Genomic DNA, 69,366 nt, shown 5'->3' with positions numbered 1-69,366 from the left:
CCAGTCTTGGGCCTGAGCATCAAAAGGGAGAATGTGGTAGGGAGGCCCAAGATAACCGTTTCCTAGGACAGTTGAAAGTTATTCACTTCCCCTAACGGCCTGCCAACCAATCAAAATACACTTTCCTTATATAGAAAGAACATGCAAGTCTGTAACTATGAGGAAGTATAAGACCTGTATAAAAGTAAAAGCCCTACTGTGATCTCAGGGCTCAGCCATTAGATGTGAATCCACTGAGCCGGTGCCGGCACCAATAAACACTACTTTCTGCTTATTGCTTCAGTGTCTCATCTCTCTGTCCAAGTATCCTGCAACACTAGCAATGAACACATGGATATAAAAATTAAAAATACAATACCATTTACAATCATTTAAAATAATAGGTAAATAAGTAAATGGAGAGATACAGTGTGTTCATGGGTTGGAAGACTTAACATAGTAAATAGGTCAATTCTCACCAAATTTATACATAAGTTTGATACGACTCCTATCAAAATCCTAGCAAGATTTTTTGAAGATGTATATAAGAGTATTCTAAAATTTATATAAAAGGCAAAGAAATTAGAATAAGTAAAACAATTTTTCAAAAAAGAAAGAAAGTGAGAGGAATCACTCTACTTGATTTCAAGACACACAGTTACAGTAATCAAGACTGTGTAGTTTCAATGGAAAGACAGTCTTTTCAACAAACGGTGCTAGAGTAATTGAATATTCATAGGCAAAAAAAAAAATGAATCTGAACCTTAACCTGACACCTTACAAAAATTAAAATGAATCATAGAAAATGGATTATAGATTTAAATGTAAAACATGAAACTTTTGAAAGAAAACAAGACAAAGTCTTTGGGACCTAGGGCCTGGCAAAGAGTTCTTAAACTTGTTACTAAAGACATGATCCATAAAAGAAAAAAAATCCATAAATTGAACTTTATCAATTTAAAAACTTTTGCTCTGTGAAAAACTGATAGAATAAAAAAACAAGCTACATACTGGGAGAAAATATTTGCAAACCACATATCTGATAAAAGACCACTATCTAGAGTATATAACTCTCAAAACTCAACAGTAAAAAACAAATACCCAATACCAAATGGGCAAAAAACATGAAGAGACATTTCACTAAAGAAGATATACTAATGGCAAATAAGTACGTGAAAAAAATGTTCAACATCACTAGCCAATAAGGAAATTCAAATTAAGACTACCATGAGATATCACTCCACATCTATTAGAAGGCTAAAATTTTTTAAAAACCATGTCAGTATCAAATGCTGGTGAGGATGTAGAGAAACTGGATCTCTCATACATTGCTGATGGGAAAGCAAAATGGTATAGCCTCTCTGGAAAATAGTTTGACAGTTATTTAAAAAACAAAGCATACATTTACCATACAACACAGCAATCGCACTCCTGAAAGTTTGTCCCCCAAAGTAACAATTTGCACCACCACAAAAACTGATACATTAATGTTCACGGCAGCTTTATTTGCAGTAGCCAAAAACTGGAAACAATTAAAATGCCACCCCCCAATGAGTAAATGGTGAAACAAACTGATACATCTATATCATGGAGTACTATTCAGCAATAAAAAGGAACAAACTATTGACACATGGCAACAACTTGAATGGATCTCAAGGGCATTATGTTGAGTGAAAAAAAAAAAACAATCTCAAAATGTCACATGATTCCAAAATTACAGAGAGAGAAAACAGATTAGAGGTTGCCAGGGGTTAGGGACAGTTGTTGCCGGGGTGGGATTGTGACTATAAAGGGTCACAGGTAGAAGAGCTTGTAGGTGATTGATTAGTTTTGTATCCTGATTGCAGAGCTGGTTACGCAAATCTACACATGATAAAATGACATAGACCTTTACACACATTGCACCACTCTAATGTAGAGAGAAGGCAAGAGAATTAAAATGTTAATCAAGCCACATTCAGAGACTGCATATGCTGATCAGCCCTGTAGCCAGGCCAGGAGGACATCTGCAGAAAAAAGGAAGATTCCTACTGAGATTGCTCACAACCCATTTCCCACACCCGTGGAAGGGGAAACAGGAACAACAGTCTTTAAGTGGCTGCCTTACACAAATAAAATCTTTTATTCCCTGTGGCTAAAACCATGAGAAACCTATAGATTAAAGGCTGAGAACTGCCAGCAGGCCTTTCAGGCTACATACTCTTCTCCCTCCTCTTCCTCGCTGTATGTCCATATCAAAAGAAATGGAATGAAAGAAGGATATATAAACCTGAATTCCCTAAACACTCACCCCCTACTCACCGCCTTTCCACATCTCTCTTGGTCCCTCTCACTCTCTGCCTCTGAGAGACCATACTCTATCTGTGGAGTGTTACCCCTTTTCTAATAAACATTCCTTTTGACTCTAACATTGGCATGTGTGTTGAATTTTTTCTACACTCTCCGCCAAAGGACCCTCTTCTCTCGGTACAGGGCTTCATCTCCCCTGACCAACTCGGGGAAATTTGCCCTATCCTGCATCAATATTGTACTATAGTTAATGTAAAATATTACCACTAAGGAAGATACGCAAAACCTTTCTGTACTATCTCTGCGACTTCCTATGGATCTATAATTATTTCAAAATAAAAATTTAAAAAATGCAACAACAAAAAAACATGGTGTAATTCCCTAGTATGTAAGAATTTCTGGGAAAAGAACCAAAGGGTCCTCTTTACTCAGGCACTGTGGTAAGACTTACTGTTTCTTTCTGTCTTATCTATGTTTTTGTCACCGGCAAGTGCCCTTAGCAAATCACTTTGCTAATAACTATGAAGCAAAGTGTTGGCAGAAAGGAGAAAGTAAGCCAGGAGGGGACCTGGGAGACAGAACCTACTGCCTTGGAAAGTTACCATCTGAGAGAGCTCTTCTTCATTCCTCAGAGGTACCTCTACCGCCCTCCCTTCCCTCCCACCCTTCCTAGGCACTCAGCCGAATCTGCCCACCCTCACGCTCACCACCTCTTGAATGCCTGATCATCCAGGCTCACTTCACATCAGATGTGGATGTGATGAGCCTGAAGTCAGTTTTCAAAATCTTCCTTTTGATGCCAGAGAGCTCGACAGGGTGAGTGTCCAAGAAGGGACCCTGACCTGGAGCTCGGGTGACCAGGTTCTTGTCTAATGCCATGAGAAAGAATTCAAGGACATGACAAACAGCAAGCAGGAAAGTACAAGTTTTATTAAAGTAAAAGTATACATTTAAGAGAAAGAGCTTGCTGAGTTACAGCCTTTTGTTTTCTTGGGTGTCGATGGTGTCCCAAGGCTATCCATCACCCCCACACCCCCCACTCTTTGGCTTGTTTCTCCTGACACCTGGAGGAGCAGAGGCAGCCCAAGGCCATCTATCTTGTCTCCCAGCCTTGGTTTGTTTCTCATGCAGGAGTCTCATGCTTGAAATCAAAACAGAGAGAGGGCTGAGTAAGAGACAAGGGAGAAATTCCAGAGCCTCAGGGAGAGGGTTGAGTAAAAGACTAAGAAAAAATTCCAGAGCTGTATCCTTGAGAGAGAGAGGAAACTTCCCTAGGCTAACTATCCTGCCTCACTTTGGCCATCTAGGTTTTGGAGAATTTGGCCAGCCTTCCACTCATTGTGAATTATTTAGTGACCAATGATTTCCTCCTCTCCTTCTTCACCTCCTCTTCTCACCTAGCTGTTACTCCACCTACCTACAATTCCCCAAAGTGGAAGGAAGAAGACAAACTTGTAACCTTGGGCTCATTTTTTAGAAACCATATATAAAAATTCTCTGGGACACTGAGTGAGACTAGGGGCCAAATGATACTGAAAGGGAAGAATTATCTGTTTGAAGCGACCTTTCCTCCTCTATTTTCTGGGAAAATGTAAATTTATTGGTTGTTTGTGATTGTCAGAAAGAATTCTCTCAGTGGTATGACTCCTTTGCCAAACTTATTGAAAATTAGGACACTGGAGTATTATGAAAATGAGGAGGCTGTATCCTGTACCACCTTCTTCAGATGGTCAGTGGGAATTTGGCTTTCTTGGCATGCCTGAGCACCGAGTTGGCTATGGGTTGGGGTGGAAGGTAGTAAAGGAGGAGTAATCTTTAATAGAAGCATTAACTGCCTCTCTTACTCTCTTTTCAGAAGGGCCTCTCTGAAGAACCTCTTGTTCTTTGGCTGTTAGATCCCAACACCTAACTTCACCACATCCTGCTTGTACACATGCAGTGAAACACACTTTAGCTCAGGCCTCTGTATAGGATTGTGCAGAACAGGGCAAATTTCTCCAAGTAGGGGTTTAATAGTTCCAAGCTGTCCCACTCCCTTGTTAGGATGGGATATTTAAACTAAATTAGGAGCAATATTACAACTCGGGTATAGACCCCTCAGACTTTTAATGCTTCAAAAATCAACTAATATACCAGAAAACATTGACCAACAAGTTAATCCACTGGCTTGGTATAATGGCACCCCAGGGCAAGCCAGGAATACTGTACCAGTAAAAGTTCAACTTAAAGATCCTTCTAAATTCCCTAACTAGAAGCAATATCGTATTAAGCCTGAGGCAAGGAAAGGTTTAAAATCTATTGTAACCGAATGTTTAAAACATGGGCTTTTGATACCCTGCCATTCTCCCTGTAACACCCCAATTCTGCCTATTCTTAAGCCTAATGGGGAATATCTGATGGTAGAGGACTTGAGAATTACTAACGAAGCTGTCATTCTCATCCACTGATATACTGTACTAGACCTAAAGGATGCTTTCTTTTCTATTCCTTTGCATCTAGAATCTTAGTTTCTATTTGCCTTTGAATGGGAAGATCTCAAAACTAAGGAAAAACAACTTACATGGACAGTACTCAGGATTCAGAGACAGCCTTCATTTTTTTTTTTTTTTTTTTTTGCTAGAGCACTAAAGAAGGACCTTCATGATCTAAACTTACAAAAAGTAAGCATTCTCCAATATATAGATGACCTCCTCATCTGTAGTCCCACTAAGGAGGTGTCAGATGAGAATACTATCAAGGTCTTAAACTTCCTTGCAGAACGAGGATATAAAATCTCTAGGAGCAAAGCTCAAATTTCTTTACAAGAAGTCCATACTTAGGATATGTTTTAACCCCTGGGACTAGACAGCTATCTCAAGATCGTAATCGAGCTCTTTGTATGCTTCCCTACCCAGCCTCTAAGCAACAACTTAGGTCCTTTCTAGGTATGGCTGGGTTTTGTAAAATCTGGATATATAACTTTGGATTAATAACTAAGCCCTTGTATGAAGCCACCAAGGGATCAGATGATATTCCCTTAGATTGGAAAGGAGAAATCAAAAAGGCTTTTAAGCAATTAAGGCAAGCTTTAATTCAGGCCCCAGCCCTAGGCATCCCCAATCTAGCCAAACCTTTTTCTCTGTATGTAGCTGAGAAAAAAGTCATAGTCTTAGGAGTCCTCACTCAGAAACTAGGACCTGACCTTTGTCCAGTAGCTTACCTTTAAAGAAGCTGGATGGAACAACTCTGGGCTGGCCAAGTTGTTTGAGGGCAGTAGCTGCAGCAGCCATCTTAGTAGAAGAAGCTACTAAGATTACCTTAGGACAGCCATTGGAAGTATTAACCCCTCATCAAGTCAATAAACCCATCATGTATCATGACATAACTGGGGACCTGTGGTGCCCAGGAAGGATGGGGCTAGGTTTTCTTTAAACATTTCTACTATAACGCCAGCAGAAAAATGCGTAACATTTATTAGGTGTACTAACCAGTGTTTTAATATCTCAGATAATATGATCTTGAACTGCAGTTCCACGACTTCTGTAAGCTATGCAAATACACATGTTAAATTACCTGCTGGATGGTTTCTTATTTGTGGAAAAACTGTTTATTCTTATGTTCCCGCTAACAGTACTGGGGGATCTTGTTCCCTGGGAAGACTAACTGTATTTATGCCTGAAAAATCTCCAAATAGACACTGCAGAGAACTCACCCTTGACCCCAGCTGTAATAATTACCTACACTTACTTAGTCCAGCTGAATATACTGCTTTGTCTTTGTTTATTGTGCAAGCTATGACTATTGCCCTGAATATAGAAGTCAACAGAATAGCCTGCTCTATGGCAGAAGCCTTAAAAGCAACCTCTCAGGCCATATATACCATGGGAGAATAATTAGGACAGGTCAGAGAAGCTGTTCTTGGAAACAGGGCTGCTATAGACTACCTATTGCTCAGACATAACCATGGATGTGAAGAATTTAAAGGACTATGTTGTTTTAACCTCTTTGACAACTCATAGTTAATTGAAGAAAAGGCGAAACAAATTCATAAAGTTGTGTACAATATTAAACAGAGGACAGGAATTTTTAGTCTTGATCTGTCCCCACTCACTTCCTGGCTGCCCAATCTTGCTGGGCTAAGGGCAGCATTTCTTATTTTCATTTTGTTTATCTTTATAGGAGCTATTTCTTGTTGCCGCATCCAATACACTCCCACCTATAGGTCCATTGCCAGTTGGATACCTAAGACAAAACTGAAACCAAAGGGAAGAATTTTCCTACAGCAACAAAGCAATCAATTTCATCTTAAGCTGGTCTTATAGATATGAGACCTAAATCAAAAGAGGGGGGAAAATGAGATGGGACAACACTTGTAAAATTCTTAATCTTTTAGCAGGAAATGAAATGGGACATCTCTTGCAGAGTTAATCTTTTTAGTAAACCTAGTTAAGTTTTCTTCTCTCCTTTCTTTGGGAAAAGGCTCTCTCCCTCAAATCCTGATAATTGTCCTGGCGACTCAGATCCTCTGACTATTGATAAGGGTCATCAGCCCATTGTTAAGTAGAAATGGTGTTAAGTCAGGCAGGGCCCTTAGAGTCTGGGGGTGGGGGGAGGGGGAGGACTTTAAGCCAAAGGTCTTTCTTTTCACTTTAAGAAACGTATTAACCAAGACTGTTTCCCTTTACTCACTTTATAGACAAATCAATAATAGAAATTAATAGATGTAGGATTTAAATAACGAGTTCGTATTTTCTTTTCCTTGTCTAGGGATTGAGGTGGCACTTCAGCAGGAAACCCAAGAGCTCACTCTGAGGCAGAAAGGGAAAGAGCTCCATGAAACCCCTGTAAGAAGGGACTACGGCCATTCTTAGCAGAAAGCAGATATGGAAGAAGAGATCTCCCATCCCTCAACATCTAAAAATAAAGGTTCTTAGAAAAAAGGTAGGCAGGAAAGTTAATTAGGGAATTTCTGGTCTGCCTGCAAAGACAGTGAGGTCAACCTATCTTAGTGATCTCAACCTATCCGCCCTAATCCACCCACAATTAAGCAAGTCAGAAGGCATTTTTTTTAATTCGCACAAAGAAACCAGTAGGCAGAGATTTAGGTCCAGTTTAAGCCAGTCACTCGCACCTGCCCAATGAAGAGCTCAACGACCTTCAACTCATCTGAGTCTCATTATACTATCATTGTAATATGATGCATATGCCCAGAAGTTCAATAATATCATTATAACAGACTGAATTCCGGGAACAAACATGCGCAGAAAGCAAAATGATGACTCACTGAGTCCTGTCAATCTTAGTTGTCAATCAAGGAGGCTCACACCTCTAAGAAAAGTAACCACCCACAGCAAAAAAGGGATAAAAACCCTAAAGTCTTTGTTACCAGGTCCTTTGAGCCATGCTTCTCTTGCTCAGGCCTGCTTCCACATCTGGAAGTGTACTTTCCTTTCTAATAAAACTTCTTTTCTACTGTATTTCGGTGTCTTACTCAATTCTTTGTTCAAGACCTCAAGAACCTGGACAATGCGCTGAGAGAGGACCCCACTCTCTGGTAACGGGGAACTCAAGCTCTGCACTGAGAGAAAAAAAGGGTTCTTTGCTGAGCGTTAGAAAGAATTCAAAAACATGTCAAAGTTAAGAGTCAAAAGGAAAGTTTATTAGAGAAAGGATAATGCTCCATAGACAGAGCATGGTCTCTCACAGGCAGAGAGTGAGAGAGCTCGAGAGACTCAGAGAGACAGAGACAATAGAGAAAGACAGGGACAGTGAGAGACAGTAAAGACACTGAGAGGCACCCTGAGTGTTCAGGGAATTCAGTTCACATGTCATTCTTTAGTTTCTGTGAATTACAGTTTAAAGACTTTGTTTACTCATTTTCCTTTGATGATATGGGTATACAGTGAGGAAAGACAAGAGTATGTAGAGTAAAAAGGTAAGAATATGCAGCATGAAAGGCCTGCTGGCAATTTCCAGCCTTTGATCCATAGGTTCCCCATGGTTTTAATCATAAAGAACGAATGATTTTATTTCGTGTAGGGCTCAACTTAAAAACTTTTCCTGTTTTCCTTTCCAGGTGTGGGGAAATGGGTTGTTAGCAATCCCAGCAGAAATTTTCCTTTATTCTGCAGGTTTCCTCATGGTCAGGCTGTAGGGCTGATTAGCATAATGCAGTCTCTGAATATAGCTTGTTTTAACATTTAGTTCTCTTGCCTCCTCCCTACATTAAGATGATGTATTTGTCTACAGTGGCTAATGTAAACTTCCAAATAGTTGTTCATTTGTAAATAGCTCTGTGGTATTGTTTAACTGTCTCCCGTATTTCTTGTAAGTATTTAATTATATACTCGACTAGACTCAAATGAAATTTTTTGGCAAGAATATTTTATTTTTCATGAGGCACACACATCTGGTGTCTCTTTTTGTAGGGTAGCAGCCATTGATGGTCATTGCCTAAAGGATCTATTTATTACTAGGGATTGTGAAATGCAAACCTACATTTAATTTGTAAAAATAACATTAATTTCCAGTGTTAGAGATACCAGGCTTCTTTTTGAGATGCGATGGAATAATCATAGCTATCTGTTGAGCTACTTTTCTTTGAGCTCTGTAGATACTTGTGTGAGGTAGATACCAACATCATGCCCAATAAACAGATAATACAACTGAGAAGCAGAAGCATCTCGCCCAAGATCACACTGCTGAAAACCGGTAGGCTCAGTATTCCATTTCAGGTCATTTAACAATAAAGCTCATATCCTTCCTATTGCTTCTCTCAAAGATTTACTATTGTAGGACTATTCTAAGCAAAGCACTTGCTCTATGCACTTTATTGAACTCTCTTAAGATTACCTTAGTATTGGTATTATTGCCCATTTTGTACAGATAAACTGAGGTTTAAAGAGGTCAGGAAACTTCCCAGAGGCCATGCAGCCTTAGAGTAAGAAAGAAATGGTTTAAATGTCCCTAAGTGGCATTTTTCTTCCCTGTAGCAGGCAAGTTTGGCTTCCCAGCTCTGTAAACTTTAAGAATTAGAACAATGCATGTACTCGCTAGGAAACAGTAGACAGATGGGAGCGAGTACTGCACGTGAGAATGTATGAATGATGTTGCACTAGAGCTCAGTTCCCATGTAAGTAAGACCGCAGACGTTGCAGCAGAGTGCAGTTCACATTCGGAAACAAGGGTGCCACTGCAGTAGCACGCCTCGGTAAAGAGGCCATCCGAAGCCGAGAGCGGTGAGCATGCGCGCAAAAGTTCTGCGACTAGGAGGGTGAACCGCGCCTGAGAAGTCATCCTTCCTTTAGGGGGAGCCAGACTAGCGTGTCCAGCGCCCCAACCCGCAGCAGGCTCTTCTGCCTCCACCAGAGCCTGGGCTCTCTGGATCCGGTGGAAAGCCGTTCTTCAAGTTACAAGTTCCGGATCTCTAGGGGGAGGGGCACGTGGGAGGGAGAAATGCAGAGACCACGTAACTGACCAGCCCAGAAGTCCGCCAGCACCAGGCAGCCAAACCACCTCCCTTTCTAACCTTTGAGGTAACCCGAAAATGGGCGGGGTCTTGCTTTGGGGCGGAAACAAGGAGGTGTCCCGGGACGAGGGCGGGATTGGTGGCCCGGAGACCCGGCTGGGGCGCGTTGTCAAGGCCAGCTGTCAGCTGAGGCGCTCTAACACCACCCCTGCTGCCTGGCCAGCTCTCCCAGTCACGCAGCCTCCATGCGCCGGCTTCCTGCCTGATCTTCGCCCTTGAGGACGCGGATTTCCCCGTTTCTGGAGAGAACCTTCCCTCCTTCAACCCTCGGCTTCCCTGCAGGTGAAGCCTCCATGGAGCGGCTCCTGGCCCAGCTGTGCGGCACCAGCACGTTGCAGCCGCTCCCGGTGTGGGAGGAGGACACCACTGGCCACTGCTTCACCCAGCTGGTGCTCAGCGCCTTGCCCCACGCGCTCCTCTCCGTGCTCAGTGCCTGCCACTGGGGCACCCTTAGGTGGGTTGAGACGGAGTGCAAGACATCTGTCCATGTGTACCTCACCCGAAACCCACATCTGTGCAGCACTATAATTAGAATAGTGAGAGAGGTCTCTGGAGTAGGGCAAAAGTAGGATAAAATCTGGGCGTTACCACTTTACATCAGTGTGGCTGTCTGGGAGCAAGTTACCTATCTTCTCTGAGCTTCATAGCATTGTTCGGAAGTTTAAACCAGATAATGTATTTAAGCGTATTGCACAGTGCCTGGCACATTTCTAAAGACCCAGTGTGTAGCAGAAATCATCACTTTTGTAGATTTTCAGATACCTAAACACAACTGTCATGAATTGAAGGCAGAATTGAGTGAACAATATTTTTAGCCGAAAAGGATAACTTGGGTTGAAGTTGTAGGACCAGTTTCATACCACTTCCATCTGTGAAACCTTGATGTTCCTAGGCTAAGGAAAACATCTGTACTCAGCTGGAGAGAAGGCAGGAGGTAGAATAAAAAAAAGAGCAAAATCAAAACTTTTAATTCTACATGAGTTTGAAGCTCTAAGGTGGGGGTGCTAAAATCACCTTGGTTTTGTGCTTAGTTCCTGTATGGCTAGATATGGCTAAAGTTAGTCTTGCTCTGGTTCTGACAAGGCAAGAGGGAAGTGTTTTGGGGAGTTCCTAGTCTGATGGATGGAATATATCCCTATCCAGGATGAATTAGGGGGCTGATGAATCCTTTTCTTGGGTGGGAGAAGATTTGGATCTGCTCAGGCTGTGAAGAATCCTGTTTTATCTCTTATGCAGAAATGAGACAAAAGAAAAAAGAGGGTTAGTCAGGACATCTACACAGCCTACTCAGAGGAGTATCTATTAAAAATTGACATAATCTTTTAGGAACTCACAGTCTAACGGGAAGGCAAGAGAGACCATCACGTCAATAGAAATTATGTTTATCTCAGTTCACTTATCAGACTTTAGTGCAATGTTGAAAAGGGTTAGAGATCCTAAATCCCAGACAGGAAAGGACCTCAGAGGGCTTTAGGTCTAGAGTCTTCACTGCTCATTGTGCTGATGAAGAAAACAAGGTGCATAGAGAGGAAGAGATTTGCCCAAGGTCATGAGACTGGTGAGCCCAATGGTCTTTCTTCTGTCTACACATCTTAGGAAATAGAATTATTAAAGGTTGACTTTTATTCCAATATAAATTCCTCATATAACTGATCAGCTGGACTTTGTAAAGGAAACCTAAGGCATTTAACCAACAAAGGGAATAAGATTCAGTCCTTCTTTTAAGACATTCTAACAGTTACTGCTGCAGGCGTGTTTTCCTATACTTGATTTTTAGTGCAGACAGATCACCTTTTTGTTTAAGAACATGTTTGGCATGCCAAGAAGACAGACAAAACTGGAAAGAGGATTTTCTTCAGCTAGAAGAGTTAGAAGAATGATCCACATCCCATTCTACAACCATTGGAGAGACACAGAGTAGAATATTCTGAGGTGTCATAAAATTTAGGCTATAGTAGCAGACTGTAGAAGGTGTATGTAAGTCAAGTTTTTATTCATCTAATAGTGCTTCAGGTGAATTTAAGGGTTGTTTTAGGTAGATACTTTTGTGAAAATGAATACTCATCCTGTAATGGTTATCAATATGAAAATGTAGGATTTTTTTTTTCTAATTAGAGCTTTCATGTTTGGTACAACCTTAATTTAAAACTGTTAATCTTTGTGGCGAAAGAATGATCAGAAATGGTGTGGATAGATTAGAAAGTGGATTAAGTTAATCCAGGAAGACTTCCTAGGAGAAAAGGCCCTACATTTCAAGGTAAAGTGGGCTAGAAGTAAGGTATATAGGGCAGGAAGTTAATTCCCTCTAGGAAAGTGAGCTAGGAAAGAGGTGCGTCTGGGCCCTGAGTCAGTCATAATATGCTTCCTTTTCTCTTTTCCCTCTTGTCCCCAGGAGTCCAGATTACAACCTACCTTGCAGTATTGGCTGGCGCCTTCGACTCACAGCCTCCTTCTTGCTCTCCATCTTTCCACTGCTAGACCTCCTTCCAGTTGCTTTGCCACCAGGAGCAGGCCCAGGGCCCATAGGGCTAGAGGTGTTGGCAGGGGGCGTGGCAGCTGTGGCCTGGATCAGTCACACCCTAGCCTTGTGGGTGTTGGCTCACTCACCTTATGGCCACTCCCGGGGGCCCTTGGCCTTGGCTCTGGCTGCCTTCCTGCCAGCCCCAGCCCTAGTGCTGACCCTACTATGGCACTGCCAGCGAGGCACACTTCTGCCCCCACTTCTTCCAGGGCCCCTCTCCCGCCTCTGCCTTCTTATCATGCAGCTGGCTGCACTCTTGGTCTATGGACTGGGCTGGGCGGTCCCTGGGGAGCCTCAGGAACCCTGGGCCCAGGAGCCTCTCCTATCCGAGGGACAGGAACCTGAGGTAGCTGAAGATGGGGAGAGTTGGCTGTCACGCTTTTCCTATGCCTGGCTGACACCCTTGCTGGCCCGTGGGGCCCGTGGAGAACTCAGGCAGCCCCAGGACATTTGCCACCTCCCCCACAGGCTGCACCCAGCCTACCTGGCGTGTGTCATTAAGGCACATTGGCAGGAGGGGACCCAGCTGTGGAGGGTCCTGTATGGGGCCTTTGGGCAGTGCTACCTGGCACTTGGACTGCTGAAGCTGGTGGGGACCATGCTGGGATTCTCTGGGCCCCTACTGCTGTCTCTACTGGTGGGCTTCCTGGAGGAGGGGCAAGAGCCACTAAGCAATGGTCTGCTGTATGCATTGGGTCTAGCTGGAGGGGCTGTGCTGGGCGCTGTACTGCAGAATCAGTATGGGTATGAGGTACGGAAGGTGACACTTCAGGCACGGGGGGCTGTGCTTAACATCCTGTATCAAAAGGCTTTACAGCTGGGGCCCACACGCCCTCCTGCTGGGGAGGCCCTGAACCTACTAGGCACTGATTCTGAGCGGTTGCTTAACTTTGCTGGGAGCTTCCATGAGGCCTGGGGTCTGCCCCTGCAGCTGGCCATCACCCTCTACCTGCTGCACCAGCAAGTGGGTGTGGCCTTTGTTGGTGGTCTGATCTTGGCACTGCTGCTGGTACCTGTCAACAAAGTGATTGCCACCCGCATCATGGCCAGCAACCAGGAGATGCTACAGTACAAGGATGCACGGGTTAAGGTGAGGGACTACTTGAAATCCCCCAGCAATCCGGAGACCCCACCCAGCATTCTGGCACCTAGGTCTTCCTATGTACAGTGCCTGAGGGAGTAAGTATGATCTAAAAGTTAAAAATCTCAGACTGGAGAAAGATGTCGGTTCATGACCCAACTCTACCACTTACTATTTAATCTCCAACAAGTCACTTCTTTGGGCTTCCATTTTCTCATCTGTAAAATGAGGATGATAGCTTGCCTCATAGGGTTGCTCGAGGATTGAATGAGATCATGCTTGCCAATCACAAGTAAATGTGGCCCATTAGTAATATTAAATAAATTACTAATATTTTACTTAATATATTACTTAAATTACTTAATATAGTAATATTAAGTAAACCCTAAGTAAATGTGGCCCATTAGTAATATTATAGTATTAGCTCATGCAGCAACCCTAGGAGGTAGGAAGTAACCTATCTGGGACCAAATGAGTTTTTAGTGATAGGGCCAGGACCCAAGTCTCCCACCTCTTCATCAAGGGCACAGGTCATCGCATAGCTGCATGTGGAGAGGCCTGGGGGAACCCCAGCTACCTGTTAGGGGTGAGCTGTGGGGAAGGGAGTAGGTCACTCTCCTGCCTGGGCCTGCCCTAGGTGTTGAGCATCTGACTGAGTTAGTTCTGGGTTAACCAGTGATTGTGGGTACCTTACAGAGGGGATGGCAGGAGTGGGGGTCCATACAGCATAGTTGTTAACATCTTACTGGAAGAGTTCAGAGTGCTAATGTGGTACAGGGTGTCCCTGATAGCTGGTTATGGCATGAGGCCTTTTCCTCTACCCATGACAACTACAGACTAGGTCTCTGGGGCCATCCACAGATGGCTCCCAATGCCTCCCTGGCATGCAGGCTGTTGGGATCCAAGGAGTTTCTTTGGCCCTTGCCCATCTTGCCTGGGCCTTTTGGCCTCTCTGTACCCGGGCTGTGGCTCCTATACCTGTATAGTCTTATGGGAATAGTTCCCATACCACCCAAGCTATGTGCCAGACTGGTAACCAGTCCCTGAATCCCATATCTTCTGGCTTTGGAAGGTAGTCCTTAGTCCCTCATCTAATGGAAGGAGTGCTTTTGCCCCAGTGTGGTAACCCTCTGCACTTTATACTACTTCATCTCTAGGAAGATGAGGGGATCCAGCTCTGAACTGCCTCCAGCTGGAACATGTGGAGGAGAAGTAAAAGACTGGGAGGGAAGCAAGCCAGGACTGAAAGGGTTTGAGGGCAGGACTTCAGATAGAGCTGAGATGAGGAAGAAAACCAGGGCTAAGGAAATACAGAGTGCCTGGGGACTCAGTACTCGACATCCTCTGTCAGGAGCCGGGGAAAGACTGGTCAGAGAAGTCACATGAGCAGCGTCTCCACTTCACACTGCTCTCTTGTCTCCATCCTTAGCTCATGACAGAGCTGCTGAGTGGCATTCGGGTCATCAAGTTCTTCGGGTGGGAGCAGGCACTGGGAGCCCGAGTAGAGGCCTGCCGGGCTCGAGAGCTGGGGCGACTCTGGGTCATCAAATACCTGGATGCAGCCTGTGTGTACCTGTGGGCTGCCCTGCCAGTTATCATCTCCATCGTCATCTTCATCACCTATGTCCTCATGGGGCACCAGCTCACTGCCACCAAGGTGAGGACTGGGGTAGGGGTAGGGGATGGCAGTAGGGAAGCATAGGAAGGAGGGAGCAGTAAGATGACTACACTGGAGTGGAAAGGTGGGCTCAGGCCTGTGGTGCTAGCTGAGAAGGAGGGAGGAGGATCCCCGGCTACCTTATCTTTTCCCAAACAAGGGGAAATTCTCTGACGGGACATTTTTCTGGGACCTTGGATATGTCACCCTTCCCTCTGAAGGAATTCCTTTTTTCCCACTTTTCCTTTCTTTCCAACTTCTAGTCAGGTCCAAGCTCCATCTTAGGTCCCCTAATTCTCATTCTAATAGCCTTTGGGGGGAAAAAAATCCATGATCCAAGGGCTGGTTCTAGCCAGGGTCAGATGATGTTGCTACTTAGAAATTATGAGAAGGCATGAAAGTGAGCTAGGTGCAACCTGGATCCTTAGAGGAACATCCGGAATTTCTGTGATTCTTAAGAGTGGCTATCTTTGCCACCTCTAATCCAGGGATTATTCAGTCAACCCCTCAGTTCTTCTACTGCCTTGTTCTTCCCAGTCCACAAAGCCACCCATAGAGTAGGTCTTTAGATGCTTTAACCCCCTGTCCCCGCCTTTCACCCTACTTAGGTGTTCACGGCCCTGGCACTGGTACGCATGCTTATTCTTCCCCTCAACAACTTCCCTTGGGTGATCAATGGCCTCCTGGAGGCCAAAGTGTCCTTGGACCGGATCCAGCGTTTCCTCGATCTTCCCAACCAGAACCCCAAGGCCTACTACAGCCAAGGTAATGGGAAGCTAGAGGGCAAAACGTGGCACAGGGTGAGGAGGGAACTGTAGTCCCCTGGGCTCTGTATGGATGCTACCAGGAGCCAGAGGCATAAGAATCCATTTCCTGGGGGAGGATGCTCAGACTAAGGCAGATATGGGACAGGTAAGCCAATGACATGCCCCTGGTTTACCATCCCCAAGCAGGTGGTTGATTAGGCCAAGCTGAATGGCTTCTTCCCTGTTCAGATCCCCCCACAGAGCCATCTACAGTATTGGAGCTGCATGAAGCCCTGTTCTCTTGGGACCCAGTTGGAACCAGCCAGGAGACCTTCATTAGTCATCTTGAAGTGAAGAAGGTTCGTTGGTCAGACAACCTAGGAGAGTCCCCAGCCTAATAAGGAAGATGGGGACTCAGTGACAGATAAACAAGTTTGGAACCAATCATAGCTAGGTGGCCCTGTAGCTCTAATTACTGAGGGAAGGACTGGAGTGGTTTTGGTGAGCTGGCTCTAATCAGGGAAGAGATGAATCCTCATCTCCGAATGTCATTCCTCCATACACAGCTTTTAGAGAGTAGTCACATCTTTCTCTGGTCTTCAGACAGCTTATACCCACCAGTCCAGACTGACAAGTTTATTTGTCTCCTGGATCCTCCATGTCCCCTACAAGCTTCTGAGTTCTGAACAGACCCCAAAGTTTACCCAGCATCTACCCGAGGCTGGGGACTAGGGGAGAGGCCCAACAGCCTCTTCTTAGAAGGATTTTGCAAATGGGGTAGATAATCCTCTATCTTGGTGAAAGAACTCACACCCTGTGACTCACACCATGGCATACATCCTCAAAGAAGCACTTGAAAGAACATTCCTAGCAGGACAGCGACCTCTGTTTACCCCAGTCCTGAGTTTTCACTCTCCCCTGACCCCTGTCCAACCCTTTGCCCCATAGCTCAACCCAGCATTCTCTCCACTGGTGCCTGAACTGCCTCCACGTTTGGCTCACATTTCTGGCTTGGGCTGTATGTTTTGTTTATCCTTTTAGGCAAGACAAGGCTGGAATTTTTCAAAGGAATTTTACTAATGTGTCAGGGCTTTTTTTTATTTTATTTTTTTTTTTTTATGTCGTAGAAACCCAGTGGAGAGAGCTTACACAAACAAGAATGTATAATAGGGATATAGAGATGAATTGCAGAATCCAAAAACAAGCATATGGCCCAGTCTCAGCAGCAGCCCAGAACCAGGTCTCAACTTGCAGAGCTCTCTCCTGTCCACTTTGCTCTCCGTATTTGCCTTGTTTTTTCTCTGTGTGAACCCACTCTCCATTGAGCAGAAGGTGTGACTGCAGAGAGCCCTCCCACTTACTGGCTGCAGCCAGAAAGAGGGAGCGTCCCCAGGGAAGGGCTCAGATTTGTTTGGTGCCCACTTGTAGATGGGTTAACCCTGGCTGGCCGGGTGGGAGCATCACAGACAGTTTCTAAGAGCCCCTCCTGTTTCTAGAGAAGGAATTTTTTTTTTTCTTTTTGTACAGGGAGATAGCTCCATGAATGTATGTTACAACTAAGAAATGAATAGAACACAGAAAATGTTAAACTGCAAATCACAGAAATGGGCACTTCTGAAAGCACTGTTTTTTTTCTTGAGATATCCGAAGTCTAGCCACAGGTAGACTTAGCCAGCTCAGTATACAGGCCCCAAAGCATGGAGTCCTTTCCTTGAAATTTCTTGGGCAGTTTTCCTCCCATTCTCTGGCATGCTGCTCCTCTCCAGAGGCCCTTCACATAAGCAGTGAAACTGATAGCTCCTCCTATCAGTTCACATAAGCAGTGAAACTGATAGCTCCTCCTATCAGTTTTATTCTCTAATGGAGAATAAAACACCCTACTTTTCTAAGTCCAGCACCGCTCAGTCTGTGCAGTAGTAAATTATTTCCTTACAGACAAACCGAGTCCTAAAGAGAAGCCTCTGTGGGATGATTGGCAGCCCAGGGCCTCAGGAGGGAGATCTGACACCTACTTGTGTGACTTTTGCAGGGTGTCCTGGTCGGCATCGTGGGGAAGGTGGGCTGCGGGAAGAGCTCGCTGCTGGCTGCCATTGCTGGGGAGCTCCACAGGTAAGCAACCTCCAGTGCCCGCACCCTTGGCTCTGTCCTTCATCAAACACCTAGCTCCTGCTATGTGGTGGACACCTTTTTTAGGGTCCAGAGGTGTCAAGATGAAGAAGACCTTGTCCATTTCTTGGGAGAGTTTTCAATTTGGAAAGGTGAAGACAGTCAAGAAAGTGAGTTATAATCATCATACCAGAGTGTTATAAATTCTATAATAGTGAGTGAAGAAATAAATGGAAACATCCGGCATCAGCTAATCTTTGAGAAAATGTAGTTGTGCAGCAAAGGGATCCAGAGAGTTGCTGAGGTGTGAAGGGGGCCTTCTTATTTTACGGTGAGAATGCATGAGTGCAGAGTGATGGCCACACTCTCTTCTGAGCTTCTGAACACAGCTAGATACAGTAGCTGCTTGGCTGCAGCCAAAGAGCAGTTTCTTCCCTTCCCAGTCTGGAATGAGCCTACAGCCTCATTTAGGACCACTCCACCTCAGTGGCTGCCAATCCCGAGAGCCATGTAACACGAAGACAGCAGTGTAGAAGACAGCAGTCTGGAAAGGCTTCCGGGAGGTAGGGGCTGGGCGTGGAGGGACTCAGTCTGGATCTAGCCCCCATGCTGCTGGCCTGGCTCTCTGCAGGCTGCGTGGACGGGTGGCAGTATGGGGGCTGTCCAAAGGCTTTGGCCTAGCCACCCAGGAACCCTGGATCCAGTTTGCCACCATCCGAGACAACATTCTCTTTGGGAAGACATTTGATGCCCAGCTGTACAAGGAAGTACTAGAGGCCTGCGCCCTCAATGACGACCTCAGTGTGAGTGCCTATCCCTGAAACCTCTTGGCCACTATCAGAGACTTGCTACTCTGGGAAGGGCTTGCTTCCACTCAGGCATCATTTACCTAGGACTAGCTGTCAGGCTTTGATCCTCCCAGAGTGTCTAGCTGCTCGGTTCCCTGTTCTGCATAGCACCCAGAGTTGTGGTGGGGACTGGATATTCCACACACAAGCTGGAGGAACCCTGAGGCATCTGGGACTAGGGGAGGGTTCCATAGGTCTGGAACCCTTAGCTCTCCGTAGGTCTGGCTAGTTGTTCTGATTCAAGAGGCCCTCCCCCACCTCCCACTAGGAAGACTTGAGTCAAGATTACTCTAGAGAAGCCTGGCGACCCCATTAGATCCCTCATAGCCAAAGTACTAAATTTAGGGGGGTGAGATTACAGATTTCTCCTATGACTTCCCCACCCAGCCCCCATGTCCTTTGCAGTACTGTCGTCACCACTACCCTATCTAGGTAAATATGGCACTTCCCTGGCAAGGAGGACCTTTGACTTTTACCATTGGGCATCCTATGTCCATTTATCATTTGTTTCTACATCAAGCATTTCTCAAATGTCTTCCGGGTACTGGGAACTGTTCTAGGCACTAAGAATAGTGATGAATAGCAAAGCTTTTCTCTCAAGGGAATTAGCCATCTGGTGGACCACTGGTGTTTATTCTGGTATGGGGACCCCCTAGCTAAGGAAATCACTCCTAAGGCCGCAGGAAGGCTCAGGGTACATTCCTTCTCGATAAATCTATAGAAGCTTTCACTTCGAATTTCCCCATCATCATCCTTGCTTTTTAAAGAGGCAGGTTATCTATGTTCATGTCCTGTCCCTTACTACCTGTGGAACAACCTTGGGCAAGGTAGTGACTCTGTCTGAGCTTAGATCTCATCTGTGAAAAGGAAATAATACCATCTTCATAAGTTGTCAGGATCAGATGTGATGATGCCTGTGAAGTGCTAAGCAAATAGTAAGTGTTCAATAAATGCCAGTTGTTATTGGAATTATGGATCATCCCCTCTGGCTTGCTCACCCAAAATTCAAGTCCAGTCTTTTCAAGCTTGCTGGCTCTCTTCCCTACAAAGGGGTAGGAAATGGGATAGAAGGTATTGGGAAGCTCGTTGACCAATACTGGGGGACCTGTCCCATCAGATCCTTCCTGATGGAGACCAGACAGAGGTGGGGGAGAAGGGTGTGACCCTCAGCGGGGGACAGCGGGCCCGGATTGCCCTTGCTCGTGCTGTCTACCAGGTAAGTTAAAGGTGGGGGAGTCTAGAGCCTTGGGAGCTTTGCCGAGAGGATTGGGATGGGGATATTCTCATCAGCATCCAGTTTTCCCCCTCCCCCTTCATGCTCCTGAGGTATTGGTCTCTCGGCTATCCCACCAACCTTTTGCAGATTCAAGGCAGAATTAAAAGCCCTTTAAAAAGCATTATGTGGCTTGAGGCACTGGGACCCAGCAAGGCTGAGTACTGGCTCTGGAGCACTAGTCTTGCTTGACTGGAGGGAAGTCCACTCTTAGGTACCACCTCCTCTACCACTGTAGGAGTAGCACCCAGAGTTCTGAACTGTCTACTCTGACTGCCTCGAGATCACATCCGAGGAGAGGTCTGGGTTCTGGCCAGAGGACCTGAGACTTGGTGCCAGTGATGTCCCCACCTCTCCCTAGGAAAAGGAGCTCTATCTCCTTGATGACCCTCTGGCGGCTGTGGATGCAGATGTGGCCAACCACTTGCTGCATAGGTGCATCCTGGGAACACTGAGCCACACCACACGGCTGCTCTGCACCCACCGCACTGAGTACCTGGAGAAGGCTGACTTGGTGTTGCTGATGGAAGCTGGGTGCCTCGTCCAGGCTGGTAATGTGGGCCCCTAGGGCAGGAGCACAGCCAAGTGAGAGAGCCATATACCCAGATGTGACAGGGGCTGGGAGACAGATGGATTGTTAAGTGCAGACTCTGCCAGCGCCTCCATGTGTGGCCTGAGCCTTTGGTCTAATGGGAGCTCCTGTCCTGCCTTCACAAAACCGGCGTGAGGTGAAATGCCAGTGGATTTGGGACTTGGGCCTAATGACTGAGTGCTTTGGGAACTTAGAGGCCCAGGATCTCTGAGAACAGTTTGATATCCTTGGAGAAGAGAAAGCAGTCAGTTTTAGAATAGTCTTTATTTTAAAAAAACAACTGAAGGATTATAATCCAGAAGGACATGACCATCTGCAAGTTCACTGGGAGAGAAATAAGAGGAGATGAGGCTCCACCAGAGAATTAGGAATTTTGTGAGGCATGAGGAAAAAGCTTGGCGGTAATGAGAGGTGACTCTGGACAGAGTGCTTGCAGGTGGCTGTGACTGTCCTGGGGGGAACATTTCTGCCTGTGCCAACAGAACCAGAGACACAGAGGAATGGTCTTGCTTCGAGTCTGGGGATCCAGGGAGGAGGCCCTGCCAGGGTGGGTCAGGGAGGCGGTCCAAAGAGAATAGGGGGTGGATTGGCACACATCCTGGTGTATTTCCAGATTAGCCTCCTTCTAATCTCCCCCGCTACCTTCCAGGGCCTCCCTCTGAGATCCTGCCATTGGTACGAGCTGTCCCCAAAGTCTGGGCTGATGGACAAGAATCTGACTCAGGTATGGTCCAGGTAGGGCCCAAGAGGAAGGGGTTTGCCTTTCACTGCCACACTGTTTTCTACAGAGCTCGCCTGCCCCTCTGAAACACTGAGATTTTTAACTGTCATCCTGCCAACTCAATCGCCTCTGACCTTGATCCTCCCAGCCACAGCCCAGTCAGGAAAACAAAGAAACCCAGAGAAAACAAAGGAGAGAGTAGAGGCAGAGGAGAGCACATCTGGCCGCCTATTGCAGGAAGAAAGCAAGAAGGAGGGTGCCGTGGCCTTCCACGTGTATCGAGCATACTGGAAGGCCATGGGCCAGGGTCTGGCCCTAGCCATCCTCTTCTCTCTGCTCCTCATGCAAGGTAGGAGTAAACCCTGAAGTCCCTTATCCCACCCACTGCCCTATCTTCTAAGTCCCCACCATATCCACCACCTTGTACTAATCCTTACAAAGCCCAGAGACTCACCATACATACGTGACAGCTGGGACAAGAGGCCCCTAATTCTGAGAGAGTCCAAGAGGCCAAATAGATGCACTCTGTGGCCATCTTCTGATCTGCCCCATTCTGCAAATTTGAGATCAAGCTCTCCCCAGAGTTGAAGGGTGATGGGCCCGGGAAAGACGTGCACACCAGGAAGGATATTGGACAGTTGCAAGGTGGGGAGGACCAGCAGGGTAAAGAAGGGTAAAACTGGAGGCAAGGGCAGAGGAACAGAAAAAAGGAGGTCTCTCTCTCTCAACTTTTTCCTTCCCATCTCCACCCAGCCACAAGGAACGCTGCTGATTGGTGGCTCTCCCACTGGATCTCTCAGCTGAAAAAAGCCAAGAATAGTTCCCAGGAGGCGCTAGCCCCCACCACCCTGGACTCTGCTGGGCTCCTCTCTGCCCAGCTGCTTCTCTTCTCCCCCGGAAGCATCTAGTGAGTGACTGGGGCTGGGAGCAGGCCTGGTGCTCTCAGAGTGGTTGCTGGGCAGGGAGTGAGAGCTGTGGGGGACTGTGTTCCCAGGGCTGTGTCTCTGGAGGTTGGGGTGAGGTGGCATGGAGGAAGGGAAGGGACCCCCGACTGGCCCTACTTTTGGTTACCCACAGCCCCCTCCCCACCACCCAGCACCTCAGTGTTTCCGCTGCCCAAAGCTGCCCCCAATGGCTCCTCAGACATCCGTTTCTACCTCACCGTGTATGCGACCATTGCTGGTGTCAACTCCCTCTGCACCCTTCTCCGGGCAGTGCTCTTTGCAGCGGGCACCCTCCAAGCAGCCGCCACCCTGCATCGCCGCCTGCTGTGTCGAGTTCTCACGGTGAGGGGATGGGAGAATGGGTGGCATGGGGGAGCCCTCTCAATACCTGGGCTCCATCAGGGACCCCATCCTACCGCCTAGATGAGTGCAGCAGTTGACAACCTGAGACCTGGAAAGGCCAAGAGCAGAGGCTCCCTGGGTTCAAACCCAGTTACTTAAGCCTATAGCTTTCTCATCTGTAACTTGGAGGGAAGAGAATTTTCCTCAGAGTCACTTTCATTTTTGGACTTCAAGTGCAAAGGGCTGAGTTAACCACCCCTTAGTGTATGCGAGGCCCCTCTTTTGTTTTACTTATTTATCCATCCCCTTGTATCTGTATATCCTGTCTCCATTTCCCTCCTTTCCTTGATAAACAACCATTCTAAGTATGTTTAATATGGATCTTTTTGTTTTGTTTTGTTTTGTTTTTGTAAAATGTCTGTGTTTTGTGTACACACATTTTTATAAATGACATTCCGTTTCTTATAATGTTTAGGACTGTTTCTAAGATCCATCCTTGTTGCTGTGTATACTTCTTTTCTAGTCTGTTGCTTACTCCATAGACTTATGCGGATAAACTTAATTAGTACATGGAAAGTGCTTAGGATGGTGCCTGGCACATACTAAGTGTCCAGTTAGCAATTATTATTAATGTTGTTGTCATTGTTACAAAGCCCTTTCTTGTCCGTTATCTTATTTGGGCCTCATAATAATCCCGTGAGGTAGGTACTGTTACCCCTGGAAAATGAGACTCTGATTGTGTAAGTGACCTGGACAAAGCTAGTTCCATGGAGATCCAGGCTGCTATGCACGTCTTTCCATTGACTATCAGGGAGCAGCTGCCTACGCTTCTTTCTCTCCTCCAGGAGTCAAGGAGGGGACATCTACAGGCTGTCAAGGAATTAATTTCTCATAAGCTGGCATTAGGAAGTACTTCAAAAAGTCCTTTTAAGTCTCCTGCCTTAAGATAGGACTGTTCCCCAAGTAAAGGCAGAGAGTTGGACAGGGAAGATGCAGAAAGGGAAAGGAGGCTGTCTTTGAAACTGTACCTCGCAATAGTAGTCCAAATAGCTAGCAGTCACTGAGCACATACTCCATGCCAGGCAGACTGCTAAGCACCTGACTGCTATATATATGGCCTTTAATCCTAACAGTCCTGTGAGGTATGATTCCCTTACTATCTCCATTTTGAAGTGGGGAACCGAGTCGCTTAAATCTCACTCACTGGCCTGAAGTCCACATTTTCTGGAGAGATATTAGCTCCCTGCCCTCGAGAGGGTCATAGGCATGTCTAGTACAGAGGTAGAGGAATGGCCAGCATGGCCTCTCATGATCACTACTGACCAGAGGGAGAGAGAGAGTCTCTATCTTTCACACTCTGAGATATTCTTCCTCCAAGCCCCGCCTGCCCCTCCTCTCTGCCCCCAAATTCTGGGGACACTTTAGTCCCTTCCTGTTCTCTACCTTGGGCCTTCCTCCCCACTCTGTCTCCCCCTAGGGTTGCCCCCAACCCCTTTTCTGCCAAACCCTGTCCTTGCCCAACCACACCCCCCCTTCTCTCAGGCACCAGTGACTTTCTTCAGCTCCACGCCCATGGGCCGGATCCTAAACCGCTTCTCTTCTGACGTGGCCTGTACTGATGACAGCCTTCCCTTCATACTCAACATCCTCCTAGCCAATGCAGCAGGCCTGCTGGGCCTCCTGGCTGTGCTGGCCTCTGGCCTGCCCTGGCTGCTGCTGCTGCTGCCACCTTTGAGTATCATCTACTACCGTGTGCAGCGCTACTACAGGGCCTCCTCAAGGGAGCTGCGGCGCCTAGGTAGCCTCACCCTGTCTCCACTCTACACCCACCTGGCCGACACCTTGGCTGGCCTCCCCGTGCTCCGGGCTGCTGGGGCCACTGACAGGTGTGTGGACTCTGTCTCTCTCAACCAGAGCCTAGGGAGAGGGGAGAAGAGGGACCTCTGAGAAGAAAGGCATGCTGGGGAGGGGGGTTTTAGGTTTCCTGAGAAAGCAAGGGTGGGTGAGGGCACTAGGGGAAAGAGGAAAGAAAAAAGGGATAGTGAGGCAGAGCAGACCCCTATGAAGGAACACATTGGCCTCTTGGTACCCTGACGTGAGGCCTGTGGGTGTGTAGATCAGCTCTGAGAAGGAGGTATTCTATGCGGAAGGAGTCTGGGTGGGTCAGTGCAACAGTAGGATGGCCTTGTTTTCCTCCTGGCCTCCCCCAGGTTTGAAGAGGAGAACCAGAGACTCCTGGAGCTAAACCAGAGGTGCCAGTTTGCTTCCAGTGCTACCATGCAGTGGCTGGACATTCGGCTACAGCTCATGGGGGCTGCAGTGGTCAGTGCCATCGCAGGCATTGCCCTGGTGCAGCACCAGCAGGGCCTCGCTAACCCAGGTACCACCCCAGGACCCCTTACTCTTACCTCAGAAGCATGTGATTCCCACCCCCTACCCAAGACCTCTCCCTGCACTGTACCCTAAACATTTCACCTCCCACCCAGGTTCTCTATGAGGAAGTATTGTAATTCTCCTACCACCCTCACCCCCATTTAGAGTTGGAGGGAAACTGAGTCTCAAGGACTGACTTGCCCAAGGGTTGGTGGATCTGGGACTAGAATGAGTCTTCAGATCTCGCCCCTTCCCTGCTCAACCCCATCCCCAGCACTCTTCCAGGTCTACCTGTCATCCCTCATAGCCTCTCCAGGCCCACTCCATTGCTTTACATCTAGCCTTTTGTGGTTCTGGTCTGGTGCTGGCATCTTCCTGCTTCTCCGCTGGCCTCCTTTAAATGCCCATGGTCCACATAGCTTGGGATTCTCCCATTCTGCCTCACTTCTCCCCATACACATCCCAATGTCCAAGCCTCCCCTAGTGGCTGGTGTTCCTCTCCCCCTAGGACTGGTGGGCCTGTCACTGTCCTACGCCCTGTCCCTGACGGGCCTGCTCTCAGGCCTGGTGAGCAGCTTCACGCAGACGGAGGCCATGCTGGTGAGCGTGGAGCGGCTGGAAGAGTACTCCTGTGACCTGCCCCAGGAGCCCCAAGGCCAGCAGTCGCAGGTAGGCCTGCATCCCCGCCCCAGGCCTGGGTGCTGGAATCCTGTAGGACCCCCTGATGGCCCTAGTCTCTCTCCAAGTTCCTTTCCTTTCACTCCTCGCCATTTTTCTCAGCTCCTCTAACGTTCTCACATGTTCTCCCCATTCTTCACTGTGCCCCTCATCTTTGTGTCCATTTTCCCTGCCTCTCCTTCATTTGCCCTCCTTTCCCCATGCCATCCATTTCTCATTATCCCCCTCCTTCTACTCTCCAACCTTCCCTTCTCCCCGCTGTGTCTCCCCCATCTTACCCATCTCCCTCCATCTCCCACCCATGAATCCCACCAGCTAGGCACTGGCTGGCTGACGCAGGGGAGCATTGAGTTCCAGGATGTGGTGTTGGTGTACCGGCCAGGGCTGCCAAATGCCCTGGATGGGGTGACCTTCCGCGTGCAGCCTGGAGAAAAGTTGGGCATCGTGGGCCGCACAGGCTCCGGCAAGTCTTCCCTGTTGTTGGTGCTCTTCCGGCTCCTGGAGCCCAGTTCGGGGCAAGTGCTGCTGGATGGAGTGGACACCAGCCAACTGGAGCTGTCTGAACTCAGGTCTGGGGGAGGGAGAAGAGGGGACCCAGACTACTGGCACTTAGAGGAAGGCCCAGCCAGGAAGACTTTACATGAACTCAGGACAGCCAGGGCTGATTATAAGTGAAATGGAAGACAGGACAAGCAGGTGAGGATAGCGAGCTCCTAGTGCTCAGGTCTAGGGGCACAGCTATGGTCTCAAAGCCTTCGGTCTGACCCAAGTCCACCTTTCCAGCTTCATCTTTCTTGTACTTCCCAGCATACACCCTGCACTCTAGAGCCCCAGTCACTGCATCCTGAATCAGAACCTCCCTGGTGCTGCGCCTGAGATACTCATCCCCTTAGCCTCAGGCTCGGCACGTGGTGCTCAGGACAGCTTGAGACCTGGGCCAGTTGCCCCTGGCACAAGCGGCCACATCTGGGGCTGAACTTCTCCCCCGACCACCCCCCCAGGTTAGCCTGGTATCATTTTTGCTGAGTTCCATGACATGGAAAAGGAAGGGAAGCTCTGTTCTAAAGCCCATTACTGATCCTAGGCCCTGGCTCCGCCCTTCTTGTATTCTCTATGACCTGTGGTGGCCTTACGTTTTAGTTCCACCATATGGCTCCTCAGGACCCAATTCCTGGCCCTCCAACCTTGAAGCATCCCCTGCCTATCCATACTCCGCTCATTCCTTGCCACTACTGCTGTCCCAGTGATTGCTGGAGTCAGTGTCACACAGCCCACCCTTGCTCTCTGTATTTTGTGCCTCAGTGAGGGGTAAACTCCTTAAGGATGGAGTCTAGGCCTTTTGTTTCTCTGGTATTCCCCAGAGCACCAGCACTGTTCTAGGAACATGGCTTGCTAACTGGGGAGCAGAGTGAGGGTTAGTTATGTTCAGGTTAGTTATGTCTCCCCAAACTTTCCTGGCTTTGCTAGACTTAGAGCTAAAATCTGTGCTAGGAGCAGAAGTGGCCACATCTCCAGCCTAGACCCCATGTCCTGTCCCCTCCTTGTTCCCCAGATCCCAGTTGGCTATCATCCCCCAGGAGCCCTTTTTGTTCAGTGGAACCATTCGGGAAAACCTGGACCCCCGGGGCCTGTTTGAGGATAGGGCTCTCTGGCAGGTCCTGGAGCAATGCCACCTGAGCGAGGTGATCATCTCCATGGGTGAGTGTACTAGGCTCTACCCTGCAGGGTGGAAGAGGAGGGAGCAGAGAGAGGCCTGGGACCTGGGGGTGAAGATGTGCCTTGCAGGTGGTCTGGATGGTGAGCTAGGCGAGGGCGGCCGGAGCTTATCGCTGGGACAGAGGCAGCTGCTGTGTCTGGCCAGGGCGCTCCTCACAGATGCCAAGGTAAGGTGAGAAGAAGAGACATTAGACAGGGCCAGGAAGAAGGCAGGGGCATGTTAGGGGTGAAGAAGTGGGCTGGGGAGAGGTCTCAGGGGACCTAGTTTTCCTTTTAGAGCTGGAGATGGGGAGCTGTGGGCTGGACTGGGCCAGGCCAGCCAGGAGGTGGAAGCTAGTGCTTAGCAGGAGCCAAGGCTAACCCTCTTCTCCCTCTTTCTTCCCACCCCCTCCACATGTTCCAGATCCTTTGTATTGACGAGGCCACAGCAAGCGTGGACCAGAAGACAGACCAACTGCTCCAGCAGACCATCTGTAAACGCTTTGCCAACAAGACAGTGCTGATCATTGCCCACAGGTGTGCAAGTATCCAGCATGAGACTCTAATCAGGGCCTTCGGTGTCAGGGCTCCCATGGGTCAGGGCCCTAACAGTTCCAACCCCCCGTGAACCTCAGTTCCTCATTCTCATAGCACATTGTCTTAGAGAACCTGCCGCCCCCAGCCCCAAGCATAGAGCCACGGATAAAGCCTGCAGGCACACCTGTGCAGTCCAGGGCAGGAGAGGAGAGAATGCGGGTCAGCTTTCTGCTTTAAGGCGCTGTCCCTCATTCCCACTGACCACCTGCTCTCACACAGGCTCAACACCATCCTGAACTCGGATCGAGTGCTGGTACTGCAAGCTGGGAGGGTCGTGGAACTGGACTCCCCTGCCACCTTGCGCAACCAGCCCCACTCGCTATTCCAGCAGCTGCTGCAGAGCAGCCAGCAAGGAGCCCACTCCTCCCCCTGAGGGCCCTCCAGGGTCTGCTGGGTGGCTGCAGAGCTGGCTGCTTGTTTACATTCTTTTCCATGACCCTACCTCAGCCCGTGCTTCCCCAGAGGGGAAAAGGCACCCTGGGTTCCTCTTTGGGAACCACTCTTAAGGCAGAGTTCCAAGGTTTCCCCAGAACATCTGTGACTCCAGGAAAGTTTCTCTGGCAAAGAAGCCCACTTACACTTTCATAATTTTATTGGATAAAATTCCCATCTTACATTCTGTGTATTAAAAAAATAATATTTCTGGTGTGAGGCTGCTTAGGGGTGGCAATAAAAGACTACTCTAGTCTAAGGGGCAAAGGAGGTAAAGGAGGGGGCAGGAAAGCCCCCACTTCCATCACAGTGCTGTGGTCTTTCTAGGCTCAGGGGGCAGGTCAGGTGGTAAGGTGAGCCCTGAAGGCAGCATGCTAACCTGACACTCCTGGTCCTGGCGTGCTGGGACATAGTGTGGTGCAGGGTAGCAACAGGGTCCAGGGGGACAGATACCACGGCGCCAGGCCCGCAGGGTCAACAATACCGTGGACAGGACCAGGGCGGCAGTGATGGCCCCAAAAACCACCATAGCCACCAAGCTAGACTCACCTAGCCCGGCCTCTTGCCTCCGCACCACCTCCTTCACTGAGATGCGCAGCAGACCAGCCCCCGCACTGTGGGGGACAGGCCCTGTGGCTGGTACCACCACAGCCGACGTGAGCCCCAGGGGGATGTCTGCTGTGGTGGTGGGTTCTGGGACAGGTAAGACTAGCTCACAAGTCTTGCCGCCATAGCCACTGGGGCAGAGACAGTCGAAGTCATGGACACGGTCCCGACAGCGGGCCCCTCTCTGGCATGGGCGGCTGGCACAGTCATCCAGGTTGATGGTGCAGAAGCGTCCAGCAAAGCCCTCAGGGCAGAGGCAGGAGAAGCGATTTATGCCGTCCAGGCATGTGGCACCGTTAGCACAAGGCCGCATCAGACAGTCGTCTACATTCACCTCACAGCGGGCTCCCACAAAGCCCGCCAAGCAGCGGCATGTGAAGTTGAGGGCAAAGCCCTGGTCATCCTGGCACAGCCCACCATTCCGGCATGGGGAGCTGGGTTGGAGGTGGGAGAGGGCATTGATACTGAATCATACCTGTAGGGTAGCCCAGGTCAGCATCCTGACCACTGCCACCCCATCCCCCTTCCAGCTATCACCTTGAGCTCACTTTCGGAGCCTCAAATGCCTCATTTTAAAACTGGGAACATAAGGAGTACCCAGCATCCTAAATTGTGAGGGTTAAGTGAGATAATCCAATGTCATGCAGTTAGCTTGGGGCCTGGCCCAAAGGGCAGGTAAGTATACTATTACCCTGTCAGGCTCTCAGGCCTGGGGCAGGAATGAGGACAAGTCCAACCCTGCTGCCCATTTCCTCATGCACACCATGAAGCATAAGGCTGCTGTTTGGAACATCCTTAGGGACTGCGTGCAGCTTCAGAGAATGAGGGGAGTCCTAGGTCCTCAACTTCCCCACACCCACCCCTCTCTGCTCCACAGCCAGAGCAGTCACATGTTGATCTGTAGATTTTTGTTGAAGAAATAGTTCAGGTGGTATAAAAAAGCTGAGAAACCCTGAACTTGAGACACTTTGGCAGGCTGGAGTTTTGTCCTTTGTTGCCCCCATGTGGGTCTTCTGACCCTCAGCCCTAATACTTTACCGCCACCACCCTCAACAGTCCTGCCTCCTCCCTTCACCACGTCATCTAACCTCAAACTCACTCCAAGGGGCCAGCACTCACCCTGCCTGCTCACAGGGTCCCCTCTTGCGCTCGCAGTCCCGCCCATGGAAGCCTGGTAGGCACACACAGTGGTACTTGCCACCCCCATCATACACGCACTGGCCTCCATTCTGGCAGGGGGACTGTGTGGTACAGATGTACTCATCTGGAAAGGAGACAGGGAAGGCTCTGAGACAGCCCCTTACATCTGGCATCCAGACCTGCCCAGGCCCCACCCAAGGTTCTGTGGGTGTAGCTCATACTGCAAAGCCAGGCTGGTATTGTGTAGTGGGAGAAAACAACACTGAATTTGGAGTCAGGAGGCTCCTATCACTGGCAATGTCAGTCTGTTTCAGAGTGAATTTGGGCAAGTTATATCTTGTCAATGGGTCTCAGTTTCTTCTTATGTAAAATGAGTACTGTTTTTGGCAGCTGCCTTGGCTACCTCTTGGGGTTATGTTGAGGGCCAATGCAGACAGCAGATAGGTATAAAGTCTAAAATGATGAAATACCATGTATTTGAGGGTTTGAGCTGGACACAACAGGTACTCAATAAATATGGATGGATGTTTTCCCAAGACACAGCGGTTCCCCAGACTAACAGCTTCCCGCTTTACTCTCATACCTTTGTCACAGAACTTGCCAGCCCAGCCACTGTGACAGATGCACTGCCAGGGCTGGTGGCAGGAACCGTGCTGGCAGCCGGGCATCCTCACACAGCGCTCACAGTGCAGCCCCTCCCAGCCTGGGTCACACCTGATGGGGAGAAGTGCAGGGTCAGGGCTCTGGGTAGGGCAATGTGAGGAAATGGAGGCAGCAAAATCAAAGCTTTTAGAAAACAAGAGGACATATGACAGTCCCTAAGGGGAAGCAGGCCTATCCCAGATAGGTGTGGTCCGTGCAAGATCATAGGCCACATATATGGAATCAGACCATCAGACATCAACATTCAAGTCCTAGTTCTACACTTTGTCTAATCTTTATGAGCCATAGTTTTATCATCTATTAATTGGAGATACATCTGGCAGGGATGTCTGTAAATGCCCCCGATATCACTCTTGTCTGAGGAGCTCAGAAGCATTTTTTTAAAAAGAGCAACTTTGAAGGGTCATCAGAACTATCTTCCCACCCTGATTCCAGGGCAAAGGCCTAACCTATTTTTTAAAAACCCTCCAAGGATGAAGAGTCCGAAACACCCCCAGCCCCTCCAGCAGCTTCCCATCAGCTCCTTTCCTTATGTCCATCCAGACATATTTTCCTCCTGCTACAGAATTTCCCCAACCCCCACTCCAGTCAATTACTCAGATTCATCGGGAAAGATCCTCTTTCTTAAGTGCTTCTCTCTAGCAACGCTGCAGCCTTTCTTTCCAGGCTGAACAATTCTCTTTATATCGTTCCTATATTTCTCCCTTTCATCAAGACTCTCAATTTCCAAATGCTCTCAAGCTTCAAGTCTTTCTCCTGGTATCTTGAGGAGGAATATTTCAGAATTTCTGGATCAGATTTGGGAGAGTAGAGGAAAAAAAGGCAAGGCAAAAGGGTCTGCAGGTTGGGACAGGCTGGCCAATCTGCCCCTATGCTGTGAGGGGATGGGGAGTGAACGGTAGGGTTTCAAGCCCCTGGATACCCTGCCCTGGGGCTTGGCCTGGTTGTGGTATGAAGGGCTGAGAAATGGGGAGCAAAGAGTTTAAGAGCACGTGCTAGGAGAGGTACCTGCAGGAACCATCAGGTGCACAGCAGCCATGGGCCAGGTCACAGTGGGAGCTGCAGTCATCAGCTGCAAGAGATTGATGTGGGAGCGGTGACCCTGGGGTCCGGGTTGGGCTCCCTGAGATGTGGGGCTCTGGAGAGGATACAGGGTCTCAGTAATTGGATGGGCTCAGCTCTGGGCCAGGGCAGGACGTCTAGTTCCAAAGGGATGACTTGGGTCCCACCAACCCCATGGGTCCGAGTGGCTGCAGTGCCGTCTCTGGCCGGCAGAGGTCAACGTGCAAGCGAGGGACCGCCCTCTCAGGAGAGGGCCGCGCGACTTGAGCCCGGGGTGCGCTCACCTCGGGCAGGCTGAACGGATGCCCCCAGAATGCACAATAGGCACAAGAGATGTAGGCAGCGGCAGCTGCTGGGCATGGTCAGCGCCGGCCCCAGGAGGAACGGATGGATGGATGGCCGGACGTGCGGACACCTGTGGGATGGCACAGGCTGGGAGGAGGTCGGACGCGAAGATAGCGGCACGGATTCCAGTTCCGAGTGACAGAAGCAGAGAGGGAGAGGGGCGTGCAGACAGAGGGGGTAGGGACAGCGGGAGGGCGGAGGTGGGGAAGCATTGGGCCAGCAAGGGTACTGGGGAATAGGATCCAGGAGCTGGCTCTGTACCAAGAAGGCGAAGGATGGGCAGCGCGGAGCGAGGTCAGGGCGCAGGAAGGGCCGGGGCGGGGAACGCAGCAGAACCGAGTCGTCGCGGGGATGGGGACAGCGCCGAGGGTTGGTCTCGAGCACGGAGGGGTGACAGGGGCTGGTTCCTGGCAGCAAAGTCTCCGATCCCATCCCCGACTCCAACCAGGACTTTCTCCCACGTCCCCTTCCCATCTCGACCGCGTATGGTTCGGCCGCGGCGCCAGGCCTGGGGTCCCCGAGCGCCGCTCGCCCTGCGCGCCCCTGCCCTCGTGGTCCTCACCTCGGGCTGGGAGGCGGCGCGCCGGGATCCGACGGGCTCTGCAGCGGGGCCAAGCCGGAGCACGGGGCCACCCCTAGCGGGCCGCAGGGCCGGGCACCCAGGCGGCTGCCATGCGAGCCCAGAGCTCGGCAAACTGGGGCTCAAGTCGACCCTGAGCGGCGGCGGCGGCGGCGGTGGCGGCTCCTCCCGCGCGCTCACGCCGCCTGCCAGGGGCGGTGTGCGCCAGCGGAGCCCGCCTCCCCCCTCCCCACCCTGGGCTTCTGTCGGCCCGCCCCCAACCCGCCCGCGTCCACCGCCCACCGGCTAGACGCACACAGCGCACATCTCGCGGCGACGCTCGCCCCTTGCTCCACAGCCTCGCTTTCCCCTGGGCCCCCACCTTCCGCTATCACCCAACCTCTCTGAACCTTGCTTTCTTCATCAAAAGGAGGATATTATGGAAGTCTAAATGGGAGCAGACTGTAAAGTGCTGGCTGGATGTGCGCAGCCCTATTATTCTCTCATCTCTCATCCCTTCTTTGCTGACCTGCGCCCCTCTCCCCTCCCCCACCTTTGCTCTCACCAGTCCGCTCCCCATCACGCTTCTTATATGTATCCCATGCACACTCAGGGCACAGTGCCCATCCCCGCCCTCTTTCTGTCATCAGCCCACGCCTCCTCCGTTTGTATATCCTCCATCACCTGCTTCATCTGTCTACTCCTCTGCTCCGCGCCCTTCGCTTCTTTCTCTCCGCATTGCCATCCGCAGCCTTCCAGGATCGACCCATGCCTATCTAAGTATTATCCTGCCCACCCTAACCCCCATCCATCCCTCTGTTGAGTCCGTCTTTCCCACCGCACTTCTTTTTGTGACCGTTACTGTGAAGCACCCCCCTGGACGGACTGGGAACGCCCCTGTCCCTGTAAATGTAGCCCCCACCCCTGTTTCTACTTCTGTACTCCGGATCACATCTGTTCTTGACCACAGGCTAAATGTCAACTGCCCAAACCCAGAGAACAGACCGAGAGAGTTCTGTAGGGGGAGTGGTAGGGGACTATCCTCCAGGCTAATAGCTCAGAGGCACCAGTACCAGGCAAGGACAGGAAACGGTTTCTTGTTTGCGCAGGACAAAAGGGAGATTAGGAAGGCCTCCTAAACCTTCAAATCAATATCTCATCATCTTTAAGTTAAAAAATTTGAAAGGAGTCTCTAAGCCGTGCAGAGCATCTTCCTACAGACACCTCCACAGGGATGGAGCCCCTATACTATCTCCATTGGACATAACAGCCACACCCACTCCATCTCTCTAGCCAACTTTTCCAAAACTCTGATCAGCGGGAGAGCTTTCCGAATTTGAGTAATACCATGGCTCTATTTATTTTGTTTAACTTTATTTTCAGTGAAAAATTGCAAACAGCCTGTAACGTCCAAATCACCGGAGGTTAAACAGATGATGGTCTGTCAATATGTTTAATAGTCACTATGTGACTATTAAAAGTCACCTTTTGAAGTCTAAAACTGTCAAGAAAAAATAAAGCTAAGAATATGCTAAATGGGGGTGTTGAGCAAGAAATAAAGCAAAACCTATGTCAATGTTTGCAGTAATTTTTGTTCTGGATGATGGAATTATAGGTTTTTTTTCATATTGATGCTTTTCTGCATTTCTCCTTTTCCCACAATGATCATGTATAGCTTTTTTATTAGTATGAAAGAAATTCAATAACATTAAAGAACTTTTAGACTAAAGTAAAAAAAGAAATCCAGAGTTACTTGTGGATTAATCAAATTGGCTTCTAGAAATCAGGTGTCCAGATGATCCAGGACTAGTTGGCTATCTCCTCTGGAACCTACACCAAGAGATGCAGTCAGCATCTTACAGTAAATGTTTATGGAAACTAAAAAAATTTACCTCCTTTCTTTTTTCTTTTCTCCTTTAAGATATCAGACAAATCAATCATAATTTCTATACATGTCTGTAAAAAAGTTTTGTTATTTTTTTTTTTGCCAATTTATTTTCTCTTTTTTCAACAAAATCAAATGTCTATCTGGCTCACCATAAGTAAGTAAGTAAATAAATAAATAAATAAATAGGGGAAAAAAATCACCTACTGGCATGATAAAACCACTACTGTTTTGACCCCTTTTCCTATCTAGATGTTTTCACACAGTTCCTGTAATGTTGTATCCTGCTTTTTTAGGTACCTGTAATGTAATGTACTTTCTTTTTTACTCTGCATAATGTATTGATAGTCCTCAAAAGCATAAATTTTTATGGCTGCATGATAGCCCATTAAATAGCTAGATCATAATCTATTTAACCTAGCCCTTATTATTGGATACTTAAAATTGGATCCTTATGAAATTGTGTTTATTTTTTTGTCATTATAAATTAACTCAACAAATATTTACTGAGCACCTGTGTTCTACTACTATGTGCCAGACACCATTCTAGGCACTGGGGACACAGCTACCAGATAAATAGTAGTGCTACAAGTTTTCATGCACATAGTTTTTTCCATGGTTTAGCTTCCTTCCTTACGATAGAGTCTGAATTGTTGAATGACTGAGTCAAAAAAGTTGTGGAAAATGAACAGTTCTTTCTCATTAATGAAATTCGACATTCACCGACGAAATAGTAATGATATTTGAAGTTTTGGAGGTTGATTACATCAGACTATATCACTTACTATTCCTTTATGCTTTGAAGATTTTAGCACTTTGCTTATTGTCACTCTCTTCATTCTACTTCTGTCAAATTCTTGAATATTCTTGATGATTCAGTACCACATAGACAATTCTTTTAATATATGTGATTGTTTGTTTTCAAAGATGGCACTACACTTCCTCCTGTCCCATATGACTCTTTGCAATGATTTTGCTGCTCCTCCCAGCAACAGGTGGAGTCTGTTTCTTAACCCTTTAAATCCGGGCTGGCTTTATGACTTGCTTTGACTAAAAGCATGTGGCAGAAGTGATATTGTGTGAGTCCCCAGAGTCTGGGCCTCAAGACCTTGCAGCTTGGCCCTTTGCCCTCTTAGAACATGTCCAACATTATGTAAAAGAGTCCAGTCTAGCCTACTGGAAGATGAGAGGCTCCACAGAGGAGCACTGAAGTGCCTTGGCTGCCAACCACCAGACATGTGAGGTCGTATTACCCAGCCCCAGTCAAGCTTCCAGATGACTGCAGCCATATGAGTGTGCTTAGGCAAGACTAACAGAACTGCTCAGCAGAGCCCAGCCTGTATTACCAAACTCCGAGCAGGTAAATGATGGTTGTTTAAGCCGTTAAGTTTTGGAGTGGTTTATTAATATGGCAATAGATGACTGATAAAACCAGCTTCCCATTTCCTTGATTTCTTTTTCTCCACCAGTGAGAAGGATGGTCTCAGCCAAACCTTGTTATTCACACTTCATAATTTCGATTTTGTGTCACATTTTCCTATTACCAGCGTGTATCTCTTCAGCCCATGCCCTCTAGTACCTGGACTCAAATAATTCTGGATCCTTAGGTTGAATTGCATCCACTGGGATCACAGGGCCACATTACAACTTTTATGGGCCCTAGGCACTTTGCCTTCATGGCTCCCTTCCTCCCCACAAAAGAATATTAAAATTATATTTTATGACTGCATTTGTGTAAAGATGAATATAATCCAAGCTAGATTCATTATTATTCAGTAAGTCCTTACTTAACATCATCGATAGGTTCTTGGAGACTGTAACAAGTGAAACGATGCATATCAAAATCAATTTTACCGTAGACTAATTGATATAAACAAGACTTAAGTTCCTACGGCATATTTTTGGTCACAAAACATCACCAAACTTCTTAATAAAGACCCCAAACACTTCTAATGTTAAACATTGGAATAAATGTGAGCTATACATACATTTAAGAAAAATTCATAAGAACAAGTAAGATAATGATTTTCCAACTCGTTTATTCCAGTTTGATGTCACAGATAGCTGGAGTCTGTCCTGGCAGCTCAGAATGCAAGGTGGGAACCCATCCTGGACAAGACACCCTTCCATCATAGGGCCCTCTCACGCTCACCCACACTCACTGACACAGGGTCAATGTAGATACCTTCATGTGCATGGCCTTGGGATGTGGGAGGAAACCAGAGTGCCAGGAGAAAAGGAACGCAGACATGGAGTGAACGTGCGAACTCCACACAGACTGTGGTCCTGCCCCAGATTTTTTTTTTTTGACTCATCAACGTTATAATGAAATGACGTTGAATGAAATGATGTTATTCAAGGACCTGGTGTATATTCATTTTTATTATTTTCATTTTTTTCTTCTGATTTTAAAATATATTAACATTAAAACATTTCGTGGGTCCCTAAAAGAATTTTGGGCCTTTGGCACTGCGCCTCCTATAGATAAGTCAGCTCTGTCTCTCAGGCATTGGTCCTACCTCCTTTTCAGCATCTCCTATCTCTGTCACATCCATGTTTCCCTCCTTACCCAGCTCTGAGTCCATGATTTATCATTATAATCAGTCCCTTGCATATACCAACTTTCTGGCCCCTCTCTTCAATCATGTTTATCTGGTAAATACCCCACTGCCATGCCCTCTCCAGCTTGCACCCAAGCAGCTAAATGTGGCTGGAAAAAACACATCTCCAGGCTGACTTGTCTCACTTAAATTCATACCTTCAAACACCCTTTGTGCTGACCACCAATAAGCTTGCATTTCCTTAATTCTGTGCAGTCTCCTGCCCTCCCTGACAGCTATTTTTAACTTCTTCTCTCTCCTTCAACCTCTATCTCCTCCTCCTTTCTCCTTCATGCTAGTGGTCTCGCTTCTAACTTCATGGAGAAAATAGAAGTGATCTGAAGAGAATTTCTCCACACTTCTACCGCCTACCTGCATCTGTCTCCATATACTCTGTCGTCTCTCCTGTTACCAAAGATGCACTGCCTGCTCTGAGTTCTCACCTGTGTGGTCCTCTCTTCCTGGCACTAACTAGTTCCCATCCTTTCTCATTTGTGTAACTCCAGGGCTCCACCAGTTCTCCCCATCTCTTCTGCGTCATCAGTTTGCTTTTCTCTATGGAGTCATTTTCATCACCCTCTCTCTCACCTTAAATAAATAAATTCCCTCAGTTCCATATTTTCTTCCAGCTACATTTTTCTGATCCCCTTTACTGGAAAACTCTTCTAAAATATTTGTCTATAATTGCTGTCCTTACCTTGTCTCCTCTCATTTTTCTCTTGAAACCATTCTCACCCCACTACTCCACCAGAATGGTTCCTATCAAAGTCACCAATGCCCTCAAAATTGTCAAATCCAATAATTACTCAGTCCTTATCTCACTGTCTCTGTAAACTGCATTTGACAGTGTTGTTCACTGGGTTCCTATGATCATTCTCACTATCTTTCCACCTACCCTAATGGCTACCCCTCCTCAATCTCCTTTGCTTCCTCCTCATCTTCCCAATTTTGTCCACAGTCCCAGGGCTCAATACTTAGACCTCTTTTCTTATCTACTTTCACTCACTCCTTTCATGATCTCATCCAGCCTAATGGCTTTAAATAGTAGCTATAAGCTAAGGACTCCCAAGTTTATTTTTCCAGCCAAGATTTATCTTTGAAATCCAGACTTCTGTATCTGACTGCCTCCTTGACATCTCCACTTTGATTGTCCAATAGGCAACTCAAACTTAGCGTGTCCAAATTCAAACTCCTGATTTCCATCTCCAAATAGTCTTCCTATGTGTCAGTCTTAGCCCTCTCAGTAAGTGCCTTAATGTTTTTTAGGCCAAAATCCTTGGCATCGCTCTCCTCTTTCTCTTATATCCCACATCCTGCAAATCTCCTTTGCTCTGCCTTCAAGTTCACTCAGAATTTGACCACTTTTCACAATCTCATTTCTAATGCCCTGGTCCAAGCCCCATTGGCTCTTATCTGGACTACTGCTGCAACAGCTTCTTAATGGGTCTTCTACTATCATGAAGCAGCCAGATTCATGAATCTGAATTCTGAAACAGAAAAAGATCGTTGGTGGAAAAACTGGTGAAGTCTGCAGAAAGTCTGGAATTTAGTTTACACGCGGGAACCAATTTTGACTTTTTAATTTTAACAAATATACCATGGTAATGTAAAGTGTTAACACTAGGGGAAACTGAGTGAATGGTATATGGAGGCTCTCCTTACTATCTTTGCAACTTTCATGTCAATCTAAAATTATTCAAAAATAAAGTTTAGTTAAAAGATAAAAGTCAGATTATGCCACATCTCTGCTCAAAACCTTTCAGTAGATCCTGTTTGACCTTATCCCCTATGCTCTTCCTGCCTTACTCTGCTCTAGCTAAACTAGCCTCTGTGTTGATCCTTGAACACGTCAAGCTATGTTCCCTGCCTCAGGATCTTTGCACTCGCTATTCCCTCTGTCTGGAATGCTCTTACTCAGATATTTTCATAGCTCACTCCTTATTTCATTAAGGTCTCTGTTCGAATTTCATTTTAGTAAAGAGGCCCGCCCCGATCAACATACATAATACCCCTACTCCTGGCATATTTCCCTTATCTTACCTTATTTTTCTCCACAGCACTTATCTTCACCTGATATAATATCTATTAACATATTTATATACTGACTGGCTCTCTCCACTGGAATATAACCTCCGTGAGGGCAAGGACTTTGTTTTGTTTACTGCTATAATACAGCTATGTCACTGGCATGGTGAAGGATTTAGGTTGATGGTATGTTCACTGCTTTCTCATGACTTGGGAGAAGAAAAACATTTTTTTCTCTATGGGCCTGGCCCTTCCACTTAATCCTCACTACAATCCTGCAAGGCAGGCATTAATATTATTCCGGCAGGCGTTACTATTATTCGAGGAAGGAGAAGATACAAAGAGTTAGGTGATTTTGCCAAGGTCAGAGAATTAGTGAGTGATGAAGCTAGGATTCAGACTCAGGCCTCTCTTTCTCTGTGCCATGCTATTGATCTAAGCAATTGAGCAAGGGTGTGGTTGATTGTATTTTCCAAAGATGGCTGCCACAAGATTTCCCATCCCACATGCTCTTCTTTCAATTTGAGACAATGAAAATCAAAGACTTGTAGCTATGGTGATGCCATGTGACTTCAGAGATTAGACCACAAAAGATGATCCAAGTTTCACCTGATTCTCTTGGAGTGCTTGCCTTTGGAGATCCGTGTTGCTGTGCAATCAGTCTGATTGCCCTGTGGTGATCATGCTATGAGGAAGCCCAAACTAGCCCCAGTGGAGAGACACATGGAGAGGACTTGAGAGTGCATGGAGAGAGAGGCCCAGACAGCCCCCAGCTACTCCACCCCTGTTATTTCCGCTCCAGCCTCTGACTAACTGCAGTTGCATGAGAGATAAGATCAGAACCACCCAGCTGAGCCTATCCTAAATCCCTGACCCACAGGAATCTTACAGATAATAAAATGATTGTTGTCTTAAGGCATTAATCTTGAGGTGATTTGTTATAGGCAGTGATAGATAACTAAAACAAAGGGAGTGACAAAACATCAGAGGTATTCAGTGAGCAAGTCCCATCTTTCCAGGCTTAAGTTGACCTTGTAACTGGTAGGCGTTAACTCAGTGATCTCTAAGGATGGTTCCAGTTCTGTTGTTTGGTGCTTATCCATAGTGTTGGCTGTCCATTTTCACTGCCTCCTTAATACCCAGTTATTATCCCACCATTTCATTACTCCCAGAGGAAAAAAAAAAACAAATGTCCCTAGGCACCAAGGGATATCTGTGGATCTGCTGAGGAAAGGAGGTGGGTTCATAATATTATGAGAAAAATATTATGAAAAAGGCTTATAATATTTTTGAGCCTCAATTTTCTCATTTGTAAAATGGAGAGAACGGTGCCAGCCTTAATCTTTACGGGGTCCCTGTGAGGGCGGGCAGAATGAGATAGTGTGTATAAAAACATAGTTATGTATGTTTTACAAGAGGTAAGAGAATGGGGGCAGGATGAGAAGGAGGGGGATTGCTTACAAGAGCAATGATGGGAAGTTGAACTGGGCTGTTCTGGACTGTGCTGGGGCTTGTCTCTTAGCAACTGTGCCCGTTTAAGCATCTTTGAGAATCCATCCACTACTAGGGGTGGAAGCCCCTTGATGTAAAAGGCATCATTTAGTCCAGGCTTCTGTCTCTGCAAAACTATTTCTAACACACACCTTCCCCCATTTATCAATCACCCAGGAAAGAGGGCTTGTTTCATTGCTTGGATTTCCAAGAACACCTCCATCCCAATCACCTGTCTCTGGCAGGGGCTTTGCTGTACTCTGGGTAACTGATGCTTAAAACCTCAAGGCCATCCTTTCCTCCTCTCTTGCTCTTATTTCCTTGTTCTGGCTGCTCACCAAACTTTGTCTGGTCTTCCTTCTCCTATGGCCCTGGGAGAGCCATGGGAGATATATCCCCACTGCCTCAGCCCTTGTCAACTCCTTCCTCACCTCATCAGATTCATAACAAGCATTTAATCTCCCCTATCCCCACTTCCTCCCCTGACCTATGGATGTTGCTGTTTCCCCTTAAGAACTGGATCTCTGAAGGCAGGGCATCTCCTCCCACGTGCTCACTATGTGCACCCAAGGCGCACTGGGGGGAGGAGGGGGCTGGGAGCGTGAGGGGGGGGCTGGCGCACTGGGTTGGGGGGCCGGCAGGGGTGCCTGGCACACCCTGGGGCCTGGCACACCTAGACCTTCTGCGTGTAAATCAGACATGCTAACCACTACACTATGGAGCCACCCCCATAACAAGCATTTTCTACTTCATCACTTGGCTCCAAGCCCATCCCTTTCTCCCATGCATCCATTTTCACCATTGTTGTCATCTCACTTTCTGGCTCAGAAGCCTGGGATCACTCTTATTATGCCTCAGGCTGTGCGATATCAAGGCAAGTGTACCAGAAGCTGCTTCAAATCTTTGCTCCACCATCCGTAGCTGGATGACTCTCAAGAAACATCTAACTTCTCTGAGCCTCAAGGTCCTTGCTGGTAAATAGATAGCTATCCTATGTACCGGGCACTGTACATGCATGAACTCATTTGAGCCTATGGCAACTCTATGAGGTAGGTACTATGCTTAACCCATTTTATAGATGGAGAAAATGAAGCACAGAGACCTTTAGTCATTTGTCCATGTTCATGAAGCTAGTTAGTGATGAAGCCAGGATATGAACCCAGGCTGTCTGCTTCAAAAATCCTGCTCTTACTCACTATCTTATCCTTGGGAAAAGAGGCTGGTGTGGGCTGCGTGGTGAGAACCCCCTGGCCGATGCCAATCAACTCCACTTTTATTTGGAAGACTTTGGGAACAGATTGGGCTGCAAGCCTGATGACTTTAGAATCCTCCTAAGCTTGTCTTAATAGTTGCCTCTTTTGTGGGGCACCACTAGACATATGAGGTTCATTTCTAGCTTTGATCCCACACCCAAATAGTAACCACTGCTCCAGAACACCCTAGTCTCCCAAGAAATCCTAGTCAGATTTCTCACTTTTCTGAGCATTTCTTTTCTGAGTACCTGCCAATAAATCCTTCCTCCAGAGTTCCCAGACATATGAGTTCATCTCCCTACTCCTCACCTAGGGGGTGGGTTCTCAAGATCCCCTCCTTTCTCCTTAGCCTCCTTTTCAAACAAAAAATTTTATGTAACTTGTTTAGTAATATATGGTAATGATAACTTCTAATACCATTGGAAAAGGCCTAGCTTGTCCAATAAAGTGTTAAATGAATTGACTAAAAAATAACATCGTGTGTATAACACAAAATGAGGGCACAGAGACAAGAGAATGGGGAGCAAAAGGAGTCATACATTCATTCACAAATTCATTGACCCAACTACTCTCTGTCAGAGCATAGCGTGGCAGTAAGCGCTGTGGTCAGAAGCAAAGAAGGGGCCTTGGACACCCAACAAGCATTAGTGGAATAAATGCATAAATTAATGTAAATGAGAAGGTACTAGGACTTGACCTCAAGCAGCTTATGGTCTAGGAGAGCAGGCACACCTACTCACCGCCCACACATTGTAAGTAAACAAGGGACCAGCTGTATCTGTGGGCTCTGGTCCTCATGGAGATCCAGTGGCATGCAGGCCTGGCCCTTGTCCTCACCAGGTGAGGGGTAATTATTTACCTGCTTGTTTTGTCCTGCCACCATCTCTCCAAGCCAGTTCTGGCCAGTTCAATAAGTGGGGGCCCCAGATAGGAGCTGAGTTGGAGCAGGTAAGGGGTAAGACAGAGCCAAGTAGTCCACCCTTCACTGGGCTTTCTGCCAGTGCAGGGGCCTTTAGGTCCTGAAACAAATGTCCTCCCTGTCTTGTTGTTTCCTGTCCTCCACCCCCACCCCTACTGCATAGCAGGAGCTGGAGCCAGCTGCTCCAGGGCTAAAATCCAAACCAGCCATTGTGCCCCACCTTTGGGCTGTGTGTGTGATTGTGTGTGTGTGTGTGTGTGTGTGTGTGTGTGTTGGCAGAACCTATTGTATGTCTCATAGGTTGGAGTGCTAAGTCTCAGGCCCTGGATGCCATGCTTAGGATACCTGAAGATACCACCTCAGGGAAAGGGAGGAAGTTGGGCGAGGGTAGATATTGATTGTGGGCTTTGGGGTTAGTTGAGAAGTGGCAGAGTGGGACACTTTGTCCACTGATGGGCTCAGTGTGCAGTCATGTAGCTAGTGTCCAAAGTGTCAAGAGAGGGAACATGTTCATTTGGAACCATGAGAGTGTACAGATACATGTGCATAGGCCTGGAAGGGCAAGAGGCTCACCCCATCCAGAACAATGAGTGTAAAGAACAGCAATACCAAGATTCCACTCACATGCTTGTGAAGCCCCTGCCACCCAGGTCCCATGAGGGGGTGAGAGAGGAACCAACAGCCAGGCAGGTCATGTTCCAGTTCCTCTAGCAACTGCTTAAGGGGCCATCTCTGGATGTTTACCTGAAGCTGAACCTCCTCTGTTAACCTTTCATGTATAAACAATTGCTTAGTCTATGGAGCAACACATACATTCAAGGCCAAATTTCAGGTAGTGACGCAGGATAGAGGGAAGCCCTCCTGATTCAACAAATAGACTGGGGACCTTAGCCTCCACCAGGTCAGAGTGAATGAAGCAGGCCCTGACAAACAGATCCTGGCGCGGTCCAGAAGAGGGAGGCGAGCTGTTTCTTCTGTACTTTCTGAGCTTCCCCAGGACTCAGAATTGAAGTCTGAGAGGAGAAGAACAGGTTTTCACCTTGGGGTGCCCAAACTCTGAGGGGAGAGATAAGCCCTGCCCTCAGGGAGTCTGTGCCTTAGATTTGGGAAACCCTACAAGAAGTTTGAAAAGGTAACTCAGTATTGTATAAAAATGCATGGGATGTATATTTTAAGAATTTTTTACTGGAAATATTTTTTACTGTGGATAACAACATTTACCATTTCAACCATTTTTAAATGTACAGTTCAGTGACATTAACATTGATTGCCAAAATTTACATTGTTGGGCAACCATCACCACTATCTAGCTCCAGAACTTCTTCATCTTCCTAAACTGAAACTCTGTACCCATTAAACACAACTCCCTATCCCCATTTACCCCAGCACCTAGCAGCCACCACCCTATCCTTAGTTTCTATGAATTTGACTAGTACTTCATATAAACGAAATCATACAGTATTTGTCCTTTTGTGACTGGCTTATTGCTCTTAACATAACATCCTCAAGATTCACCCATGTTTCAGAAATATCCCTCCTTTTTATGGCTAAAAAAGATTCCATTGTATGTATATACTACATTTTGTTTACCCATTCATCTGTCAACTGACACTTGGGCCGCTTATTGTTATAATGCTGCTATGAATAGCCTTATTGCATATATTCATGTACAAATACTTGTTTGAGTTCCTGCCTTCATTATCTTTTAAGAGGTAAGTGGTTTTAAGAATATTAAAGAATGCAAGATCCCACCAACTTTCAAGTTCTTTAAAATTATATTTCCTAGGCTTCCATCAAATTTAACATCCTGAGTTAGGAAAAAGACATTTACACATAGTAAAAGTTTATCTCCAGGGAGGCAGCTGTGGACTTCTATTAATAGACAGAGGAATCAGGAGATGTGTATAACTTAAACCTAGGGAAGCAGACTAAGTTATTGCCTCTTGAAGTTTTGAAATCATTGTCAAAACAACCATGTAACTAGGGTTTAGCATGTCCAATTGAGGTCACAAATAAGAATATAGGCAGCCTCTTGGCTTCAAACTACTAGTAGCTAATATTAATTGCAATTCAAACATTGTATATGGCTTTAAGGCCCTTCTAGTTGTTATGATGAACAGTTCAAAGGACTGTGGGGCTGAGCCTAGCTAGCTAGCATGGTTTCAACTTTTATCAGTTTCCTCCAATGCCTGGAGCTTAAATTGCTGTCTTTGTCCAAGACCCAGTTCTATTCCAAGGCCCTTTTCCACCTCTGTAGTCTGTCAGGCCAAGCCTGGACTCCACACCAACGCATCCATTCCAGCTGGGAGTCTAGATCTACATAAATGAAACCAGGACAAAGAACTGTTTTGTACTTGGGTGGATTGTGCCCTGGGAAATATTTGACTACGCTTGTGCAGGTGGACACTGCAGCCATTGCAGCCCTGTGGACACCAAGGCACACCATATGAAAAATGCCATCAAAATGCAACGGGCTTGACTCTTCTGCAAATTGCAGCTATTCTGCAAAACCCCGAAAGCCTAGATCTTTAATTTTCTTCACAATTCTCTTACAGTGATGGTAAACAATATGTAATTGTGGTCTAAGGAATATATAGATATATATGCATGCATTTGTACATCCACAGAGGGAGTGATGAGGTAAATCAGTCTCTTCCTAGTAAAAAGAACTTTATCTCACATATTCTAAAGGTTAAAAATTTTGGAGGAGTATGATTTTCTTTCTTTTCAAAGCCATGTTTATGTTTATTGATATTTTATATACCATAAATTTGTTTATCTGACAGTTCATGGGCTTCCCTCCTTCTGTGAATCACAAAACAATTTCAGAAAAAGTAGAGAGGGGCTTTGGGAGTTATTCCTATTTAGAAAAGAAAACCAGTTTCCTGATTTTTTCTTTCAGTCTGACTCTTTTTAGTAAACAGTAAAAGTTATATATCAAAAATTCTGAGTTTGTAGTCTTGCAACAAATGTCACATTTTGAATATACTGTATGGGCAAGTTAAGGGGAACCATATGGAAACATGTATTGGGAGGCTTATTTTAAGTTCTGCAAGTTAAGGGGAACCATATGGAAACATGTATTGGGAGGCTTATTTTAAGTTCTGCAAGAACCAATATGATTGATTCATTTAATGAAATTTTATTAAATTAATAATAATAAAAAGTTGTATGGGATTGAAAGCATGGATGGATAGGAAATAAAGATGACTGACCAACCTTTCCCTCCAGGGACTTGGGAGTCTCTGCTGAGGTTTTACCTGTGTATGTTGGTTGAGCAAGTGCTTGAGGCCAGCTCCACCAAGAGACAGACCTAGCTCCCATCCTTATCCTCAGGGAAAAGGGACACCGCTCAACTCTGAAATGTCGATGAGCTGTGGAGGGGAGAAGGACAGGGGAGCAGATGGGGTTCCTGGACAATTGTTCCGGCTGTCACCAGAGAGGACAGGCAGGAGGGAGTACTGGATAATTTACAGAGGAACAGATGCTGAGGCTCCTCCGGAACCATCTGGCCAAGAGAGGCCTGGGCTCGGGGTGGATGCTGTCTTTAGATCTGAGTAAACTCGGCCTCTGGCCCACCCCATTTCCTCTACCTGAATTGTGGCTTTCCCAGGAGACTCTGCTCCCTGAAGACCTGCCTCCCGACTTCCATCTGGCTCTCATTCTACTCTTTCCTTTGCTGAGCCTGTGTTCTGTCTTTGCTACCATTCCTGATAGGGCTAAGTTTGGTCTTGGGGGTCAGTAATGCATTTTCCTATTCGTAGTATTTTTAACTTCTACTCCCTACCTCTATATTCCAAAATCTATCACTCATCTCCATGCCATTCATTCATTCAACAAACATTTATTGAGTACCTACTATGCTAGGAATTGTTTTACACACCATGGCTGCAGTAATGAGCGAGAAAGTCCCAGACCTGAGGAGTTTGCATTATAGTGGGAGATGTTCAATAAGCAAATGAATAAATATTTAATATGTCAGGTAATGGTAAGTGCTGTGACAGAAACATTAAGGCAGGGGATGCTGTTTTAGATAGTGGCCAGGGAATGGTTCTCTGAGGTGGTGACGTTTAAGTAGAGATATGCATGGGTGTGAATACCTGGAGGAAGAACATTCTAGGCACGGAAGATAGCAAACTTAAAAGCCCTGAGCTAGAAAAGTATGCTTAGTGCATTAGATGATGCCATGTTATTTATTCATTAAGCATTTACTGTGTGCTAGACACCTGCTAGGGAATACGAAGATGCAATCAGACATAGTTTTTACCTTGAAGGAGTGTCAGCTTAGTGAGGAATACAGCATTTAAACAAATAATTACAGCACAGGATTACAACAATGAAGTTATGTGCAAGTGGCTAGAGATGCCCAGCAAAAGGAGTACCACATCCAGTCTCGGGGACTGGGGAAGGATTTCTGGAGGTGACAATTTGGGCTGAGGGCCGAAGGAATAGGAATCGATAATGCAAGGGGAGGAGAGGGCTTGGACATTTTAAAGCCTGAAAACACAGGACAGTTGGAAACCTGAAGTCCCCGGAGAGGTGGAACATTAGGCTGATGAATGTGGAAGAGGCTGGATCATGCAGATCTCTGTGTGACAACCTGAGAAGGCGCTTTTATCCTTTGGATTATGGGGACTAGTGCTACGACTCTCTCACCATATTTTTGGGCTCTTCCTCACCCCCCTTTTTATCCAGAGTACCAGAATCTTTCCCCATTCTTCCCGCTATTGCCGTATTCCTACACCTCCTTCCTTCCCCAGTGGCCAGGCCTCCAAACCCCGCTCTTAGGATGTCCGCATCTTTCTCGGTCACCAAGGGCCCAGCCTGAGGCCACGCCCCATTGCCACGCCCCGGTGACGCACGGCGCCTAGAGCGTGGGGATTCCCGAGGCCGTGGCCACTACCCGGCATGCCCCGCGCCAAGATGGCGGCCTGAAAGCATCGGGCAGCGGTGGAAAGTTTGTTGTGGGATTGGAGTAGTCAGCCCTTGAGGCTAGAGTTGCGGCGGGCTGGGGTGGGGGACACCAGCACTGAGTAGGGGCAGAGGAGGGACTAGCTCCAGGGTTGAGAAGAGGAAACAGAGTGGTAGAAGGTTGGAGGCAGAAAAAAGGGAGATTGGGAAGGAAGGGAGGGGCCCTAGGATCCAGTGGCAGCCCTGGGAGAGGGGGAAGGGTCCAGGGCGGGGAAACCAGAAGTAGGTCTGCAAACTCTGGAGAAGCAGAGTCACGGATTGGAGGGAAATTTCTGAAGCTTGTGATGGAGGCCCGACTGTAGCAGGCCGGTGTGAGAGGAATGGGGTCTTTTCCATGGAGGAGCATATTGGGGCAGGGGGAAAGAGAAACCTGGAGGATTCTGGGCAGGTTTGGTAAGGAAGGAACTAAAACTAGTCAAATGACCCTCTTCCAGACTTAGATCAGCCTTTCCATAGTTCCTTAGCAGCATCTGCCCCAATTTCAGCTGAAGATTCTGGGTCCCCAGGGACTGGAAGAGTCACAGTGCCTGCTTGGAAAGAAGAGGTAGCGACTTGCCCAAACCCAACCCCGGAGCGGGTAAGGTGTCCTCCCCTGACAGGCTGGCATGCTCCCTGGAAGCAGAATGCATGGGCTTCCAATGATGCTGAGAATCGTTTAATATGAGGAGGGTGCTCTTTTTTTAAAAATGATTTTAAAATTACAGTTGGCATACATTATTTTATTAGTTTCAGGTGTACAACATGGTGATTACACACTTGGATAACAAAGTGATCATCCTGATAAATCTAGTACCCCACTGACACTGTACATAGTTATTACAGTAGTACTGACTATATTCCTTATGCTGTACTTTACATTCACATAACTATTTTGTAACTACCAATTTGTACTTAATTCCTTTCTCGTTTTCACCCGCCCTCCCATCTGGCAACCATCGAAAAATTTTTTTTATCTGAGTTTGTTTCTGTTTTGTTTGTTTTGTTCCTTAGCTTCCACATGTAAGTGAAATTATATGCCATTTGTCTTTCTCTGACTTACTCCACTCAGCACAATACCCTCTGGGTCCGTTTATGTTGTTACAAATGGCAAGATTTCATCCTTTTTTATGGCTGAGTAATATTCTATTGCGTATTTGTACCACCTCTTCTTTATCCATTCATCCATTGATGGATACCCAGGTAGCTCCCAGGTCTTGACTATTGTAAATAATGTTTCAATGAACGTAACGGGATTCCCATGTCCCTTCGAAGTCATGTTTTGGGTTTCTTCGATAAATACCCGGAAGTGGGTATTTAGCCTTGTAGGCTTTATTTTAAAGTCTTTTTGATGTAAGTATTGCTACCCCAACTTCTTTTCTTCATTTCCATCTTTATGAAATATCTTTTCCCATCCCTTTACTTTTAGTCTGTGTGTGTCTTTCGATTTTAAACTCTCTTGTAGGCAGCATATGTGAAGATCTTGTTTTCTTATCTATTCGCCACCCTATCTTTTGATTGGAGCATTTAATCCATTTACATTTAAAGTAATTGTTGATATGTAGTTATTGCCATTTTTTATTCATTTTTTTTTGTTGTTTTTTCTTCTTAAAGAAGCCCCTCCAACATTTCCTGTAATACTGGTTAACAGAGCCCTGTCACAAGCAGTTTTCTACATGCTTACTGTATCTTCTTTAATCTCCCCATCACATCTTCAGTTTGACATCCTGCCTGAATTAGAGAAAGGCTCCTTAGTGTTCTTTTGGGGATGTGGATTTGGTGGGTAGTGGAGTCAGAGGAGGGGGAAAGGCTGGTTGGGATTATGGAAATGAAAAACAGATCAGTTTATAGTAAGAGGTCAAGTTGACTGGTGTAAAGGTCTGGGAATGTTTATTACATTATTCTCTGTTCCGGAGACCCCTGATATTTGAGAGCTACTTTACAGTCTGGTGATGAAAGGACTGTATAACTTGTGCCTTTCTCTTCTGGTAGCTTACTTCTCTTTTGTGTTCTCTCCATCAAACTACGTTAAAAAAAAATCAATTTCACTAGCCAAACTAAATATGGCTTCAGAGATAGTGGACTTGGGGTTGGAGAAAAAGGAAGAGGTCTGGAGCCACACAGAGTGTAGTGAATATTGTCCTCACTTCCTTTGATGCCCTATGGTTATGCCCAAACCAGAGTTGGGAGCAGGCTTTTTATTGAAGCCTGTTGCAAGGCCGGCATCTTCTTCATGATTGGACTGGGAGGTCTGGTTTGATCTAGGACATCTCAATAACTGTCACCTGCTCCCTGCTTCCACCCCCTCTCTGCCAGAAAAAAGTCTGACTCCAGGTAGACCAACCCAAATCACTGTTACTAGGCCAATTTCAATAACTTCAGATACCTGAAGAACTCATGCTATTTAGTTGTGACTCCATTTCTAGAAGCTTAGTAACCTTTTATTTCTGAAGACAATTTTTGGATGCCCCCTTGGGAATTATGATGACCAAAGACAGTGTGGTGAGTGCACATAGAGGTTAAGAGCACTGACTCTGGAGCCAGACTACCTAGTTCATATCCTGGCTTTGCTGTTTGTAGCTGTGACCGTTAGAAATTACATAGCTCTCTGTGCCTCAGCTTTCCTCATCAAATGAGTTTGGTAAGAGTACCTATCTCATAGGTGTTAGATTCGCTGAAGGAGGAACGCACAAGGCCGAAGGGGTCAAGCAAGATTTATTGTAGCAGAGTGACAGACTGGCTGAGCCGAAGATGGCATTAATCCCGATATGAGGGGACCTGAAACTTATATGGGTCTTGAGGCAGGCCTTTTGGTGGGAATATTTTGGGTGGGTAAATTGGCGGGGAAGGGAGGGAGAGCTCAATGAGGTAAGAGGTGAGCATGTAGCATTGCCAACCTGGATGCAAGGTCTGGTTTCCACACGAAGGTAAGGGAGAAGTCAGGTTCCCACACTACGGTGGTAGGGAAAGGACCCTTCTGGACCTAAGATTTCAGGCTTTTTGTTTTATGGAATAGGGATGGTGACTTGGTCTTCTGTAGCTGCTTCCTGCTGAATAGGGGTGGTGGGATCTGTTGAAAAAGGGTTTAGTAGTGGATAGTTGACTGGAATGTGGCATTAACTGGTAGGTTCAGTTGGCTGGAGGGCTTGATAGTGTGGTGTGGAGTGAAGTAGCATGACTTCCGCTATAGTCTGGTTGGTAAACACGTGTAAACGATCTTGGAAGAGGGAAGAAATCTGGCGCAGTATGCAAGGCCCAAAGGCCAAAATGAGAAAAGGTTTGGGGCCCTATGAAGGGTAAGAGCCAGGTAACCCAGATGGTTTTTAGCCAGGTGTCCCAAGAATTTGCTTGGTGCTCTTATCTTGTTGGCCTTGTCCTTTAGCTTTTTAGCTGCATCTCTTACTAGTCCTGATTAGTTAACATAAAAACAACATTCTTCCTCTAGAAAGAAGCAGAGACCTCCTTTTTTGGCTGTCAATAAATCTAGCCCTCGTCTGGTTTGTAAGATGACAGCTGCTAGGAAGTCAGTTTGATCCTGTAATTGAATTCTACTTTTTACAGTCTCACCTAGGCTTTCTTGGAGATCATTGGACAATGCTTCGAAATAGGATAGAGCAGTGGCAAGTCCCCCAATGTCTATGCTTAGTCCAGTAGTGACCCCCAGTGTAACCAACAGTGGGATGACCTGAATAACCCTTTTATGTTTTATGTAGTGTATGAGGGAAATTGGTAAGGTCTGGTTATTGGGGGCTATTATCTATATTTAGAGAGAAAGTACAAGTTCCAGTCCAGTTGGTTGGAAGGCAGAGATAAGTGCTAGTCCTGCATAGAAAGAAGACCCCTTTGTCAGGTATACAAGTAGAAACATGTATGGATAACAAATGAATAAGAGAATAGATTGTTCCAGTGTGTCCTCTCTGAGGCTCGGAACTTCAGGCCATAAGAGTTGTAGCTATAGCAGCTCCAATCAAGGGGGATATATGTGAAGGAGATTAGTAGGTCTGCAATGAAAGTGTTGGGGAACTGCAGAGACAGTCATAATCCAAGGAAAGAAGGTGGAATATGGAACAGTTGTAAGAGGTTGCAAGGACTTTAGGGTAACCTATGAAGCAGACAGGTTGTAGAAAGAGGCCATTAACCTCTGGAGAGACTTGGTAGTCTATCCGTTGAGTTCAGTGTTCATCGGATAGTTGGATTGTGACTGTCTGATTGTATAGACTGGAGGGTAGGTGTCCTGCAGATATATTGCTACCAGTTCTTGTGAAACAAAGGGGAGTCTTGGAAATCAAAGGGTTATGAAGGGTAGTGGGTCCTATTACTGGTATGGAGGGATGTGCTACCTTTGCAAAGGATTGGGCATAGGTGTGGAAGAGAGTAGAAGCTTGATTAGCCTGTGCTTTGGAGTAACTTCCAAGGAGAGTATCTGTCCTTTCAAGGAAAATGGAGCCTTTTTCTTTTTGATACGAAAAGGTCATTTGAATGTGGTCCCGTTTGGTGAGGGAAATGGGGAGGTCAGAATATGCTGAGGAAGAGAGGGAAAGGCAGAACCAACAGTCCTTGGCTAATGTGGGGTTGGATTTATTGAGGAGAGAATGGATGAGATTGAGAGAATGCTCAAGATTGGTGGTAGTGAGAAAGCTCTGCAGGGAAGCAGAAGAGGAAGTAGATGATTGGTAGGAAATAGACTAGGAATGAGTGACTGAAAGGTGTTACGAGTAAGAGACAATTTAAGGAGGATGTGGCTAAAGGCTTGGAGACAAGACTATCAACCCCCACAGAGGAGATTTGAGAGGGGCAGGCAGGACCTGCAAATTCAGTAAGGCAGAGTAAGTGGCCCCCGTATCAATAAGAAAGGAGATTGGCTTACCTGTTACTAGTAGAGTTACCTTGGGCTCTGAAGGAGTAATAGGCGTGGGGGCTGAGGGGCCCAGGCACCCTCAGTCTTCAGTGGTGAGGCCTAGAAGGCTGGGCAGACTGAGGTTGTTCCAACTTTTCAAAGGGAAGAGATGTGACCCTCTCTTGACGGAGTAGGAATAGGGCCCTCCTGGACATAACAGTTGGGTTGTTGTGAAGGTTCAATAAGTTAACACATTAATATATTTAGAACAGTATCTGAACCTCAATATGTATTTGTTATGCTAGTCAGATCTTGGCACTAATTTTGGCTTCATGATCAAACCTGGTGTCTCTCTATGGAGGACTTGTACTGGTTTGGGCTGCTGTCATGAAGTTAGAGAGATGAGGCACAGCTTTTAGATAGTATATACTGCATATAGTGAAAATATCCTCGATCTATTTAAAGTGATGTTATAGTGCCAATGATTTCCTGTTTGCAGCTGCAATTATTTTCTTTGCTGTTGAGTGGCAATAATAATAATAATGCTTCTTGAGCATATTTTATGTGCCTGCACTGTTGTGAGTGCTTTAAATGTATTAACTAATTTTCATAACAACCTTGTGAAGTAGATACTATTATCCCCATTTTACAGATGAGTAAATAGAGGTGCAGAGTGGTTAAGTAATTTGCTCAAGGTCACCCACCCAGTAAGTGGCAAATCTGGGATTTGAATGCAGGCAGTCAGGCTTTGGCAATTGAGCTTTTTTTTGGATTTGGTAAGAAGATAATTTTTAAATATGTCTAGTGGCAGTTTGTATCTCTTTTCTTTTTTGTTTGTTTTTTTGTTTGTATATGCATATTGTAGTAAATTTTTTGGTTATTTAAAAAATGTTTTAGGAGCTGAGCCCCTCATCACAGCTCTCTCTTTTCTCTCAGAAATAATAACTGATGTTGGGATTGTGGTGACAGAGCCCTCTGTGCCATGCGAGCCAAATCTAGGCTCTCTTCATGATTCAGCTTCGCCTTTGGAAAACCTTGGGCCTGGGTTTGGTGAGAGACTGACATTAGGATCCACTCTAAGCATGGCTTAAAGGGGTGTGTATATGGGTGTTAATGTAGATGTAAATATAAAGCTCATTTCTGACTGATTACTGACTTGAGCAGTTGAAGTAGCTGTAGTGTAAATTCACGGACAGTCTAGATGCATCTTTCTTTTAAAAATAGTAAGTAGCAAACTACACAGGAGAAAAATAATACATGGCATTTTAAGCATTTCCCTCCCCACAGCGTAAGAGGAAAATGGAAAACAAAAGCTTCTGCTGAAGCTTGTGTTGCTGAGCCTGGCTCAGGACTCAAGACTTTCCTTTTAGCCAGGCAGGAGGCCTTTGTGCAGCCTTGGGGCAGAGGTGTGCCCAAGGTTTGATCCCTTGGCTTTCCTTTGCCCTGTATTTAAGACTCACTCTTCCCCTCCTTCTGAGTCATGCCCTGTCTATTTAACTTGCCCTCAGGCCCCATCTTTTTCTTCAGTAAATGACTCTCTACCTTGCCATCAGAGTAGGCACGTGCCTGGTGTGTAACCAGATTTCAGGAAATTGGGGGTTCAGGAATTAGGGATTTCCCTAGGAATTCTGACCCAGCCCTGTGATGAACTTTTCTATTTGTTGTGGCACATATGATTTTGAGAGATAGCATCTGTCAGCCTCTGTTCCCCTCCTCCATTTCCTTAAGAGCCACATATCTCAGGACAGTGTACTTTATCTTGACTTGTGTTGCAAGCAGCATGCTGAAACGTGTTATCTCCATATAGTACACCTTTGTGTTTTGGTAGAAGTCCTTAGACTTTCTGGATTCAGGTTACATTGTAGCAAATGATTAAACTGCAGGGTGAAGTGCGATGGATTTTGAGTTGAGTCTCCCCTTTTTACTGTTTTCTTTTTGTTGTCTAAATCAGTTTCTCCTTATAACACCCCTTATTCATGTATTGTCTTTGAATCTAATCCCTTCACATCCTTACTACCACATTTTGGGTGCCAAGGACCTCTGGGTATCCTGGGCCTTCATTTCTCAACCTGGATTCAGCCTCTTAACAGTACTCCGAATTTACCTCATTCTCTCTAGCTTCTGGGCATCTGCAAGTACTGGTCCTGCTGTCCGGAATGCATTCTTCCTTTTTGTTCTTCCAATCTCAGTTTAAATGTTCCTTCCTTTGGGATCCCACCCCTCTTTAGTGCCCTTCTTTTGTACTTGCTTCTGTTTTAATACTTAAGCTTTAGTGTAATTGCCTATTTACTTGTCTAATTCTTATAAGACTATAAGTGCCCTTAGAAGAGGGACTGTCTTATTCACTACTGTATTCTCCCATTTAGGATAGTGCAGGGCACATCATAGGTGCCTTATAAAGCTGTGGTGCATACAGAATGAAGTGTGGTGGGCATTCTCTCCCCACTTTAATCTACCTTCCAATCCTCTAGCCTCAGTTGCTGCCATTCCACTTCATGTTTCTTTTCTTCATTGCTCCTAAATGTGCTGCTGTTTCTGAACTTGTTAGGCTATCCAATTACTTTATTCTTCTTTGGTGTGCATTCTACTCTCTCCATAATGCTCACCCTTTCTCTGAAACTCTGCTCATTCCCCTAAGACACAGCTCTTCTGTTACCTCCTGTGAGAAGACTTCCCTGCTTTCCTTTTCTTTTTTTTTTTTTAAGGCGAGGCAACCCTTGGTTGACCTCACAGATTGCAAGGACCTTGTCAGTTTATAATCCCTTAGTTTTTATGTCTACAGCACATGGTCTTCCTAGGTGGTCTCCCATCCAAGTACTAACCAGGCCCAACCCTGCTTAGCTTCCGAGATCAGACGGGGTCGGGCTCGTTCAGGGTGGCATGGCCGTAGACTCTGTTTCTTCTCTTGGTCCCCCCACCACTTTTTTGAACCTCCATCTGGCACTTACCATGTTGTATGGTGAGTTCTCTGTTTATTTGTCCATCTCTTTCACTGAGCTGACCCACTGTAGAGGAGAGACCCTCCCTGATCACAGGGTAGGGGTATGGGACTAGGGAAGACTGGGAGTTGGGAGTGGGGTGAGCAGTATAGTAGAGTTTGATTTTGGAGCTAGGCAAACCTGGTTTAAATCAGGGAGACTCTGCCACTTACCAGCTGTGAGACTTTGGGCAAGTTGCTTAACCAGTAGGATTCTTGATCTTGTCCCTTATAAAGTGAGGGTGACATCTTTTTTGCAGGAGTATTGAGCATTAGAGATAATGAGTTTACAGCATATAGCGTAGTGCCTGGCATATGAAAGATTCTCAGTAAATATTTGGGAAACTAATGTATAAGAAAAGATTTCGTTTTACTCAAGCTAGAATAAGCCTTTTGCTTTCTGCCAGGTAGTCAGGAGCATTTTTGAGGTGGGAGTAAAATTGAGAGAGTCTCTTTTCTTGTGATGAAGCAATAAAAAAGGTGAAATTGGGGCCATTGTCAGTGACTAGCCTGTGCAAAATAAGATTGTTGATGCTTCTCTGCATTCTTGTATTGTAATGACTTCTCTGACATATCATGACATGCACATAGGATTGGTAGTGATCTTGGTGGGTACAGGTGGGGGCGGGTAGATGGTGGATTTGTAATGTATTTAAGGCTGTGGATGACTAGATGGGGTGTTTGAGGATCCATGTCTTCTGGTGTTTTATGAACTGAAAGTGTTGGATGAAACTGGTGGAACACATCTAGGCATTGAGGAAGCCAGACACTTTGGCCCCAGTTTTCTTAGGGCTTTGATGATCTTCTTGTGCCACAGAACAGGGTTAACTCGGATACTCCCCAGAAATGGGGCTGGTAGCTGAGACTTACCGTCCTTTCTTTGCTTGTTTATTTTTAGTATAGTTAACGGGGGTAGTTCTTAGTTCACCAGTTCCCAACGGAAACCAAAGGAAGTTGTTTCCAGAAGTCTAGACCTTTTAATTGTATAATGCCAGGTGGTACTTCAGTGTGAATTTACAATCAAATGAGAAAGATATGTCTGAATTCTCAGGAGGGCAGCCTTCTGTCTGGACCTTAAACCCCTGCCCCAACCAGGCACCCTCTCCTCTGTGTCTTCAAAGTACTCACCTCACATCAATGCAGGTGGCCATTAACCTTTGTATCTCCTGCAAGGGGCAAGGTCTTCTATCTCTGAAGCTTCTTAGGGCCAGGGTCTTTTACTGAAATCTGAGTATCTAGGCCCTACATAGTAGTTGCTGAGCTCTCCTGGTTACTGTGTGACCCCACCCAGTCCTTCTTCATGGAGACTAACGCAGATAGGATCTATCTGGCAAAACCTTTTGAAAGCTTAAGAAGGAAGGTTCTGCATAGACAAAAAGTGATGGTATTAACAGTAGCATTACTAATTATTTTTCAGGGTTGAGTTAATGTTAAATAATTTTCCAGGTGCTTGGCATCAGCTCTCTCCCTTTTCAGCTTTATGTTCACAACATGCCCCTAAGCCAGCAGGATAGGGTTAAAGTTAAAAGAGGAGGTGAAACACAGGTATATTTTCTTGCTGAATTAGCATTTCTAAAAAGTCTTTGGCTGCTGGCATCCTCTTTATTATTCATTAAGCTTCTTTTATTGCTTCTAACCTGCTTGCTTTCCTGGTTGTATCACTAGTCTTATCTAGGTGTGTTCCAAGCTCACAGCCTGGACTTACTACAACCTTTTTAATGCCTAAACTGTCAAAAAGATGAAACCAATAGCTAGAGATGAGTGCGTGGAGTAGTTTTTCCCTGGGTGTTCCTCCTTCTTTGTGCACATTGTAGTGTGGCATGTCTTCACTGTATGGCAGGAGTGGTAAGCTGCATTGTATGTTAAGCAAATTTGAGAGGAGGTTGGGTGAGCCAGCTGGACTGGATTGGATTGTGTACTTTTAGGCTTCAGAGGGACTGGGTCTTCTGGACTGGCCATGAGTAGAAGAGTGGGACCGCTTTGTTAGTTGCTATCTCGAAAGTGCCAACTGTTTGCTCTCAGTGACATTTGGAATCCATAAAGAACATGGCAGAATTGTTGTGGCTTTTCTGTGGCTCCCTAGAGAAGACAGTTTTCCATGTGTGTACTGGAATTAGAATCAGAGGGATCTGTCCCAGTTCTGTCTGTGGTCTTGGGCAAGTCACTTGTCTTCTCTGTCACTTCAAAATGGGAGAACTCCACTTGTTCTATGGGCCTCACTAGGCTACGAGGATCAAAGGACGTGTAATGGAAGGGAAAGTGCTTCCAGAATGGTAAAGCACAGTGCAAATGGAGGGTTTTTGTCTGTTCGTCTAGGGCTTGTATGTTTTTATTACAAACATATATCCTTGTGTAAAATACTAATACAGAAAAATAAAAAGACCGCTGCTTAGTCTAAGCCCTTTTTCCAAAGACAGTGAACTGTCTAACAGTTTTAACAACTGCTAACCATTTATTATGTATCCTAATCATTTTTGTGTCCTTCTAGACAGTCCTCATCATGTATTACCTGTAAAATAAACAAAACTCAGTAATAACACAGACTGTGCTTCAGCTTGCCCTGTTCACTTAACAAGTTACTTAGGGTTGACTACTCCCTGTTGGAGCCTTTGAGGAGCCCAGTTGTAGCCTCCTTCCCAGCTTGGGGGGCTCCGCTGGGGCTGGCTTTTGGGGAGGGATGGAGAGGCTTTACTACAGGTTCCCACCACAGTGGCCTCGTTTATCTCTGAGGGATTGTTTATTATTCCAAGCTGAAATTGTCCAGCAGGAGTGCCCTTGAGTGGGAATCAGGATGGATATAAGTGTGATGTGGGCATCAGCTCTTCCATCTCACGTGTCTTTCTCCACTTCAGACCCAGCTGGTATTTTTTTATTATTTAAAAAAAAATTTTTATGGGTGGGGATTCTAAAGATAGCCTGTCCATGATGTTCATGCTTTCTTATCAGTCCAAGGAAGACGTCAGAGCCTACCTGAAGAGTTCTTTTTCTTTTGTAGATGGTTACCTCACCCTCAGGCCTTGACCTTTTGAGCTCCAGGGCTGTTGTCAGAGCAATATGGAGAACCCAGTGAGTAGGCAATTGGGAAGCCAATTAGAGGCTTTTCTGCCCGCATCAATCATTAACCTGGGCTTGGGACAAGGGCCAGGCCCATATTTTGTGGGGTCAGGGTAGTCACTCTTCTCCCCTTTCTACCCCGAGTCATTTAATCATCTGCAGGATTTTCCAGACAGAAGGGGGAATCCCTCTCTGTTTTTTCTCTCAGAACATGTTGCTCTTCTCCACTAAGCACAGCAGTGTTTGCTGATATATTTGATGTAGCTTTCCTATCCTGCTGTCCTAGGGGTCACTTCTTGTGGGGCTCCACTGCTGTGGTTGCATTTACCTTGAGCTCTGTAAGCCAGGATGTGTTACTTCTCTTAGGGTAGTTCTGGAGGCTTCAGGAAAGAATGTTTTCTGCTGTTCCCTGGGCTTGTTGTGATGGGAATGCCAGCCTTTCTGGGCATTGCTCATTCTGAGAGGGTGGACTAGTCTCTGTTGGAGTCTGGGGAGCCTGACTATAGCATAGCCTTTATCCTTGCTCTCTGGGTTCCTCTGAGGCCAGCTCCCTGGGAAGAGTCATCCCCTTGGTCCTTTCAGAAACTGAAAGATGCTAGTGTGCTACCCTTTCCCTTGACTGGCCCAACACTGAGCCGGGTCACACACTGCCCTATTGTACTGTGGTTTTGATTGCAGCTCTTGTTGCAGCCTCTGATCCCTGGGCCAGTTCTCAGTCCCTTTCCTCGGAGCCTGTGGGAGGTGGCGGGGTAGACTCTGCTGGCACAGGCATGGGATGGGTGGCAGCTGCAGTTGTGGGTGGCTTTGTTCTTAGAACCCAGCTTTCAGGACTCTGGTGTAGCCTGACAGCAGTGTTTAGGGGATAGGCAAGATGGGAGCTGCCCCCCTGGTGGCAGCAACCCTTCCACAACAGCTGACCTCTCTTTCTGTTGACCAACTAGAGAGCCTCGTTACCTGGGGTTAGTGAGCTGGACTCACTGGGTGGCAGGGGGAGTGCTCCACTTCTACCTGGCATGATCTCTGGATGGGAGAAAACCTCTGAGGATCTATCTAGTGGTAAGTCTGGGGGAGTTTTCCCTGTCAGGAGAATGCAGCGTGTACCTCGGGCACCTGCAGCTTGGCATTCCTTCTGTTCTCTCTTTGCAGCTCCGGAGTTGGGCTGCTCACAAACCAAGCTGTCTGTTTGTATGGAGTGCCTGGAGAGTGTCTGCCATGAGGGTGTCTGCCATGAGTCTGTTGCTAACCATGCTAACCAGGAAAGCTGACTGGCTGGGGAGAAGACACTAACCCTGTGAGTCTGACCTGGGCCAGCTAACCTGCCCTGAGAGTACCACCAGCAGTGCTTCTGTCCTCTCTTCCTGTCTCCATCCTGGCTGCCTCCTCCTCCTCGCTTGTTGCTTCATGCCATCTCCTCTGCTCTGTAGTCCTTACTACTGTGTTCCCTCCATCTTCCCAGTCTCCTTGCTGTGAATGGGGATGTGCCCCCTTCATAACCAGGAGAGGAGAGTTTCCTGTGCATGGCCACCTGCTCACCTGCCAGTCCGCTGCTGCGCTTGGCCTCCCCTCAGTCAGTACCACATCTCCCAGTTCTTTCTTAAAATAGATTTGGGCAGAGTTTCTGTTTAATCTGCTTTTAGCATCACAGAGTTTGAGAATATCCCTCAGCATGCTGTTTCTTTTTCATTCCTCAGAGACAGATGGGAATTTTCTTCTAGACTGAATAGTTTCCTCCTTTTTTCAAGAGGGGAAAATTGAATGGTGTCCCCATCATTGTCACCCCAGTATGATAATTTAGGATCAGCTAGCTGCAAGGTTCTCCTTGGGGTAAAGGAGGTTGAGGAAAACCTTGGCCTGGTCATGGGAAATTCCCTGGGCAGAAGAGCGAAGTTACTTAAACTGAAAACTGGAGCCCACCTAAGATTTAGCTCCTATTGGTGACTATTACTCAGGGAGGTGGAGTGAGTGGAGTTTGGCCCCCTACCGCCTTCCACGTCTGGAACTTCAGGTGAACTTTAGCCGAGAAGGGCTTGGTAGGGTGCCTTAGCTCAAGGGGGCAGGACCTGGCTTTGGACTCCATAGTGAGTCTAGGAGAGGCCCTGACCTCAGATTGGGAAACTGGTGAACAGCCCGCCATGGAGATGCTCCCACCAAACTCCCTTTTCCCTCCAGGCTTAGAAAGGAGAAGGGGGCTCTGGCGATAACAGGAAGGCTGATTACTTGGAGCTCCCTGGTGTTCTTCACAGGTAACTCTAGACAGACGTTCTGTGTCTCTAGCCTCCGGAGGCAGTGCAGTATGGGGTAAGCTGGATAGGGAAACTTGAAACCTACAGGCCTTCAAAGTAGGTTCTGTATCCTTGGGCTAGGAGGGAAAAGGCAGGGGGATGCTTACAAGCATGGGGTGGGAGCGTGTAAATGTGTGAGCCAGTAGGTGCTGCTCAGATGTTCAGGGACCCTGAATAGGGAGTTAGCAAGCTGGAGGGTTTGTGGCTTAACTCTAATCAGGAAAGCTAAAGGAGTCTCGAGTGGAGGCTAGTTCAGGACCACCCCTCACTTTGCCCTTCCTTAGAAGAGGGCATGGGGACTAATGTCAAGTGCTGGTTACGATTATGAGGATATTTTCGCCCTTAATTTATGTTGGGGGAGGTTTGGTTTTCTTGGATCATCATCAGTAGGCTTCAGCCCCTTTGTTCTTGTCAGATATTTGCTTGGATGAGGTTAGGTGATAGACTTGAGGTGTTTGCTCAGGTGGGGAACCAGATAAGTACTCAAGGTCACCAGCACTAGTTCTGAGTCCTCAGGATTACTTTGTGGAAGAATAATATCCACCTCTTTTGGCTTTTAAAACCTGTTAGTCTGTTTCACTTAGAGTAGGCAAAAGGCCAGGTCAGGGCCACAGGAAGCTTGTCCCAAGAGGGTGAGGTTGTACTTGCCCAGAGGGGTGGCAGGCATGCTGTCGGAGGGGCAACAGGACTGGTCTGGGCACAGACTGGCATCTTCCAGCCTAGTCATCAGCCCAGAGCAGGCCCCACCCCGTGAGCTGCTGGCTGCTTGCCTGCCACGCGCCCAGGATTGCTAAGGGCTTTGCTCACATATCTCAGGAACAGCTGCATGCTGGAAACAGGGCTGGTGGCAAGTAGGAGGGGCGCATGGGGGTCGGCGTGGGGAAGGCCGAACCCCACCAGCTCTGGAAGGATTGGCTCACTGTGCTGGAGGACTGTTCTGCTTTTCACTGAGAGGGGCTATATTAATGGTGGTGGGGGCCTTCCTGGGCAATCCCCAGGGCCCCTGCCTGGTTACCTAGTTAGAGGGCTGGCTCTTGCAGGGTTGTGGTTTCTGTTTCTTGGACCTCGGAGGCAGAGCCTGGATTTCAGAGGCTTGAGAAGCAGCTGGACTTGTATGGCAGGAATGTAACTTGCCTCCAAAGGCGCAGCTTCCTCCAGGCTTACAGAGTTCAGACACTGTACATGCACGGCTCATAGCTAAGGACAGTTCCTGCAGGGGAGACACTAGTCTCCATGTGATCAGACATCCATGTTTTAGCAGTTGATGAGGGGATTTAGGAATGGCCTGTATTTATTTTTATTATTTATATCCTGCTGGGTTATAAAGGAATTAAGGCAGCCTACAACACAGCTGGAGTATTCTGAAGAAGGACTGGTTTTCCTTTCCTTTTAAAAGCAGTAATGATTGCTGCTTGATTCTTTTGACTTTTTTGGGGGGTGAATTACGAAGAGCTTTAATGATTTTGGTGGTGGTGTGTGGTCCCTTCATGATTGAGAAGATTGGGTTTATTGTCCCCTCAGGGTCCCCCACTTGGTTGATTCAGTGACAGCTGATTCAGTGAGCAGAAAGACATACTAGGTTCGGAAATGGTCTGAGCCCAGGTGAACTGTTGGAGCCATAATTTCTTGAAGAGAACATGGGTGACATGTGAAGCGAAAGAGGCAGTTGGGTTTTTCTAGGGCAAGGCAACTGAACTGGGTGGTGGAACAGTGGAGTGAGGTCATAGTGCAGAACTTGGGAGCTGGAAGAGACGTCCAGTCTGGGAAGGCAGAAGTTTGAAAATCCAAAGAGCCACACCCATTTTGGATTCAGTCCAGTCTCCCTCTGCTGGGCCTGTGTTGAAGTGGCCTCTGAGCCTTCAGAGGATTCTTGGACCTATCCCTCTCCTGCATCTTTGACTTTGTCTTGTGCCTTGGGGAGACCTGCAGAAAAGATGGCATAAGGAAGTGAGAGGGCATCCTTAGCTCTTGGGCTTGAACCTTTTTGCTGTTGCCGCCTGTGGGTGTTTTCTGGGAGCAAGAGTAGGGAGAGAAGTTTAGAGAGAGTCAGGATTTTGAGGAGGTTTCTCCTTATCCCACTCTATCTCCAGCAGCGGTGATCCCTGCCACAATGGAAGTCCTGGTCACGTATACATACTCCATATTCACAAAAGGGAGCAGACATGAGTCCTATCTTCTGGTTAAAGAGTGATACTTGGCAAATTTTGAGTCTTTTGATTAAAGGATACTGTTCAGCCTACTTCTGGCACACATTTCTCCATATATCTGTTTCTGTCTATACTCCGTTCAGCTGTTCAGTGGGTTCACAGTGCAGGTTCACTGTGTGTGTGAGTCCCATTTATAATGAAAGCAGACTTTGTTCTCTGGAGGCAGTGAATCATGCCCAGTGGGCTGTAATCAGGGAGAAGGTATTTAATACAGGGCAGGCGGCAACAGGCGGCCTGCAATGACTGGCAAATTACAACATGGCAATTTGGAAGCTATCACCTCCCTCTCCACCTCAGCAGATACCGGGTTGAGTCTCTCTTCCAAAATGATTTTGAGTAAGTGAAGAATGAATACTGCGCAGAAGAGGAAGGAGGAGGCGGAGTTGGTGGTGGGGCAGTGACGGGTGAGGAGAGCTGCTTTTTCTTCCCATCCACCTCCCTTGAGATGGAGAGGACTTACTGCTGCTCTGGGTGTCTCTCTCAACAGTGCCTGCAGGGCCAGCCTGAGAAGCCTCAGACCAGACTGGGTCAGCCAGAGGTTTTATCCTAGTCCTCAGCCTTTCCCCATAGCACAGCTGTTCTTGTAGTACAAACCCAGCATGTGATCTGGTAGCTCCACATCCTTGATCAGCAGCCCCCAATACCTTGAAGCTCAGATAGTTTGGGAGTGTGATTCTTCCCTGTTAATTTCTAGACCTTCCAGAAGATCATCTTCTTGGAAGTGCCCTGGAACTGGCTTGGCATCAAGAGGCCCCAGAGACTGTTTGCTTGCTCATCAAGGCCCATAGCCCATTTTGAGCTGTCCAGCTGTTTTCCCTGGATGCTTCCTTTTCTCGACACAGGATTAGGTATCCTCCTGGGGCTGAAACACTCCAAGTCCACTTGGGCACCTCTGGGTGAAGGAGATGTGGCTAGTAGAGGCTGCACCTGGTAGCTGGGCTTCTTGGAGAGACTGCTCTGCTGCCTGTCATCTTTTCCCAGCTTGTGGGCCTGGTGTCCAGCTGCTGCTTGTTTTGTTCTCCACTGTACCTGGCATTATTTTCACCTTTGGGTCTGTCTTTCCCTGTAGCGCTTCCCGTCAGGAATAGCGGCCCGTCAGGCCCATTGTGTTCCTCTTCAGTGCTGGAATTGTGGGCCCCTGTGGGCCTTATCTGTGGCACTTAGCAGATCTCAGAAGCTTGAGTGAGGGCCCTGACATGCACTGGTATTTACGGACACGGGCAGGGAGTGGCACAGACTCTCCCTTGTGGACTTGCCTTGGGGACACTGCAGACTCCCTGGAAGACTGTTTCCCTAGTAGGCATTGCCTTCTGCTAACCCAGTTGGGAATGGTTCCCCGCCCTGTGACTGACATGTGTGAAAAGACTAGGTTCTGGCTGGGAGAGAGAACCTACCCATCCCCCTACCATTCATCCCAGAGAGTCTGTGTCTGCATTTCTCCCCATTTCACTGCCAGCCACATCCACACTGTCTGCCCCTTCAACAAGCCAGACTATGTGGCTGTAGAAGTCCTGGGAATATGTACTATGGAGCCGGTGAGTTGGGAATTGAGGTCAGGATGAGACAGGATGAGCTGAAGAATGTGTGGCAACTAGATATATGGCTGTGGGCATGGAGTGAGGCTGCTCTCCTTACGGGTAGAATTACCAGATACCTGGGCATGTCAGTGTCTTCCCTGTTCACACACCACCCATACACGTGTCCTGGTGCCTAGAGGACAGTGCGGGCATCAGCAGGAAATGGATAAGGAAGAAAAGAAGCAGCTGAGAATAGAGGGGACTACAAAGGGGCCTGCAGGAAGAATGGGGCTACTCAGCTGACGGGATCAGATAGGGAAGGGAGCTGGGGCCTGGCTTCTGAGGCCCCACTCAGGAACCTTCCCTGAGTTTTGTAAAATCTCGGCTACCTGTAATGCCTACTCCTGTGTCTCTGACTCTACCCTCTTTTCCAACTCATATACAACTTCCTACTCATATCCTCTGAGTATCAGCCTAGGTACCCAGGCTGGCTTGGAACTTTCTGTGCCTCTCCCCCAGGCTATAGGAGCTCTCACCTTAGGGCCCTCTGGAGGGGTAGCCCTGGGGAACCCGTGGGGGTGACTTGTTTGCTCCCCACACCCCAGGAATGTACTGTCCTTTCAGGCCCGCCCGGATTCCTGCGCAGGGAGTCAGCCCGACATAGCATGCTGCTTGTGCCCTGTGGGGACACGTTCTACCTCACCGTCAGAGGGGTGGAGGTTGGTGGCTCGTGCCTGCTGTCACGCTCCAGCTCCCCCAGAACCCCAAGCCAGAGACCAGGCTGCCCAGACAGAGCAGGGAGGCCACTCCTGCTTCCCCACCCTCCCTACCCGCTCACCATTCTTCTTGCCTCAGGCCCTGTTGGAATGTGACAGGAGTCATGGCCAGGGCATGTCCCAACAGCAGGAACACACGCTTTAGCCCGCAAGGCTTCCCTCAGCCCCCAGTTCTGTTTGGGTAGATGGCAGCAGGAAGATTGTTTATGCCTAGAAGGCCACCTAAGGTTACTGCCTCCATTGGTCCCTGTGGTGGCTGCTGCCCCCATGCTGCAGCCCAGCTTATTACAGGTGGGGGCAGAGTTTGGAACCCCAGGAACCTTGAGGGGACTGCACAGGTCACTCAGTCCAGCCACCTCATGCAGATGAGAAACAGGCTTATCTAGTAAGAAAGGACCACATGGTGGATCAAAAGCATCACTGAGCTGGGAACTCAGGTGTTTCCAGACTTGGGTTTTCTACACCAGGGTTTCTCAACCTTCATACTGTCAGCACTGTGTGCTGATAATTCTTTGTCGTGTCGGCTGTCCTGTGCATTATAGGACATTTAGCAGCAGCCCTGGCCTCTACCCACTAGATGCTAATAGCACCCACTTCCATTGTGATAACCAGAAATGTCTTCAGACATTTGCCAGATAAAGAAGGGGGAGGAGGGACCAAAATCACTCTATTTGAGAACTATCATTGCTCTAAACTGCCTTTTCAGATTTTCTCTCCTTGACCTACCCCTCCTCATCACAAAGTCTGTTTACCACCATTGTACACAGAGGTAGTCTTTGGGATCCTTCTGGAAACGTTGCTAGGAGCTTTTTCCCCAGCATATTCTTAACGTCTCTACTAGGTTTTTTCCTGCTGTTCTCTTCTGCAGCCCATGTTGTCCAAATCGCTTAGTTGTTTCCAGACTCTGAAAGGCCTGGGAGATGCACAGGACAGTTGTGGGTCAGGAGAGGGACAGGATAGGACCCAGAGCTATTTCAGAATTGGGTTGTGAGTAAGCTGAGAGCATGAACACGTACAGATACATGTGACAGTGCTTTCATGGAGAAAGGTAGGAATCCAGTGTTTCCAGTCCTTTCCCACTTCTACCTCTTTTCCCTCAGACCTCCTGTTCCATGGCTTTTCTGCCTGATTCTTCCTGAGGCGGGAGGGGGAGCTTCCAGGTCCCAGACTGGGCAGGCTGGCCTTTGGCACTGACAGAGAGGCGGCTGACACCTGGTCTCCACTTTCTTCTCTTCTCCGGTTTCAGGATCTGTTGGCTAGAGGAAGTGGAGGGGCCGTGGGATGCGGAGAGCTGAGGGCTAATTCCCGGACAGCGGAACAGAGTGAGCTGCCGACAAACAGACGGTATGTCCCTGTGAGGCCTGTGCCCCCTACATGGCTCTTTTCTGGGGAGGCTGATAGGTGAGGGGGCAGGCAGGTAGCCCTCTCGGTTGGGGGCTGGTGAAGAGTGGTAGAGGGACTTGGCCTTCAGGGCTCTATTGATCTTGGAGACCTCCCCACTGAGGATCCTGGGTTGGGTGAACATCCTCAAACCTTTTTTTTCTGTTTAGAGTTTTTTTAAGCTAATATTTATTGGACATTTCCTAAGTGCCAGGTATTGTTCTTAGTGCTTTACATAATCTTTATGACATCCTATGAAATTGATGCTATTCTCACCCCAACTTAGACTTGAGGAAGCTGGTGCATAGAGAGCAGTTTTCCCTCTGAGGCCTTCTTCTGAACCCAAAGGAGAGTGGTGGGCTGCCCTTCAGACTCTCTGCCCACTTCCCAGGCACAGTCCACTCTTCCTGGTGCCTAGGCTCTGCCTTTCACACCTCTCTGTTCCCATTGGACCCATGCCCCCCTCCAGCACTCTCCTGATTCCATGGGCACCGACACACCAGAGTCCAGCCCTTCTAGTGACCCCGGCAATGCCTCTCTTCCTGCCTGGCGGCTCCTACATGTGTCCTCTTTTACCATCCTTTTTCCCTCAGTCCAGAGGCCTCTTTCCTTCATTTCTGAGCTGCCTCCTTCCTTGCTTCCCCTCAGCAGGTCAAGGAGCCCTCACCTCCCAGAATGACCAGTGCAGCCCCTACTAAGAAACCCTACCGTAAGGCACCACCTGAGCATCGGGAGTTGCGGCCGGAAGTTTCTGGATCCCGGCTCGAGCAGGAGGTCAGCAAGACCAGTACCTTCACCCTGACTGGCAGAGGCGGGCCCCTGAGGCTGGGTGACTAGCCAACTTCTCCCACCTGAGGGGTCTTCTCACCCCGAGTTGGGGTGAGAGTTGGCATTGCTAATAGTGTCTGGGGTCTCCTAGCTCCAGTATTGCTAGTGGGAGCAATGTAGGCAGCTGTGAGCACATGTCCATATGTCACAGAGCCCCAGAATCTTCATAATTCAGCAGAAAGGATCCCACGCATGCAGTTTTGTCCTTCCTTCAAGAGGCAGCCCACCAGATAGGGGTCCTAACCTGCTGGAGGTTGGGACTCTGGTCCTCCACTAGTGGAGGAGAGCCATTCAACCTGTATCCCCTATAGCCCAGCTACTTCCATCAGACTAGCTGTTCCTCAATCCCCAGAAATCTAGCTCTTCCTCCAGCTTTGCTTTGTTTGGCTAACATTTGTGAAATACATTCTTACTGCTAGGAAGCATGCGTGAGGTTTTTAGGAGGCCTTCAGTCAATTGCAAATCATTCTCCAAATTGGTTATCCTCCCTCATTAAGCTTACTAATGGGAAGAAACAAGTATTGTGGTAAATTATTGTCCTTGCTACCGTATTTCCACTGTGGTTCAGAGCTTGAGAGATAGTTAGCACATGCTGCTCATCAGGAATACTGTGGCCACTTTGGTCAGATTCAGGGCAGAAATGCTGTGACTTATCCCATTTCAGTTCAGGGAATATTAAATTAAAAGACCAGGTGTTGTGCTAGGTACCAGCCAAAGGACCTTGCCCTGGTTTCTTAGATGAGGACACTAAGGCTCAGCAAGGTCAACATAACCAGCGTGTGGTAGAAAGGGATCAAATCCCGGTGTCAGTGGCTTCAAAGTCCGTGGTGTGGCCACCCACCTCATTTTCCTGCCCCTGACTGGCATTTGAAGCAGTCAGCTCCATTGGGAATGGGCTCTTTGACATTCTCCTCTTGCCATAGCATGTGCCTGCTCTGCTTTGTGTCTGGCTGAGTTCTGACTCTTGGACCATGGCCATCGTAGGGGGTTTGGGAGAGTGGGGCAAGAGGGTAAAAGCAAGACAAGACACTTCAGTCCTCTCAGGATTAGCCCAGAGGCTCTCCTTCACCCATATACTTGTTCCTCCCGAGCCCCTATAAGGGCCTGAGTCTGCCTGATTGTCAGAACTTGGAACCCTACTATGTAGCTCAGCCTGATTTCTTCACTTCTCTGGAAGGTCTCTGCCATGTCTGCAGGGGTCACTAGGATCCCTCTGAACAGCTGATAGCCTCTTAATCCCTGGAAGAGGTAGCATATGTAATAGAACTTACTTGCAATTGGCTCTAGGCTTAAGAGAGGGATTGGAGCTGGTGTGCATAAGGGTGAGGGTTGGAAGGGGTTCTTGGATCTTCTAGTTGGCCTGGGATGGAGTAATCTAGGCTTATCTGGGCATTATTGGCTTGATTCCATCTTTACAGGGCTCTTCAGCCCATTCTGGCTGTGAGAGTCTTTGGGTTTCAGACACAGCCCTTTCCAGGGCTCTTTGGAGGGTGGGCCAAGCAGGAGGCCAGTGGTCCAGAGCTGAGCCTCAAGCTTCTGTTCTTTTGTGCCCAGGGGCCCCTGACTGACGCAGAGAGGATGAAGTGAGTATCTGCTGCCCGAGAGCCTGCCCTGTCTCAACTCTGTCCCTCT

General features: G+C 47.3%; 3 protein-coding genes and 1 non-coding gene across 34 annotated transcripts in view; 2 read left to right on the top strand and 2 right to left on the bottom strand.

The window, feature by feature from the left end:
- The first annotated feature begins 9,626 nt into the window (after positions 1-9,626).
- Positions 9,627-28,591, top strand: ABCC10 (ATP binding cassette subfamily C member 10). 8 transcript variants are annotated; one of them, XM_039854173.1, is made up of 22 exons: positions 9,627-9,782; positions 10,058-10,229; positions 12,168-13,386; positions 14,807-15,034; positions 15,643-15,799; positions 16,030-16,139; positions 17,810-17,889; positions 18,518-18,689; positions 19,852-19,950; positions 20,369-20,558; positions 21,249-21,323; positions 21,469-21,669; positions 22,074-22,227; positions 22,417-22,606; positions 24,149-24,492; positions 24,817-24,986; positions 25,488-25,648; positions 25,973-26,226; positions 27,210-27,355; positions 27,443-27,540; positions 27,777-27,889; positions 28,169-28,591. In XM_039854173.1, exons 2-22 carry the CDS (start codon positions 10,069-10,071, stop codon positions 28,320-28,322), a joined length of 4,476 nt encoding a protein of 1,491 aa, XP_039710107.1. In that variant the 5' UTR covers positions 9,627-9,782; positions 10,058-10,068; the 3' UTR covers positions 28,323-28,591. The 8 variants fall into 8 exon arrangements, 4 of the variants coding, with proteins under 4 accessions (XP_039710107.1, XP_039710109.1, XP_039710108.1 ...); XM_039854175.1 differs by having other exon boundaries at positions 27,443-27,545; XR_005651053.1 differs by lacking the exon at positions 28,169-28,591 and having other exon boundaries at positions 27,430-27,540.
- On the bottom strand, positions 28,524-33,333 carry DLK2 (delta like non-canonical Notch ligand 2). 4 transcript variants are annotated; one of them, XM_039854177.1, is made up of 6 exons: positions 33,322-33,333; positions 32,137-32,267; positions 31,799-31,862; positions 30,711-30,841; positions 30,107-30,251; positions 28,524-29,421 (listed from the first exon to the last, which is right to left on the bottom strand). In XM_039854177.1, the coding sequence occupies exons 2-6, from the start codon at positions 32,210-32,212 to the stop codon at positions 28,686-28,688; spliced, it is 1,152 nt and encodes a 383-aa protein (XP_039710111.1). In that variant the 5' UTR covers positions 32,213-32,267; positions 33,322-33,333; the 3' UTR covers positions 28,524-28,685. The 4 variants fall into 4 exon arrangements, with proteins under 4 accessions (XP_039710111.1, XP_039710114.1, XP_039710112.1 ...); XM_039854180.1 differs by lacking the exon at positions 33,322-33,333 and adding an exon at positions 32,760-32,887; XM_039854178.1 differs by lacking the exons at positions 32,137-32,267; positions 33,322-33,333 and adding an exon at positions 32,760-32,884.
- Positions 33,334-47,809: 14,476 nt separating this feature from the next.
- Positions 47,810-69,366, top strand: part of TJAP1 (tight junction associated protein 1) — a 26,627-nt gene continuing 5,070 nt past the window's right edge. The window contains exons 1-8 of one of the 21 annotated variants that reach the window (XM_039854451.1): positions 47,810-47,886; positions 48,386-48,477; positions 58,686-58,756; positions 59,686-59,800; positions 59,891-60,035; positions 66,773-66,870; positions 67,555-67,680; positions 69,289-69,317. In XM_039854451.1, the coding sequence (XP_039710385.1) occupies positions 67,582-67,680; positions 69,289-69,317 (128 nt within the window). In that variant the 5' untranslated portion in view covers positions 47,810-47,886; positions 48,386-48,477; positions 58,686-58,756; ... (2 more) ...; positions 66,773-66,870; positions 67,555-67,581. Of the gene's footprint in view, positions 47,887-48,032; positions 48,478-58,685; positions 58,757-59,685; positions 59,801-59,890; positions 60,036-63,927; positions 64,082-66,394; positions 66,575-66,772; positions 66,871-67,554; positions 67,681-69,288; positions 69,318-69,366 lie in introns of those variants that run through there. The other 20 variants (XM_039854455.1, XM_039854459.1, XM_039854452.1 and 17 more) reach the window with 20 other exon arrangements.
- Positions 55,487-55,605, bottom strand: LOC120596361 (5S ribosomal RNA). The gene has a single exon (XR_005651142.1). It is a non-coding gene; the product is annotated as a 5S ribosomal RNA (ribosomal RNA).

The sequence above is a fragment of the Pteropus medius genome, unplaced genomic scaffold (genome assembly GCF_902729225.1).
Source record: "Pteropus medius unplaced genomic scaffold, Ma_sr-lr_union100, whole genome shotgun sequence".
NCBI lineage: Eukaryota > Metazoa > Chordata > Mammalia > Chiroptera > Pteropodidae > Pteropus > Pteropus medius.
The sequence above is the reverse complement of the archived record's forward strand: the minus strand, read 5'-3'. Positions and strand labels throughout refer to the sequence as shown.

Excerpts from the sequence above, each read along its gene's own strand:
- ABCC10 (XM_039854173.1), top strand. The coding sequence starts at position 10,069 with ATGGAGCGGCTCCTGGCCCAGCTGTGCGGCACCAGCACGTTGCAGCCG. Across the intron at positions 21,324-21,468 it reads TGGACAAGAATCTGACTCAG|CCACAGCCCAGTCAGGAAAA; the intron begins GTATGGTCCAGG and ends TGATCCTCCCAG. Across the intron at positions 24,987-25,487 it reads GCAGGGCCTCGCTAACCCAG|GACTGGTGGGCCTGTCACTG; the intron begins GTACCACCCCAG and ends CTCTCCCCCTAG.
- DLK2 (XM_039854177.1), bottom strand. The coding sequence starts at position 32,212 with ATGCCCAGCAGCTGCCGCTGCCTACATCTCTTGTGCCTATTGTGCATT. Across the intron at positions 31,863-32,136 it reads ATCCGTTCAGCCTGCCCGAG|CTGATGACTGCAGCTCCCAC; the intron begins GTGAGCGCACCC and ends AATCTCTTGCAG. Across the intron at positions 30,842-31,798 it reads GCACCTGATGGTTCCTGCAG|GTGTGACCCAGGCTGGGAGG; the intron begins GTACCTCTCCTA and ends TCTCCCCATCAG.